The sequence below is a fragment of the Eretmochelys imbricata genome, chromosome 9 (genome assembly GCF_965152235.1).
Source record: "Eretmochelys imbricata isolate rEreImb1 chromosome 9, rEreImb1.hap1, whole genome shotgun sequence".
Taxonomy (NCBI): domain Eukaryota; kingdom Metazoa; phylum Chordata; order Testudines; family Cheloniidae; genus Eretmochelys; species Eretmochelys imbricata.
Genome location: NC_135580.1, coordinates 8,502,611 through 8,570,991, shown reverse-complemented (window position 1 = coordinate 8,570,991; position 68,381 = coordinate 8,502,611). Strand labels below are relative to the sequence as shown.

Here is a 68,381-nt window from a genome sequence, read left to right as displayed (position 1 = left end):
GGTAGGACAGGCCAGAGATCGGCCAGAAACGAGCATTTCCAGCAAGAAAGGGGCTGGCAAGCCTCACCACCCCGATCTTGGAGCTTTTCCCCTTTGAGTCTTGCACAGCATCTTCCCGGTGGCCTCCGTGACAAGGTAGCAGGACTGGGGGGCACAGTGTGGGGTAGGGCTGCTTCCAACCCATCTGGGGAGTGTGCGTCGCACACCAACCAGATCAACTAACCAGCGCCCCGGGGTACTAGCACCTCAGAGGCTACTAGCCAGCCCTGTGCCTTCTTTTCAGCTGTCACACGCAGCTCTGCCAGTCCAGGCGTCCCTGTCCCAGGTCATGGCGAGGGCTCAGCACCGGAGCTGAAGGGCCAAAGCAGCTCGGGGACCCCAGTCAGGAAGGTAAGTGACACCTTAGGGAGCTGGGGGGCCTGCGGTGACCACGATCTTTGGGGATGCCCTACCACGTCAGCTGGCCTCCCCTGGCCCCGATCCTCCCTGGAGCACGGAGCAAACCTGCGTCACTCTGTACAGACACCCAGAGCACCACCCTCCTGCCCCGGCGAGGTTGCAGCTGGATTCCTGCGATGTTTGCGTTCAGCGGAGCGTCCCCTAGGCAGCGCCAGGCACTGGGCACTTCCCGCAGTGCCGGGCCAAGCAGCTGCCTGGAGCGTGGCGGACGCTGGATGATGGCACTGGGATAACCTCTCCTGAGCCATTCCTGGGATGCCTCCGCCACTCTCACGGCCCGTTTGGCATCGGCTCAGTCATGCTAAACTTCTGACCCTTGCTGAGGAATCCAAGCGCCCCCCTCCCGCCCCCCCGAGGCCGAGGCGGCGCCGGGAGATTCCTCTGCACACAGCTCTGGATTCACAGCCTCGCTGAAATCTCCCCACAGGCTGATGACGCTGGGCCCGGGCCTGGTGCGGGCCGCGCATTGACTAGCTGATGGATGGCAAAACCACCAGGTCCCTTCCGACCTTCTGTCTGGTGCCAGCTGGTGCTCCCCTCCCCCTCTCAGCGTCTGGGCTGGCCGCCCAGGTCCGTGCCAGGCCTTCCATGCCACCTGCTTCTCCAGTGCAATTGGGCAGCTCATCTCTGCAGCTAGCCTGCTTCGTTCTCCTCCCCACCCATGGAGGTTTGGCTGGATCGTCTGAAGGATGGACGCTCGCCCTGAGCAGCGCCGGCCCCGGGACCCAGCTTACATTCCAGAGCCAAGCCAGCCAGCGAGGGCTCTCCGGGTGCAGAGAACATGTGCCAGCTCCCTGCCTCGCCCCGCTGCAGGGAGGGCCCTCGCTGCGCCCCACCCATCAGCCATTTCCCCCAACTGACCCGTCTCTCCGCCAGCCACGTTCCTCGGCTACAGTCTGTGAAACGGGGCCTGCTCCTGACTCTCCCTAAGACACCAGCCCCGGCGAGCAGGTCCCCGCAGTGTTATCACGAATGATTCTAATGCAGCCTTTGAATTGCCATAGAGCCCCAGTCACGGACCGCGACCCTGCTGTGCTCGGAGCTGTACAAACACAGGGCCAAACGCGCTGGAAATCTCAGGCTGAGGCTAGCGATGGCAGATGGATCCGGCCAGCTGGCCAGGGCAGCCCAGGGAACCAACGAACCAGGGCTGGTCAGCGTGGCTAGCTGTGGTGTGGCCACAGCAGGTGTTGTGTAGGCCTCACTGTCACGGGGTCCCCGGGCGCTGCTCTGGAACTGCTCCCCACGAAGCCAGTCAGGGCTCTGGGGAAGTCTCCTCTCTGGGAGCAGCCTGTCTGCAGGACACACAGCTCACCCGGCTTCCACCTTCCTGGGTCTGACCTCGGAGCATTCAGCCTCCTCTGCCCCTCCGTGCGCTTCCCACAGCGACTCCGCCCAGGCGGGGTCTTGGGGAAGCCAGAGGGTCCTGCCCCCCAACTCCGCAGTCAGACGTGACTCTCAGCCAGCCAGTAAAACAGAGGTTTATTAGACGACAGGAACATGGTCTAACACAGAGCTTGCAGGTGCAGAGAACAGGACCCCTCAGCTGGGTCCATTTTGAGGGGCAGTGAGCCAGACAACCACGTGTGCACTTCACTCCATGTCCCAGCCAGCCCCAAAATGAAACTCCCTCCAGCCCCTCCTCCTCTGGGCTTTGTCCCTTTCCCGGGCCAGGAGGGCACCTGATTCCTTTGTTCTCCAACCCTTCAGCTCTCACCTTGCAGGGGGAAAGGGCCCAGGCCATCAGTTGCCAGGAAACAGGGTGTCGGCCATTGTCTGTGTCCAGACCCCTGCACACACCTGCCCTCTAGGGCTCTGCAATGATCATACACCCTTACCCCACCACCTAGATACTTAAGAACTGCCTAGGGGAAACTGAGGCACCCCCACACTATTCAGAGGAACCATTAAGAACAGTCCCACTTCATCACACTCACTGCAGAGGAGAGTTTTAAGGCGGGAGCTGGAGAAGGTGGCTTTGCGGGTGTTTATAGGGAGCTGCCCCCAGGGGTGAGGGGCAGTGTGGGGGAAAGCACCCAGGGGCTGGTTTGAAGGGGTGGGCGACCGGGTGTGGCCATCGGGACAGCGGTGGGGATGGTTTGGCCGTCCCGTGGCTCGGGGCGGGAGGGAAGAGGCCAGGATGTGGATCGTGCCTGGGTCCCCCTCTCAGCGGGCAGGGCTGGTGCATGCCTTGCAGGATGGCAATGGGGGCCAACTCCGCCATCCCTGCTGGGAGGTCCCACGCAGCTCCCTGTGCTTCTGTCCCACTGGGGGAACTGGGGGAGTCCCTCCACTGGGCATCTCTGTGGGAGTAGCCGGGGGAGTGCCCATCCGGAAGCAGGGGAACAGCCCATAAGGCACCAGTCAGCCCCTCCAAACAGGACGAAGACCCAGGGCGTGACAGCCTGGGTCCGGAGTAGACACTGGGCTTGGAAACCTCCATGGAAGCAGCCCAGGCCCTCATGTTCTCCCCTGTGCCCAGGTGGTGCCCTTGGCTCTACTAAGATAGGCTAATGCCCGTGTGCGGCCCGTCCCCCGGGTACCCGGGCAATTGCGCATCACATTTCTGACAAGAGCCCCCGGCACGGCAAAGGCGCTGGCACGTAGGAAAGTTTAACCAAACAATCAGAGTGCTGAGGACAGGCCCCGGGCTGGGGTAGCAGGGGGCTGTGGGTCGGGATTGGGGGCATCGGCAGAGCTGGGGAGAGCCCAGGGCTGGGGTAGCAGGGGGCTGTGGGTCGGGGCTGAGGGGCACCGGCAGAGCTGTGGGTGGGGAGCCCAGGGCTGGGATAACAGGGGGGCTGCAGGTCAGGATTGAGGTGCATCGGCAGAGCTGGGGAGAGCCCAGAGCTGGGTGAGCAGGGGACTGCGGGTCGGGGTTGGAGGCATCGGCAGAGCTGGGGGGAATCCAGGGCTGGGATAGCAGGGGGCTGTGGGTCAGGACTGGGGGCATCGGCAGAGCTGGGGAGAGCCCAGAGCTGGGGTAACAGGGGGCTGCGGGTCGGGGTTGAGGGACACCGGCAGAGCTGTGTGCCAGGCAGCCCAGGGCTGGCATTGCACAGGGCTCTGTGCCCTGGCAGAGCTGTGCCATACCGGGGGGGGACCAGGCAAAGCCCACACAAAGCTCTTAGCTGCAGCATAAGTAATTTACCGTAAGTGTCAGCTTTCACCCAAGTAAAGAGGAACCAGGAGGAACTGTTGCTGGCTCCCCGGGGATGCTGCGTGGGGTCAGAGCCGGCGGGGGTACGCGTGGCTGTGGGCGCTGAACGCACCTGCTGACCGCAGCACTTTGCAGAGATGGTGCTAATGAAAAGGCAGCCAGTGCCCTTGAGTCACGGCATGCGCAAGGGAACCGGGGCTGCCATGACTGCTGAGAGCCGCGGGCGGGGGCCAGGCGGACGAGGCCAGGGGCCAGGCAGCAGGGATAGCCTGGTGTGCAACCAGGGTGCAGGGAGAACTGGCTCCCCGGCTCGATGGGGGACAGACGGTGGTGAGAACATGCAGCTCAGAACTGCAGCCCGGCCTGCTAAGGCTTGTCTTTGGGGGGGTCTCTGGGACGTGGGAACATAGAAGACCCAGCACTGCCTGCAGGGGGAGAGAGGGGTTTTTAGGGCTCACACACAGCCTGGAAGGGCCAGTGGTGGCCACTGCAGAGGCCAGCTCTGACACCGCTTGGCTTTTCCTCTGTCACATGCAGAATCCTCTTCCCTGCACATACACCCAGACTCAGCTGCATTTGTCACTGGAAGAGCCACAGCCTGGGCCTAGATGGGACCTTCCACCCCCAGGGAGCTGGATACGCTGGATCTGACCATTAGCTGAGAATGGAGGAAAGGAAACAAGTTGCCCCGGCTGAGGAAAGAGGCTGAGGGGCAGGGCAGTGGCCAAGAGGGCTGGGCTGGCAAAGTGACCCCCGGAACCCGGTGAGCCACTGTTCCAGGGCATGGTTATTCTTTCCACTGTAAAGGACCCGAGCCAGCAGGAGCCAGAAGAGCTGTGTGCACCCAGGACAGGAGGAAGGCCCCTGAAAAGCAAGGACAGCGCGCCCCAGCCGTCCCTGTGCGGCTCCCCAAGCCTTGCTCCTCCCTGGCAGATGTTTCTACTTGGCTCCTGGCAGCACTAGCAGAGAAAATTTCTTGGCTGGGGCTGCAGCGTTCACACAGCCTCGTCCCTCCACCCCTCCCCGGCGCTGGCCCGAGGTTCCTGGGGCTGGAGTCCAAACATTCCCCTTCTCCTTTGGAGAAAGGCTCCAGCCGGGGAGCGCGGTGGCGGCCAGGGCCCCGGGCCGCGCTTGGGGCTGGAAATGCTCCGGAAACGTTAATGCCTGTCAGATGGCAGCTTCCCAGCTCCACGCTGTTCTGCCCCGGCCCCCAGCAGCGCTCGCTGGAGGCGTGGGGCCTGGGAACCAGATCCACTGGGGCCGTTTCTGCCTGAGCCCTGGCAGACAGTGGCTGGCACATGCCAGCTGGAAATGCCTGACCCTGCTGGGGAGGGCATGGGGTGCCAGGTGCCCCAGGAGCCAGTGGCACAAGGAGGAAAATGAAAGACCCAGCTGGCAATTCCTCAGACAGGGGCCAAGGTTTCGGTCCCCTCCCCGCTCAGCTCCCCCCTTGCCAACAGAGGGAAAAATCAAACATCCTGGCCCACATGCCACAGTCGCTTTGCTCGTGCAGAACGCCCTGACCCTGACCTGGTTCTGGCTCTTCCATTGAGCGTATAAGCTATGTGGGGCAGGGACTGTCGCTGCTCAGGGTTTGTACAGCGCCTAGCGCATTGGGGCCCTGCTCCAGGCTGGTCCCTTGGCCCAGGAGTAACCGACACAATAATCATAAAGGTGCCCCATGGGGGAGGAGCCTAGGCTTTGCAGGTGGGGAATGGGAGAAAGCCAAGGCTACCGGCTCCAGAGGGGCTGCAGCTCATTAGGGCAGTTGGGTCTGATGAGCAGTGAGACGGGAAGTGCCAGGGACACGCCCCCCCCCAGACTGACAGGAGCTGGGCTGCCAGCTCCACTCCGGAGAGGGAGCGGGACGAGGGAGGGCAGAGCCGGGGACATCAGGACCAGAGACACCCTTGGGCCCCAGCTAGGCCTCCCCAGGAGGGCAGAGACGAATGTTTTGTCCAAGGCTTTGGGCTGCGTAGCCTAGGGCACGGCCCGGAGCTGCCGACCAGCCCCCCCTTACATCCTCCGGCTAGGGGCACCCAGACCCAGATTGGGCGAGTGGTCCCCTTCCTGGGGAAAGGGAGACCCTGCCCTGAGGCTGGCAGTGACTGCCCCCACCCTGAGACTCTCAGCCCCTGGCCTTGCTGTGGGCACGGGGCCCTACAGAGAAATGGTTGTAACGATGCTGGTTCTGGTGGGACCCAACGGAGAGTGCCAATGCAGGACAAATTGCTTAAAGCAGGGAGTTAGAGCCCAAGACTGGGGTTTTTCCACCTCTAAGGCAAACCAAACCAGCCAGACAGAGAGGACTTTGGTCTCACCGCACTGCCTAACCACAAGTCACACAAGCAATTCCCTTAGACACTCCAGTTTCCCAGTATTCCCACCAGTGCCACTCGTTATGGGGATGAATGGTTATGAAAAACCAATACCCCAGTAAAAGAAAAAAGGTTCCCTCGATCCCAAAGGACCAAGCCCCAGACCCAGGTCAATATACAAATCAGATCTTACCCACAACTCACGCTGTTGCCAGTCCTTTAGAATCTAAAATCTAAAGGTTTATTCATAAAAGGAAAAAGATAGAGATGAGAGCTAGAATTGGTTAAATGGAATCAATGACATACAGTGATGGCCAAGTTCTTGGTTCAGGCTTGTAGCAGTGATGGAATAAGCTGCAGGCTCAAATCAAGTCTCTGGAGAACATCCCCAGCTGGGATGGGTCATTCAGTCCTTGGTTCAAAGCTTCAGTGTAGCAAAGTCCCTCCCGAGGTATGAAGCAGGATTGAAGACCAGATGGAGGAGCTGCAGCAGGTTTTTATAGTCTCTTGCCATGTGGTCTCTGCTTTCTTTGTCCCAAAGACAAGCTGCCCAGCACATGGCCTGGAAAAACCTCAGAGCTCTGTCCCTAGGCAGGTCCCTGCACACCTTGCTGAGTCCCAAGGCGTATCTGCCTTCTTTCAATGGGTCAATTGTATCGCTGATGGTCCTTAATGGGCCATCAAGCAGGCTAAGCAGAGCTGACAAAACTTGTCTGGAGTGTCACCCAGAAGCACAGCATAAGTTTGAAATACAGACAGTATAGAGACAATATTCATAACTTCAACTACCAAATGATACACACATATAGACAGCAAAATCATAACCTGCAAATCATAACCTTGTCTTAGACACCTCATTTGACCCCCTTTACATAAGATTTGGTGCCACTACCGGACCTTGGTTGCAACGATGATCTATACGGTCCCAGATTATGTCAAGAACGTCACAATGGTGTCACGGAGTCCCCAGGCGCTGCTCTGGAACTGCTCCCTATGAAGGCAGGCAGGACTCTGGGGAAGTCTCCTCTCTGGGAGCAACCTGTCTGCAGGACACACAGCTCACACGGCTTCCACCTTCCTGGGTCTGACCTCGGAGCATTCAGCATCCTCTGCCCCTCCATGCGCTTCCCATAGTGAGTCCGCCCTGGTGGGGCCCTGAGGAAGCCAGAGGGTCCTGCCCCCCAACTCCGCAGTCAGACGTGACTCTCAGCCAGCCAGTAAAACAGAAGGTTTATTAGATGACAGGAACATGGTCTAAAACAGAGCTTGTAGGTGCAAAGAACAGGACTCCTCACCTGGGTCCATTTTGGGGGGCAGTGAGCCAGACAACCACGTCTGCACTTCACTCCATGTCCCCAGCCAGCCCCAAAGTGACTCACTCTCCACCTCCCCGCCCCCTTCCCGGGCTTTGTCCCTTTCCCTGGCCAGGAGGTCACCGGATTCCTTTGTTCTCCAACCCTTCAGCTCTCACCTTGCAAGGGGGAAGGGCCAAGGCCATCAGTTGCCAGGAGACAGAGTGTCGGGCATTTATGTACCCTGGCCCTTTGCTCTGCAACAATTACACCCCCTTATCCCACCACCTAGAGATTTAAGAAATGCATAGGGGAAACTGAGGCACCCCTACAGTAGTCAGAGGAAACATTAAGAACAGTCCTACTTCGTCACAAAAGGCCCTTCACCAAACAGGCTATGCTGGGCAAAAGGAGCAGGGCCCCGTGGCAGTGGGTGCTGGAGAGCCTGCTGGGGCGAGGACACGAGCCATTCCAGCTTTGTCTCTGATTCCCCAGCCACTCGCTCCGGCTGCCCCCCTCTCCCCCGGCACACACACTGGCCCCTGCAGCCAGAGGGCAGACCCTGGGGGTCCCATGGGGACACAGAGTCATGATCGTGGTGTTCGCATTTTCTAAGGCCAGGCCATGGCTTTTAAAAGGGAACCAAACTGGAGTGATGCCAGGAGTGGTGGGGCTAACAGCTCCTCCATGCCTCGCCAGAGACCAGGGGCCAGTACAGCTGGAGTGGCTGGACCGATGCCAACTCAAACCCTCTCCCCAGTGGTCAGGGGATGTGACCGATGCCGGGGGAAAAGGGGGGGCCACCTGGGACTCAGGGCTTCAGTGCTCATTTTCATAGGACCCACCCAGATCTCTCTAGCCTCTTCTGCTCCACGTCCCCATCCAGGCTGCAGCAGCCCCAGGCATGACCCCGAAAGCCCCGGCAGGGTGGAGCCTCTGAGAGTGTGAGAGCAGAGGCCTGGGGCGAGGTAGGTTCCCGTGAACCCCACACACAGGGCCCCTGAACTGCCAGCCATGGGCAGCCCTCAGCCCTGCCCCCTGAGACAGCCTCCCCATGCCGCAGTGACAGGCCCTGTGCCGGGGTCACCCCACAGTCCTGCACCAACACCGCTGTCCAGCCATGCTACCGGGTGACCTCCCCGAGACCTGCCATCCCTCTGTGTCTCCACTGGCTAGCAGTGGGGTGGGAAGGACCCGGTGCCCGCTCTGGCAAGGGCCCTGAGCTGCACAGGGGGGGCTGGGAGTGGGCATGACTCTTCCTAATGTGATTCTAGCTCACCCATTTCCAGGCCCCCCAGGGCTGCCGCCTCGCCCGCCCCCTCTCTCCTAATGGCTCTGTTAACGCAGCCCCGACTGGCAGCGTAACTCCTGGGCTGAACTTCAGCATCACAGAATCACAGAATCACAGAATATCAGGGTTGGAAGGGACCTCAGGAGATCATCTAGTCCAACCCCCTGCTCAAAGCAGGACCAATCCCCATTTTTTGCCCCATACCAACTAAACGGCCCCCTCAAGGATTGAACTGACAACCCTGGGTTTAGCAGGCCAATGCTCAAACCACTGAGCTATCCCACCCCCCAAGGTGGGACTTCATGAGACCACCTCTCTCTTTCCCCGCCTATGCTGAAGACAACGAGAACGCTGGGAAGATAAAAACTTTGAACTGAGGAGACTGGTCCCAGGCAGAGAAGGAAATTCAGCTGCATATTAAGAACTGGAACCTGCATTCAATATGCAATGGGGCGAGAAAAGCTATTTGATTCAAATCTTGCTTAGTCTGAAAGTTTAGGATTTAGAATGCATGTTTACTTGTTATTTTCTTAGGTAACTACTACTTATAATCACTTAAAATTTATCTTTCTGTAGTTAAGAAACTTACTTTAATATTTTATCCTTACCAGTGAGTTTGTCTAAAATGCGTGGGGAATCTGCTCAGATTACAAAGGCTGGTGCATGTCCACTATCCTTTGACGAAGCAGTGAACTAATTAATGAGCTTACATTGTTCAAGAGAAGGTCTTGTGTAGTGTAAGACGGTCCATTTCTGGGGTGCAAGGCTGGGGAGATTTGCTAGTGATTCTCCATATATGGTTCATGTGTGTCTTAGAGAGTATTCATGCAACTTAGCTGGGTGTGTCCCTTGCATGTTGTTAACTGAATGATCATAGCATCTGGAGAGGTTTGCTGCTTGTCACTAGCAAAGCATCATGAGAGACAGCCCGGGCTGGAGAGTTAAGGGGGCACAGTGGTCCCACTGTTCCAGGTTGTACCCCGGGGGTCCCATCACAGTAAGTATGTCTTTATGTGGACTTCTTACTGCTGTAAAGGACAGAGTTGGATCAACTACTATATGAATATGCACAAAGAATTATAGTTTTGGTCCCTGGTGAGATGAAAGTGTGTGTTATGGATGGATAAGGTTGTCTCTTAGGATACGTCTATACAGTAGAACCTCAAAGTTCAGCAGAGTTACGAATTGACCAGTCAACCACACATCTCATTTGGAACTGGAAGTACGCAATCAAGCAGCAGAGACCCAAAAACAAAAACTGTACAGTGCTGTGTTAAATGTAAACTACTAACAAATAAAGGGAAAGTTTTAAAAAAGATTTGACGAGATAAGGAAACTGTTTCTGTGTTTGTTTCATTTAAATTAAGATGATTAAAAGCAGCATTTTTCTTCTGCATAGTAAAGTTTCAAAGCTGAATTAAGTCAATGTTCAGTTGTAAACTTCTGAAAGACCAACCATAACATTTAGTTCAGAGTTATGAACATTTCAGAGTTACAAACAACCTCCATTCCCAAGATTCTACTGTACTGTAATTCCTCCGTGGCTACCTCCGTTAGGACCCTGCGGCTGCAGCTGGGGCGGTGCCTGGGCACCCAGACCCGGGCAGGGGTGCCAGGAGAGGAGCTGCCCACCCCCGAGGCTGCTAACCTGCCTACGAGATGGATTTGCGAGCTCGCCGCCCTGTGGTCCTGATGAGGTTGGCACAGTGCTAGCTACCGCCACCCCCTCCTGACCCGCAGCCCCCGCTACCGCCACCCATGGGCTCCCCACACGCATCTCTCCCAATGGCCCTCGATCCTGACCTGCAGCCCCTGCCCTCCCAGCCCTGGGTGCCCCACACATACAGCTCGGCTGGTGTCCCCCATCACAGCCCGCCACAAGCCCAGCCCTGCACCCCCTCTACACAGCTCTGCTCATGCCCCTCACGCTGGACCCACAGTCCCCTGCTATTCCAGCCCTGATCCCCATCCCTGCCAGCGCCCCTCACTCCCCACCCGCAGCACCCACCCATCCCCACGCATCCGCGTCCTGTCGGTTCCTCTCCCTGCGCTGTGCGCTCTGCAGTGGCTGCCATATGGCCATGGCGGGGCCTGTCCTGCGTGAATGTCAGTGCCCCGGCAAACGGCCCTGCTCAGCCACGCGCAGACCCAGCGACAGCAGGAGGGCATTAGCCAAACGGGAAACAAACTAGCCCCTGCGCTCGGAAGCTGTTCCCGGCTCCGCCGAGGGCCGTAATGGCCTGAGCGAGCCCATAAATCCAGGGCAGGCTGCAGCTGTCTGGGCCACGCCAGATGGGGCTGCCTCCTTGCACCGCTCGTTAGCAAGATGAGCCTGTTTACCAAGACTGCTCTGCATTAACCCCCCCGCTCCTGGCAGCCAGTCCCAACACAGCCCCTGCTCCCTGGCCCGGAGGTTGGGGGGCATCAGCCCCATCCACCCCTCCCACTGCCAGCCAGTCAGCACAGCCTTCCCCAACCAACCAGCCAAAGCCCACATGTTACACTGCAGGGCCCCCCTCCTGGGCCCATCCAACAGCGCTTTGCCCACGTGGCAGAGCTGCCGGCCCTTCCCTGGGGGAAGATTCCCAGCCGGATGCACTCCCCCGTCGAGACGTTTCCCCGAGGTCCCATCCCACCCCCTGGTTTCACCCCAGCGATCACTCTGCCTGCCTGGCGTTTGCACCCAGCACCTCAGCCCGTCCCTTCCCCCTTATCATGTAGCCGAGCTGGACGGAGTCAGCTGTTCCATCCCTCCACCGCGGGTCTTCTCGGAGCTCCGGCCAGCTTGTCGCACTGACTGGTGTCAGGAGGCCAGGAGGGGCCTCTCCAGAGCTGTAGAGAGAGGGACTGTCCCGCCCTGCTCCAGGATGAGGGGGCGCTGAACATACCCATGTTCCCACCAGGCACTTCCAGCCCACGCTCAATCCCCGCATCTCCCAGCCAAGTCACCATGGGATTCATGTCAGAGATCCAGCCAGGCACGTTCTCCGTGCTGCGGACCCCAGGATCAGAGCCTGGGGGCAGAGCCGGGATCCTCCTCCTCTCCCTGCCAGGGCCAACCGGACTTGGCACAGCACGGTGGGCGGAAGCGCCTACCCAGGGACCCCAGTACTGGGGAGGGGATTCGCAGGCCGCTGGGAGCTCCCAAGGCTCAGCTAGTGAAAGAGCAAAGCTGGTACGGGCCAGGCCACGTTTCGGTAATTGTGCCCCCTGCCCATGGCACAGAGCAGGGCGTCCCGGTGATGGGCCGTCAATTATGGAAGGCCGCAAGAGACAGGCCTGCAGGGTGTCGGGTGCCACCTTTCCGACAGCTCCCTCTGCCACCGGGGTGAGCCCAAGGACAGGGCGTGCCAATCTGGCAAATTAGGCCTTAGTGGAAAAAGCAGAGCACAAAGAGCTGGGGGGAGGCCACGTTGGCTGGGGACCGAGCGCCCTGCACACTGGGGTCGGCTGGGGGCTGCTCCAGCCCCGCATGGGGGTTCCCACGCTCAGTGCCGGCGGCAGGGGCTCATTACAGGGAACCATAAACACAGAGGTCCTGACTCCCCCAGCACAGGTGTGGCCTGGGCCCCCCGGCCCCCGTTCCCTTCCAAGGTGGGGTGAGCGCGGTGCCCTGCCGTGGGAGCGGATGCCAGCGCTGCCCAGCCGGGCGTGAGCGATGCCAACAGACAGTTTAATGCAGAGAGCGGCTCTTTCAGGGCCGCATTTCAGGAGGCGTCAGAAGACGCGTCTGTTTACTGGCGACACGGAAAGGGCTGTAATTAGGAAGCAGAAGTGAAGAACTAACACATGCCTGTGACCCCAGGAGCACAGCTCCCTGGAGAGGGCCCAGAGCAGCCCCCTCAGCCCTGCCGGGTCCTAGTGCCGCCTGGGCCCAGCAGCCCCTGCGTGTGGGGCCAGCCCCCTGCAGAGCCCCCTTCCCCAAAGAAAGCAACCACGCCCTTTGGTCAAGCTGGGATGGGACAGGTGTCCCCTGCCCCACAGCCCCAGGCCAGGCTGGGGCTCCCGCGGGCACTTAGTGTGCATCTGTGATAAAGTGGGACTGTTCTTAATGTTTCCTCTGAATAGTGTGGGGGTGCCTCAGTTTCCTCTAGGCATTTCTTAAGTATCTAGGTGGTGGGGTAAGGGGGTGTGATCGTTGCAGAGACCTAGAGGGCAGGTGTGTGCAGGGGTCTGGACACAGAGAATGGCCGACACCCTGTTTCTTGGCAACTGATCGCCTGGGCCCTTCCCCCCTGCAAGGTGAGAGCTAAAGGGTTGGAGATCAAAGGAATCCGGTGACCTCCTGGCCCGGAAAAGGGGAAAACCCAGAGGAGGAGGGGCTGGAGGGAGTTTCAGTGTGGGGCTGGCTGGGACATGGAGTGAAGTGCAGATGGGGTTGTCTGGCTCACTGCCCCCCAAAATGGACCCAGCTGAGGGGTCCGGTTCTCTGCACCTACAAGCTCTGTGTTAGACCGTGTTCCTGTCGTCTAATAAACCTTCTGTTTTACTGGCTGGCTGAGAGTCACGTCTGACTGCGAAGTTGGGGTGCAGGACCCTCTGGCTTTCCCAGGACCCCGCCTGGGCGGACTGGCTGTGGGAAGCGCACGGAGGGGCAGAGGAGGCTGAATGCTCTGAGGTCAGACCCAGGAAGGTGGAAGCGGTGTGAGCTGTGTGTCCTGCAGACAGGCTGCTCACAGAAAGGAGACTTCCCCAGAGTCCTGCCTGGCTTCGTGGGGAGCAGTTCCAGAGCATCACCCAGGGACTGCGTGACAGCATCTAGGAGCTGCTATTGTGTGCATGTGGGCAGGCTAACCCAGAACCCACTGCCACAGTGTCCCTGGGCGCTGCTCTGGAACTGCTCCCTACGCAGCCAGGCAGGACTCTGGGGAAGTCTCCTCTCTGGGAGCAGCCTGTCTGCAGGGCAAGAAGCTCACATGGCTTCCACCTTCCTGGGTCTGACCTCGGAGCATTCAGCATCCTCTGCCCCTCTGTGTGCTTCCCACAGCGAGTCCGCCCAGGTGGGGCTCCTGGGGAAGCCAGAGGGTCCTGCCCCCCAACTCCGCAGTCAGACGTGACTCTCAGCCAGCCAGTAAAACAGAGGTTTATTAGATGACAGGAACATGGTCTAACACAGAGCTTGTAGGTACAGAGAACAGAACCCCTCAGCCGGGTCCATTTTGGGGGGCAATGAGCCAGACAACCATGTCTGCACTTCACTCCCCGTCTCCAGCCAGCCCCAAACTGAAACTCTCCCCAGCCCCTCCTCCCCTGGGCTTTGTCCCTTTCCTGGGCCAGGAGGTCACCGGATTCCTTTGTTCTCCAACCCTTTAGCTCTCACCTTGCAGGGGGGAAGGGCCAAGGCCATCCATTGCCAGGAGACAGAGTGTTGGCCATTTACATACACTGGCCCTTTGCTCTGCAACAATTACACCCCTTTACCCCACCACCTAGAGACTTAAGAAATGCATAGGGGAAACTGAGGCACCCCTACAGTATTCAGAGGAAACATTAAGAACAGTCTCACTTTGTCACATCAGCCCAGTAGCTTGTGACCACAGGTGTCTTGCTCACCCTCGGCCAGAAGCAGAGATGCCGGCCGGCTCCATCTCCTCTACTGAGTGTCTACTGCCCGCCCCGGCCAGTCACCTCCCAGGGATCTATTGGCGCCCAGCAGCCGGGCCTGGGAGCTGCTGATCGTTAGATATTTAAAGCCATTGTGCTCGTCAGCAGCCCAGAAGAGAATGGCGCGCTGCTGGCTCAGCCACTGGACTGGGCCTCAGGAGACCTGGTTCAATTCCAGGCACTGCCAAGGCCCCCTCTTGACCTGGGCCAAGCATTTGCAGGTGGCTACACCCCGTCTCTGCAGCATTCGAGGCCATTCCTAGATAGTCGCAGCTCAGGGAACGGTGGGGGACCCTCAATGCGTTACTGTCTCCGGAAAAGCAGGCGATGCCTCTTCCCTGCCGCTGGCCCAGCTGCACAAATAACACATAGACGTGGTTTGACCTTCCTGTCTGAGCCTCGTGCCACTGGGTTCTGTCCTGCCTCTGATCCCTCCATGGGCACCATCGCACCCTGTGCGCGATGCCCCTTTCCTGGCAAACCCGCTCCATCTGCTCTCTGCTTCTCAGCTGCAGCATGGCACACCCCAAGACCACAGCATCCTCTTCATGACACAGCCCTCCAGCCGTGTCACGCTCTCTTCTCCCCCTTTCCAGGGGGATTGCAGTCCACAGCCCAGCCACTCCCCTCAGTAGCCGGGGTGGTGGGAACCCAGGCCCACCCATTGCTCCAGGGCCTGGCCCAAGGATGCTGTAGATGGCTGCCACTTGCTTCATCCCCTCCCACTCCTCAGTTCATTTTCCTAGGCCTCTTCCCTGCAGCCCCCAGCACTCTCCTCGCCCTGGCCTCAGGTCCTCAGCCTGTGAATCCCTGCAGCCAACCAGGAGCAGTCTTTAATTCTCCATGGTTGCCAATAGCAGCACTGCTCTGTCCAAGGCGCGAGCTCCCTTCTTCCTGCTAGGAGCCTGATTTTCCCTCCTCAAACTCCAGGCAGCTACTGAAGCTGCTTGGCCCTGCAGCGTTTCTTATATGGGCCTGCCTGGTCCTGACTGGCTGCTCCTCACAGCCCCTCTCTCATTGGCTGTCTGCTGCACAGCCTCCGTAGGGTTCTATTGATCCCTTGTGGGCCAGTGTGGGGCAGATGCCCCACCACAGTCCCACAAGGAGCTGCTGGGTCCAGGCATTTCTGAAACCCTGGCCCTTCTTTAGGTGTGCAAGTTGGTGCTGAGCACTAGGGAGTCTAGCCCCACATCTGTGAAAAGTGCAAGGTCATGCGTTTAGGGATTAATAACAAGAATTTCTGTTATAAACTGGGGACGCATCACTTGGAAGTAACAGAGGAGGTGAAGGACCTCGGTGTATTGGTTGATCACAGGGACTGTGAGCCCTCAATGTGATATGGCCATGAAAAAAGCTAATGCGGTCTTGGGATGCGTCAGGCGAGGTATTTCCAGTAGAGATAAGGAGATGTTAGTACCGGTACACAGCACTGGTGAAACCTCACCTGGAATACTGTGTGCAGTTCTGGTCTCCCAGGTTTAAGAAGGATGAATTCAAACTGGAACAGGTACAGAGAAGGGCTACTAGGATGATCGGAGGAATGGAAAACCTGTCTTAGGAAAGGAGACTCAAAGAGCTTGGCTTGTTTAGCCTAACCAAAAGAAGGCTGAGGGGAGATGTGATTGCTTTCTATAAATATATCAGAGGGATAAACACCAGGGCAGGAGAAGAATTATTTAAGCTCAGTACCAATGTGGACACAAGAATGAATGGATATAAACTGGCCATCAGGAAGTTTAGACTTGAAATTAGATGAAGCTTTCTAACTATCAGAGGAGTGAAGTTCTGGAACAGCCTTCCAAGGGGAGCAGTGGGGGCAAAAGACATATCTGGCTTCAAGACAAAGCTTGATAAGTTTATGGAGGAGATAGTATGGTGGGATAGCCTAATTTTGGCAATTAATTGATCTTCAACTACTAGCGGTAAATAAGCCCATTGGCCTGTGATGGGATGTTAGATGGGGTGGGATCTGAGTTACTACAGAGAATTCTTTCCTGGGTATCTGGCTGGTGAGTCTTGCCCACATGCTTGGGGTTTAGCTGATCACCATATTTGGGGTCGGGAAGGAATTTTCCCCCAGGACAGATTGGCAGAGGCCCCTGGGGTTTTTCGCCTTCCTGTGCAGCGTGGGGCACGGGTCACTTGCTGGAGGATTCTCTGCACCTTGAAGTCTTTAAACCACGATTTGAGGACTTCAGTAGCTCAGACATAAGTTAGGGGTTTGTTACAGGAGTGGGTGGGTGAGATTCCATGGCCTGCGTTGTGCAGGGGGTCAGACTAGATGATCATAATGGTCCCTTCTGACCTTAAAGTCTATGACTCTATCTCTCTGTACCCCAGCTCCCCATCTGCAAATGGGGGGGGAGGGGCAGGGTACCACAATCCCTTCCTCCCACCTTGGGCATGCCATGTCTCTGCAGACTGCGAGCTCTTCGAGGACAGGGCGGTCTCTTGCCGTGTGTGGCACTGGGCACAGCGAGGCCCTGGGTTCAGCTGGTGCTGCTGGAATACAAATAATACTGAAAAATAAAACTTGCTGCACCCCCCAGAGCTTCAGGGGGGTGGAGGCTGGGCGAGCGATTGCCAGCCCCTAAGCAGCCCCTGCTTGCTGGTTAGCAGCTGCTCCCGCTCCGCGCCCGCTGCAAAGAGCTGGTGCCCCCATCTCCTTCTCAGCCGATGGTCCTTGGAGTATCCGTGGGGAGTGCAAGCTGATTTTAACAGTGCTGAGACCAAATTGCTGTTTCCTCTCTTTTCCTCCCAGTCCCCTTTAGTACTTGCCAGGAATTAGCTGGAGTTTGCTGCAACAGTCACGGCTCTGCAGAGTAAGAGGAAAGACCCCAATTCTGCCCTGGAACCCACTGGGCTAGCCCCAGTCCTTCCATGGGACCTGCCGGCACAGTCTCCTGCATATCTGCTGAGCCCCTTGGCAGGATCAGGGCCTAAGCACGTGCCTACAAGCTAAACCTACAACAAAGTGGTGACCTCAAAGGTCTATTACTAAATATATGCGACATTATTAGACATTATTTTTAATTCTAAATTATACAAAATACAAACAATAAATCCTACTACTGCACCCCCACCCCTGCCCTATCTCCGTGCAGGGCACGGCAGCCTCCTGCCCTGCCCCGCTGCCCCCCCTCCCTGCCCCATCTGGATGCTGCACAGGGTCTCCACTGCCACCTCACCCGTCCTGCTCCCCGTGTCACCCTCATCCTTCTCAGAGGGGTGGGGGGCATTTCGCTTCCGGGGACCCTTTTCCTCACCGCCGGCATTGATCACAAGCCAGGGCCTGGGAGGGGCAACTGGCTCCGCCCCCAAGCAGCAACGATGGGCAGAGACACTTTCCACCTGTGCAAAGCCCCCCCGCCCCCAAAGACACAGGCCATCCTCCCCGCAGTGATCCAGCCTGTGTCATCTCCACGCACTATGGTAACTCCCCCTCTGCACCTGGCCTGCGCTGGACCGCATGGAGATGGGTCTCATGGGAGTGGGGAGAGCCCTGGCACACAAGGGGTCACTATTTCCCCAAGACTCCCCCCCAATCCAAATGCCATTGCTTTGTGGTGGGGACTGACTCTCTCCCTGTCCCAGGCCCCCAGGCCCCTCCAAAGTCCCTCCTCCACCCCCCAGATCCCAGTACCCCGAGCCATTCCGGCAGGCAGACGCCGGTGTCTGGCCACAGAGCCTGTGCCAGCTGGAGAAAGTGATAGAGGCTCCCGGGCCGGTTAGCAATCCCCACTGGCAGCCGTAATCCCGGCACACATTAACCAGCCATCTGCCTAACAGCTGCCAGAGGAGTGTCCTGCCCGCTGGGCCAAGACAAACAGAGCAAGTGCCCGACATGGTCTCACCTCACCCCTGGCACCCAGCCACCTTCCCCACCAGCCTGGCTCACGGTCTCCACCCTCAGCTGCCACGCGCCCACCCACTGCCCCACCGCTCCCCGGGGCAGGGACGGGGGGCAGCAGCACAGGTGAGGAGGCTGCAGAAGCCTGCATGGAGAGGGAGCAGGGATGGGGGGCAGCGTGGCAGGACAGGAGGCTGCAGTGCCCTGCATGGAGATGGGGCAGGGATGGGGGGCAGCGGGGCAGGGCAGGAGGTTGCAGTGCCCTTCATGGAAATGGGGCAGGGATGGGGGGCAGCGGGACAGGGCGGGAGGCTGCAGTGCCCCACATGGAGATGGGGCAGGGATGGGGGGCACTGAGGCAGGGCGGGAGGCTGCAGTGCCTTGCATGGAGATGGGGCAAGGATGGGGGGGAATGGGGCAGGGTGGGAGGCTGCAGTGCCCTGCATGGAGATGGGGCAGTGTGACACAGCAGGGAGGGGGGAGTGTTGACCTGGGAATGTGGCAGGGGAGTTTCAATGGGAGACCTGAGAGCCTGTCACCTGAGCCAGGAGGGGGAGGGGAAGGTAACACCTCTGCCCAGGAATGTGAACAGAGGCTGCAGGAGAGAGCCTGCTGGAGGGCGGGGGGGTTAGTTTCAGTTTGGTGCTGGGTGGAGGAACACAGGGAACCCCAGGGCTGGGGTCTAAGCTCCCTGCTCCCCCAGAAGGACTTGACTGAGGGGTCCTGGTTGTACCCACAAGCTCTGTTTGAGACTGTGTTCCTGTTGTCCAATAAACCTTCTGTTTTACTGGCTGGCTGAGAGTCTCAGTGAATCCCAGGAGGAGGGGTGCAGGGCCTGGACTCCCCCACACTCCGTGACAACTGGTGGCAGCGGTGGGATGTACTGCACCCCGTGAACGGCACTTCCTGCAGTAAGTAACTGGGGAGCAGTAAAACGAAGGGGGATTGACAAGGACCAGGCGTGCTGAAGATTCAGAGAGAGATGGTTTCAGGGGGCGGTTAACCCCTGGGAGTGTGTGACCAGAGAGAAGGACTTTTGCAGTAACAGGGTCCCCCGGGGGATTGCAGCGAGCGGTCCCAGGGGTGGAGGAGTCTGCAGCTCAACCCTGGCAAAGAGGTGGTGACCTCAAGAAGGGCTGACACCCTAGGGTTTCTTCCTGGAAACCGTGGAAAGCTGCCCAGGCCTGCGAGTGGCCAGCAGGGAGATGTATGCTAAACGCCTTAAGAGCGACCTGGTGGAGCTGTGTAGGCAGAGGGGGCTGCACATTGGGAGGTCCACCAAGGACCAGCTGATTGCCCAGTTGGAGGAGAGGGATCGCTTGGATGACCCGATCCCTGTCCCTGAGGGAAGCCGCCCGGTGGATGCAGCGTGGGCCCTGGGGCCTGACCGGGCTGGGAGGGGTCAGACCACTGCCGAGAACATCCTGAGACCCTTCCTACCTATGCCTAGGGGAGGGGTTAAGGGAAGCCCAGCGAATACTGAGGGCATCTTGACCCTGGTAGCCAGCAGGGGATCCTCCTGGCTGAGCTCCCCATCCCTGGAGCAGAGGCGGCTGGAATGGGAGAGGGAGATGAAAATGAGGGAGCTGGAGGATCATGAAAAGCAACGTCAGCATGAGCGGGAGGAGAAGGAGAGGCAACGTCAGCATGAGCGGGAGGAGAAGGAGAAACAGAGACAGCATGAGCAGGAGGAGAAGGAGAGGCAACGTCAGCATGAGCTGGAGCTGGCCAGGCTGAGGAGCCGTGGGGCCCCGGCTGCAGTGAGTGACGGGGGACCCAAGAGTGCAAGGAGCTTTGATAAGTGCTTCCTGGCCCAGCGTAAGGAGGGGGAGGACATAGATAGCTTCCTGACGGCCTTTGAGAATGCCTGCGAGGTGCACCGGGTTGACCCTGCAGACAGGCTCCAGTTTCTCACCCCCTTACTGAACCCCAAAGCCGTAGAGGTGTACAGCCGAATGAAAGGGCCGGAGGCAGGGGACTACGAACTGTTCAAAAAGGCCCTGCTCCGTGAGTTTGGGCTGACCCTCGAGATGTACCAGAAAAGTTTCCGGAGTCAGCGTAAAATGCCTGAGGTCACATACCTACAACTGGTCAACCAAATGCAGGGGTATGCCTGCAAGTGGACAGCTGGGGCCCAAGCTAAAGAGGACCTGCTTGACCTAATCGTACTGGAGCAACTGTATGAACAGTGCCCTTCCGACCTGAGGCTGTGGTTGGTGGACAAAAAGCCAGAGAACCCCCAGCACGCAGGGCAGCTGGCAGACGAGTTTGTGAACAGTCGATCAGGGGGTAGCCGGGAGGAGTCCCAAAAGAGAACAGGCCTCCCAAGACGCAGAGAGTCACCATGGGACCTCCCAGCGGGGAAATAGGGAGAACCCCCTCCCAAGGGGAATGCCTGGCGTCAGGACCATCCGACCCACTCGAGGGGACCAACGTGACCTGAGCTGCTATCACTGTAGCCAGAGAGGCCACGTACGGACCCAGTGCCCCAGGCTCAGGGACAGACTGAGCAGACCCAACCTACCCAGGGTTAACTGGGGAGGGACCCAGCTGGACAAGGGGCAGACGGCCCAGGCAAGGGGGGCTGCCAGCTTACCCCCGCTCAGGAGGGAAGAGTACCCCAGGCCAGCTCCTCCAGAGGGCTGGATGCTCTGGACTCAGGGTTCTTGGTTTACATGGTGGGCGCGGGGCTTTCCCTCCGGAGGGAGTGCCTTGTTCCCCTGGAGGTGGATGGGAGGAAGGTCAGTGGATACTGGGATACGGGCGTGGAGGTGACGCTGGCCCGGCCCGAGGTGGTGGCCCCAGATCGGGTGGTGCCCAACACCGACCTGACCCTGATGGGGGTGGGCGGGACCCCATTCAAGGTACCCGTGGCAAGGGTACACCTTAAATGGGGGGCCAAGAAGGGGCCCAAGGATGTGGGGGTGCACCACCATTTGCCCACTGAGGTTTTGATGGGGGGAGACCTAGAGGACTGGCCAAGCAACCCCCAGAACACCCTGGTTGTGACCCATAGCCAGAGCCAGCGAGGAGCACTGCGCCCTGACCTTGGGGAGGGTACCATACCGGATGCGCAGGACCCTACCCTAGTGGGGAGGAAGCGCCAAGGGGCATGGCTCAGAGAGGCTGTGGCATCAGACCCAGCCAGTGAGAGGGAACCGGGCCCCATCTCTTCCCCAGCCGCTGAGTTCCAGGCCAAGTTGAGGAAAGATCCCTCTTTGAGGAAGCTCAGGGACCTGGCCAACCTCAGTGTGGGACGGACCATGAGGAGAGGCTGCCAGGAGAGGTTCCTGTGGGAGAAGGGGTTCCTGTACCAAGAATGGGCTCCCCTAGGGGAAGTGGAGTCCTGTGGGATCAGGAGGCAGCTGGTGGTCCCCCAGAAGTATCGCCGCAAGCTACTGTCCCTGGCCCATGACATCCCCCTCGCAGGGCACCAGAGAATCCGGCGCACCCGGCAGAGGTTGCTACAGAACTTTTACTGGCCCGGGGTCTTTACCACTGTCCAGCAGTATTGCTGATCCTGTGACCCCTGTCAGAGGGTGGGGAAGGCCCAGGACAAGGGGAAAGCGGCTTTGAAACCTTTGCCCATTATAGAGGAACCTTTCCAGAAGGTGGCCATGGACATAGTGGGGCCTCTCAGCAAGACGACCCGGTCGGGGAAGAAATACATTCTGGTGGTGGTAGATTTTGCCACCCGCTACCCCGAGGCAGTGCCCTTAGCTTCCATTGAAGCAGACACCGTGGTGGATGCGCTCCTGACCATTTTCAGTCAAATGGGGTTCCCCAAGAAAGTCTTGACAGACCAAGGATCCAACTTCATGTCAGCCCTGCTCCAGTGCTTGTGGGAGAAATGTGGGGTCTGGCACGACTGGGCCTCGGCTTATCACCCCCAGTCCAGTGGGCTGGTGGAGAGGTTCAATGGGACGCTAAAGATGATGCTGAAAACCTTTATGAACCAGCACCCGCAGGATTGGGACAAATACTTACCTCATCTGCTGTTCACGTACAGGGAGGTACCCCAAGAGTCTACCGGATTTTCACCTTTCAAACTGGGGCTGGATCTGGACCTGATGAGAGATGAGTGGGAGGGGAAGGCCACTCCCGATGGAGAGTCAGTGGTGGAGTATGTCTTGATCTTCCGAGAGAGACTGGCTGAACTCATGGGCCTGGCTAGGGCGAATCTGGCCAGAGCCCAGAAGAAGCAGAAGGTCTGGTATGACCGCACGGTGCGGGCCCGTGCCTATGCCACCGGGGATCTGGTGAGGGTTCTCATCCCCATGAGAAAGGACAAACTACAGGCCACCTGGGAGGGCCCTTTCAAGGTTGTCAAGCAGCTCAATGAGGTAAACTATGTGGTGGAGCTGTCGAACCGGGCGTACCACCGCCGGGTGTACCATGTGAATATGATGAAACCATACAATGCCAGGGGGAATGTGGTGTTGGCCGTGTATGGACATTGGGAGGAGCAGGGAGATGACCCTTTAGTAGATCTATTCCCTGGGACCAGAGCTGGTTCCTCCCTGGAAATAATTCCCCTCTCAGATAAGCTAACCCCTGCCCAGCAAGCTGAGGTCAAGGGGCGCTGCATCCCTACCGACAGCTGTTTTCCAACCAGCCTGGATACACTAATCTGACTGTCCACCGGGTGCAGACAGGGTCGCACCTGCCGATAAGATGCTCCCCCTTCCGAGTCACAGGGAAAACTGCTCAGGGCCTGGAAAGAGAGGTCTGGGACATGCTGGCTTTGGGGGTGATCCAGCCATCGGCCAGCCCTTGGGCCTCGCCCGTGGTGCTGGTCCCCAAAAAGGATGGGTCAATCTGGTTCTGTGTGGACTATCAGAAGCTCAGTGCCATCACTGTATCTGATGCCTACCCCATGCCCAGGCCTGACGAGCTCCTAGTCAAGCTGGGAGGAGCTCGATACCTTACCACCATGGACCTTACAAAGGGCTACTGGCAAGTGCCGCTGGATGCAGATGCCCAGCTGAAATCGGCCTTTATCAACCTTCTGGGGCTCTATGAGTTCCTGACCCTGCCTTTCAGCCTCAAGGGAGCGCCGGCCACCTTCCAGCCCCTGGTGGACCAGCTACTGAGGGGGATGGAGAGTTTTGCAGTGGCGTGTATTGATGACATCTGTGTCTTTAGCCAGACTTGGGGGACCACGTGTCCCAGGTTAGACAAGTGCTGGACCGACTCCAGGGGGCTGGGCTGACTGTAAAAGCGGAGAAGTGCAAGGTGGGGATGGCGGAAGTATCTTACCTGGGCCATCGGGTGGGGAGCGGCCGCCTAAAGCCAGAACCAGCTAAGGTGGAGGTGATCAGAGACTGGCCCGCTCCCCACACCAAAAAGCAGGTCCAAGCCTTTATTGGGATGGCAGGTTACTAGCGAAGATTTGTGCCCCACTTTAGTGCCATAGCCATCCCCATCACTGAGCTATGCAAGAAGGGGAAGCCAGAGAAGGTGGTCTGGACCGAGCAGTGCCAGGAGGCTTTCAGGAGCAGTGCCAGGGCGCTGAAGGAGGCTGTGGTCAGTAGCCCAGTTCTGGCAAACCCAGACTTTGACAAGCCCTTTGTGGTGTTCACCGACGCCTCAGATATGGGACTGGGGGTGGTGTTAATGCAGGAGGATGAAAAGGGGGAGAGACACCCCATCGTGTACCTGAGCAAGAAGTTGCTACCCCGGGAACAACACTACGCGGCCATCGAGAAGGAGTGCCTGGCCATGGTGTGGGCCCTCAAGAAACTAGAGCCCTATCTCTTCAGGCGACACTTCACCGTCTACACCGACCACTCTCCCCTGACCTGGCTGCACCAGATGAAAGGAGCCAACGCCAAACTCCTGAGGTGGAGCCTGCTCCTGCAGGATTACGACATGGACGTGGTCCACGTGAAGGGAAGTGCCAACCTGATAGCGGATGCGTTGACCCGGAGAGGGGGCCACGAACTTCCCCAGGTCACTGGTCACAGTGACCCCGCTCAGTTCAGTCTCGAAGGGGGAGAGATGTGATGCAGCAGGGAGGGGGGAGTGTTGACCTGGGAATGTGGCAGGGGAGTTTCACTGGGGTTGGGAGACCTGAGAGCCTGTCACCTGAGCCAGGACGGGGAGGGGGAGGTAACACCTCTGCCCGGGAAACTGGACAAAGGCTGCAGGAGGGAGCCTGCTGGGGGGGGGGTTAGTTTCCGTTTGGTGCTGGGTGGTGGAACACAGGGAACCCCAAGGCTGGGGTCTAAGCTCCCTGCCCCCCAGAAGGACTTGACTGAGGGGTTCTGGTTGTACCCACAAGCTCTGTTTTAAGCTGTGTTCCTATTGTCCAATAAACTTTCTGTTTTACTGGCTGGCTGAGAGTCTCAGTGAATCCCAAGGAGAGGGGTGCAGGGCCCAGACTCCCCCACACTCCGTGACAGGCAGGGATGGGGGGCAGCGGGGCGGGGCGGGAGACTGCAGTGCTCTGCATGGAGATGGGGCAGGGATGGGGGGCAGCGAGACGGGATTTCCAGTGCTGCGTGTGGCGAACGAGAACACCCCGGCCGTCCCTGACAAGACAACGCTACCAGGCCTGCAGGTTCAGGACTGTGCAGGACCAGGCGGGGGCGGTTCAGCTCTCTGGGCACACTTCAGAGGTGGCTGGCCTGCAGACCCTTGCGGGGGGCCCAGGGGGCTCATGGGTGTACGGTCCTGGGGGGCAGGGAGTGCCCTCTGTGAAGGGATACAAGAGAGGCATGAGGCAGGGCAGCCCTCGGCTCCTGAGCTGAGAGCGGGCACCTCATGCAGCAGCAATGTACCTTGGCAGCGGCTGGGTTGGGGCGGGTCGGCGTCTCCCCCGAGGCAATTCTACGGGGCCGGGCTTTGGGCCCCGTTCCCTGCACGGCAGGGGCCACTGGGGAGGGGCTTCCAACCCGGTACCTGAGTTACGGTGGGCCGGAGGTGGGGGAAAGCTAGCCCCACACCTGTCCGCATGAGGGACCCCCGGGGGCCTGGGAATCAGGGTCTTTGACAAGAAGATTACACATCGGCTCTAACAGGCCCTTAAACTCTGCCCCCCTGGAGCTGAGGCTTTCTCCGCCACAGGAAGCAGACAGCGACCGTGAGGGACACTGGAAAATACAGCCATGTGCGTCATTGGCGCAGGTAGCAGGGCAGCTGGGAGAGCAGGGGGGCAGGGACGGGCTGCGGGGAGCAGAGAGCACACCCCGTGGGCTATGTGCATGACAGGCATTTGGGGGCGGGGGGAGCGATGGGGATAATACAAATACAAATAATACAATACCAGTTGGGACTGACAGATTTAAGTCAATAGCCAGGATTATACCCACCATTAAAACGCAGCCACCTCTGGGGTGGGACATGGCAGCTGTTTATGCAGGGATCCCCCATTTGGCCCTGAAACGCAGCCACCTCTGGGGTGGGACACGGCAGTTGTTTATGCAGGGATCCTCCACTCGACACTGAAACGCAGCCACCTCTGGGGTGGGACACGGCAGCTGTTTATGCAGGGATCCTCCACTCGACACTGAAACGCAGCCACCTCTGGGGTGGGACACAGCAGTTGTTTATGCAGGGATCCCCCACTCGCACTGAAACGCAGCCACCTCTGGGGTGGGACACGGCAGCTGTTTATGCAGGGATCCCCCATTTGGCACTAAAATGCAGCTGCCCCTTAGCCAGGTCAAGGCTGCTGTTTAACACTGGAGCATAGCTCGGAGGAGAGTGCCCCTGCAGAGCCACCCACCCCTTTTCCTGCAGGACCTGGGTTTCCTGGGGAGGGCTCCCATCCCTGGCCTGCCCCGGCTTGTGAGCTCGGCCACTCTGTGATGTCTGTGAAGGTGCACTCGTAATGCCATGGCTCGGGTAGATCAGCCAGGGCTGGTCACAGAGGTACCATAGGCCTGAGGTTGCTGGGAGCCGACCTGTGCCCCCCAGAGCTGGAGGGCTGGGATTCATGCACCGGCTCCTTCCCACTGGACTGCTCACTGCTGTTAGGCCAGTGCGTGTGGCTGGGCCAGGCCACCTGCAGCAACCCCTGCCCTCCGAGCCGCAGGCTGGCTTTTCTCCCACCTGGGCACCAAGTCCTGAGCGTGGGCTGTGCCAGAGAACCCTGGAATATCAGGGCTGGGAGAGACCTCCGGAGGTCTAGTCCACCCCTGGGCTCAAAGCAGGACCAAGCCCAACTCCGTCAGACCTGGGTTAGCCCTGCCAGCCAGACCGTGGCCTGCAGCAGTTTGCCGGGAGCAGGGTCTCAGTCGGGTTTGCAAGCACAGTGCTGCACAGAGCGCAGGGCCAGCCGGGCACCGGGCTGCTCGGGACAGGGGAGCTCGGTTCCCCCAGCCATGGGGTAGGGTCTCGGCTGTGTGGGGCTGGTAGCAGGTGCCCTGGTTGTGCTGCTATTCGGGGAACCTCCAGCACTTGGCATCAAGGGATTTCCATGCCCCCACCCCCAGTTCGCCCCACGCTGCCAGGAGCCAGGCTGATCCACCTGTAGGCCTGGGGGAGCCACAGGTCGGGCTGCCCGGGAACCTCAGCCTGGATTAGTGACAGCCCCAGTGCCCCACTCAGCTCAAAGCTCCCTAAACCAGCAGCTGGATTAGTAACCCACTGCCCCCGCCCCACTGGGTGTGTCCCCCCATCAGGATCTCCCCTGTGTGCCTCACACCTCTCTTCCCCCACTCTGCTCCCACTGCTCTCCACATCCACGAGCCTCCAGCCCCTCTCTCCCGGGGTGGGGGAGGCAGGAGGGAAGCTCTTTGTGGGACACCTGCACCGTCCAGCTCCATGCCACCCGCTTCCTCGCCCGTGTCCTGCCCAGATGCTGACCTGCAGGACCCACTGTCCCCAGCCAAGCCCATGGATCGCAGGGGGTACCTTCACGCCACCCTGGCTTGGTGATTTGCTGGCTGTGACGAAGCGGGACTGTTCTTAATGTTTCCTCTGAATATTGTGGGGGTGCCTCAGTTTCCCCTATGCAGATCTTAAGTATCTAGGGGGTGGGATAAGGGTGTATGATCATTGCAGAGCCCTACAGGGCAGGTGTGTGCAGGGGTCTGGACACAGAGAATGGCCAACACCCTGTTTCCTGGCAACTGATGGCCTGGGCCCTTTCCCCCTGCAAGGTGAAAGCTAAAGGGTTGGAGAACAAAGGAATCCGGTGACCTCCTGGCCCTGGAAAGGGACAAAGCCCAGACAAAGGGAGAGGGGCTGGAGAGAGTCAGTTTGGGGCTGGCTGGGGACATGGAGTGAAGTGCAGACTTGGTTGTCTGGCTCACTACCTCCCCAAAATGGACCCAGCTGAGGGGTCCTGTTCTCTGCACCTACATGCTCTGTTTTAGACCATGTCCCTGTCATCTAATAACCTGAACATCCCATTCCTGGCCCCCTGGAGCCCGGAGACCTGAGCAGCAGTCAGGTCTCAGTCCAGGAGCATGACTCTGAGATTCACTCCCGCATCCAGGCAGAGCTCTCCTGGGTGCCAGGCTGGGCTCCCCGGACATCACTTTGGAGAAGGGGGCACCAACCGGGGCTCTCTGCCCGGTGTCCCCCCTGGCATCCATCCATCACACCTTCCCCCAACCCCGTAGGCTGCTGGCCTCTGATCCTCTGCTGCCGGGCCCCTGCTCCCGCGAGGGCTTGCTCAATGCAGGATCCGAAGCACAGCGAGAGAAGGGGAGCCAGTCGCAGGGGCAAGGAGGACGTGCTGACCCTGGCCCCTCTCAGCCTACAGGGTCTTGGATCGACATGGGAGCCCTGGAGTTCAGACCTGGTGGGGATTCCAGGCCCTCCCAGTGGTGCTCGGCCCACCACCGGGACCGTCCCGAGAGGCTAGCTGCCTCCTTTGCCCTGGCGCACTGCCCCATCCCCTGCCCGTTCCCCCCATCCTGGGGCTGCCCTCTGCCCCACCCCCATCCCTCTCCTTGTCTCCCGGGACTCGCTCTCTGGCTCCAGGGCTGCTTCCCACCAGTTAATCCCCCCATAACTCTCCGGCCTGTCACATTTACGAGGGACATGATGAGCTGGCGAGTGGTGAGTGCCAGGCCCGTTTGGGCTCCCACGCCAGCCCTGGTTGGCTGCAGCTGATGGACGGGGGCCGCGGCACTCGCAGCGAGGGCATGTTCCCAGGCTGCAGCTCTCATGGTGATTTGAGCTCGTTAGTCAATCAGCACCAGGGTGAAGCCGAAACCCAGCCATTCGCCTGGCGCCCTGCCATGGGCTGGGCTGCGCTGGCAGGGAGACAGGGATGGGGACGCAGGGATGGACTGGCAGAGAGACCGGGACAGGGGTATGCGGGGACAGCATGGCAGAGAGATGGGGATAGGGATACCTGGGGCTGAACTGCCAGGGGGTACCAGGGGCTGGAGCGGCAGAGACTAGGATGGGGACCCACGGGGACAGATTGGCAGAGAGACAAGGCTGGGGACTTCCCTGGAATGTCTGTTCTGTTCTGCCTTTGCCCTCAAGGCAGCAGGTCTGAGCCCAGCAGGGCCTGGGGCTGAAACTGGAGCCCCTCCCCACTGGGGCACCAGCCAGAATTTGGAGGAGGGTGATGATCGAGGGCGAGGGGGGCGCTGGCCACTGAGGCAGTCAAAGACCAGGAGATCGGCTTAGAAATCCTGAGCTTTTAAACACAAACCTCCGGGGTATGGACGTTACATTTTTCTGCTTTTCCTTGCGGCCCCAAGGGCCAGAATCTGACTGACGGGTAAGGTGAAAGCTGCGAGTCTCTCCTGATCCCGTGACTCTAGGTGCTGGGGCTTCCTGGGAAACACCAAATGTGGGAAGAGATGGGGATGGGGGATGGTGGCAGGTGGCGGGGTGCTGAGACTCCGCTACATGCCTGGCACAGTCCTAGCCGACTCCCTGAGCTGCTCACTATGCCCATCTCCCTGCGGGCACCCTGGACCTACAACTCTGAGGCCAGTGCCCAGAGCCAGCGGGGAGCCAGCGTACACCCCCGGGCAGGGACCCGCACTCCAGCCAGGCCAGGCTGTGTCACACTCCACTGTGGGGCTTTCTGCCAGGCCTGTGCGGCTGAGGGGGGCGTGGGGCCAGCCCACATGCTGGCCCCCGACCCTGCTGGTGGCCTCAGAGCTTTGCCCCTCTGCAGCTGTGAGGAGGGTCACTGTGGGAGCCCCATTAGCCATGGGCGTAGTTTAGAGGAATGGGGGGGCATTGGCCTGACTAGAACTGCCCCTCCACCCCCGAAATATAGACATCAAACTATGTCTCTGCCATTAACAAGGCTCAGGACTGAATGATGGGGGCGTGGGAGGGGCTGGGCTAGGGGGTCTCTGTCCTGTGGGGCCAGTTGCCCCTCCTGGCGTGGCAGGGGCTGTGCTCTGGCAACCTCGGATGTGCCTGGGATGCCATGGCCCTGGGCCCCGTGAGTGGATTGACCTTGTTAGTGTCGAAATGAGGGGCTGGGCTCACACTCCCCCCATCACTTTGATGTGCTTCCCAGCCAGCAGCAACACCGGGGTCGGTACAGGCTTCCCAGCTCTGGCAGCTCCTGCCTCTCGGCACCCAGGGCGGGGCAGATCCGGGGAGCAGCAGGCCCCGGAGCTAGCCCGCTGGCTATGGGGCGAGCCCACTGCTCAGCACAGGGAGCGGGGGGGCCTGACACAGGCGTGGAGGGCAGCGGCACGGCCCAGCGCCCGCTGGTACCGCTAGGCCATCCTGCCCCCTTCGTGCAGTGCCCCTGCACCGCGCTCCCCAGCTTTACCCCAGGGCAACGGTGCTGGGCAACGAGGCCCAGTGAGTGGCGGGCAGCAGCTCCCTCTGGGCTGGCCCTGGCAGCTCGGGGCCTCCTGCCCACACTGTCTAGCCGGGTGGAGCCAAGGCTGTGCCGTCTCTACCCCGTCAGCTCCTATGGGTGGGGAGGCCCCAACGCCTGCTGCTCTAGGGCCTCGCCCCTCCCCGCCCGGCTGGCCAGGAGAGGGAGCTAGAAATGGGCAGGCAGGTCTGGGGGCTGCCCTGGGGGGAGCCTGGCGTCGGGGTGCAGATGACGACAGCATGTGCTCGGGCAGGTGTGCCCGTGGGGAAGGGCAGCATGGGGTATGCGGGTGAGCGGACCCCATTGGGGATCCAGCAGCTGCGGGGGGCACGTACCCCCGGTGAGGTTCTGACCCTGTCACTCCAATGCCTGATGCATCCCTGCGGAGGTCCCTGCTTCGTGGGGGGTGCAGCGCCCCCAGCAGGATCCCTGCCCCCTCCCCAAGGGTAGCCCCAGCTCCCAGGCCTGCAGCCCTGATTTCCCACCAGAGGGACCATTCTTGGTGGAGCATTGCCACCTGCTGGGGAGGTTCAGCACGATCACGATCGGATCCCACAAGCTGCAGGGGCCCCAGACTCAGACCCATGTCTGGAGGACCTGGGAGGAGAGAGGGAGACCCGCACCCACACTGCCTGGGGAGGCAGGGGCTCAGACCCCCTCGCCTGTGAGACCTGGAGCAGGCCCTCAGCAACAGAAAGGTATGGGAGATGCAGCACCCCCACCTCCATGTTCCTCGTCTCTCTGCACTGACCCCGCAATTTATCCCCTGCACTGCAGCTCCAGCCCATGCACCCCGTCCCCCGCACTGCCCCCAGGCACCCCCATCCCTGCATTGCCCCCATGCACCCCTTCACCCTGCACTGCCCCCATGCACCCCGTCCCCTGCACTGCAGCTCCAGCCCATGCACCTCCATCCCCCGCACTGCCCCCAGGCACCCCCATGCCCTGCATTGCCCCCATGCACCCCTTCACCCTGCACTGCCCCCATGCACCCCATCCCCTGCACTGCAGCTCCAGCCCATGCACCCATCCCCCGCACTGTCTCCATGCATTCCCGTCCCCTGCACTGCCCCCATGCACCCCTTCACCCTGCACTGCCCCCATGCACCCCTTCACCCTGCAGTGCCCCCATGCATCCCCGTCCCCTGCACTGCGCCCATGCCTTGTCGTCCCCTGCACTGCCCCCATGCACCCCATCCCCTGCACAGCCCATGCACCCCATCCCCTACACTGCCCCCATGCATCCCCGTCCCCTGCACTGCCCCCATGCAACCTGTCCCCTGCACTGTCCCCATGCCTCCCATCCCCTGCACTGCCCCCATGCACCCTGTCCCCCGCACTGCCCCCATGCACCCCTGTTGCCCCCACTGCCTCCCCCCTGCACTCATTTCCTCTTGCCTTGGTTACTAGCCTAGAAGCCATCAGCCCTGGCCCTTGGCCATGCCCCCCTCGCTCCCCCTGGGCTTGGCTCCTCCCCACCTGTGCCCCCCTCTTTACCCCTTGCAGGGTCACGAGCTCTGAGCTCGTTCAGGGAACGAAGCACCTGCTGCTCCCCCCACCCCCTGGGACCCACCCCACTGACATCAATGGCAACTCCCCCCCTTAGATGCAGCCCGTGCTGCAGGGGTGGGGAGGGCGGGAGCAGGGGGGAGCTGCGGGCTGTTCCCCAGGGTACCCAGCTGAATGAGCCTGCGCCTACCGAGGGGGACAGGGACGCTGATGAGGACGGACGGGAGCTTCCTGGGGGCGACAGGGACCGGCCACGGCTCATCTCCGAAGGGGCCCCAGGGCAGCCCGTGACCTCTTAGCTCCTGCCCAGAGACACTGCCGGGGTGAACAAGCGGGCACGCCCCCACTGGGCTCATCTCTCGCCATCTCCAGCCTGCACAGAGCACCCGCTGCTGCAGCACCTCGTGTCCCGGGCACAGGAGAGGGCATGGCGGGCACCAGCCCCCAGCATGGGCAGGGGGCTGTAGCAGGGCTGGGGGGGGAATAGCCTCCACCAGCTCCCCCTTGTACGACTCACACAGGGCGCCCCCCGAGCCCGAGGGGGCGTGGGTGGGGATTTGTGCCAGGAGAGAAGGGGAGGAGACCGCATGGCAATGCAGGACCTGGCGTCTCCACACCCTCCCCAATTCACACCTGATCCAGCCCCGCATCTCCTGGGTAGCCTGCGCCTGGCCTGGCAAAGCACGGGCCGCACTGCAGGGCGCCCACCTCTGGGGAGGAGGCCGGGAGCCAGGCCCACAGCATGCCTCCGGGCCCCTGTAAGGAAAGGGGTGTCTCTATCCCACAAGCGGCTGCCCGCCCCCTACCCCCATGGCCAGGCACTCCAGCAACCAGAGGCAGCTGGGGTCAGGGTAGTTGGGTTTACTGTCAGTTCGGGGCGAAGGAAAGGCATCTGGGGTCCACGAACCGGGCAAAGGGAAGCAGAGTTGCAGCCATGTGGGCCAAAGGCCCCGTCCTGTCGAAGCGCCCGGTCCAGCAAGCCAAGTGAGGCTGGAGTCGCTCCCAACCATGGAGCGGGCCACGGCCATGGCCAGATAGAGCCTCCAGGCTGGAAAGCAGCAGGCCCAGGCTGGGAGGGAGCCGGGCATCGGGGCTGGGAGGGAGCCGGGCAGGCGGATGGGGCCAGGCACTGGAAGGGAGCCGGGCAGGGGGCTGGGAGGGAGCCTGGCAGGAGGCTGGGAGGGAGCCAGGCACTGGGCTCGGAGGGAGCCAGGCATCGGGGTGGGATGGAGACGGGCAGGGTGCTGGGAGGGAGCCGGGCACGAGGCTGGGAGGGAGCCAGGCAGAGAGCCAGGAGGGAGCCGGGCACTGGGCTGGGAGGGAGCCGGGCAGGGGGCTGGGAGGGAGCCAGGAGGGAGCCAGGCACTGGGTCGGGAGGGAGATGGGGATGGGGCTGGGAGGGAGCTGGGCAGGGAGCTGGGAGGCAGCTGGGCACTGGGACAGGAGGGGGCTGGGCAGGGAGCCGGGCACTGGGCTGGGAGGGAGCCGGACACTGGGCTGGGAGGGAGCCGGGTACTGGGATGGGAGGGAGCCGGGCAGGGAGCTGGGCACTGGGCTGGGAGGGAGCTGGGCAGGGGGCTGGGAGGGAGCCAGGAGGCAGCCGGGCAGGGGGCCGGGAGGGAGCTGGGGATGGGGCCAGGCGCTGGGCCCGGGTTGGGATGCCGCTTGCACTGTGGGGACGGAAGCAGCCTCTGTAAGGTGGCAGGGAGAGCCGAGCGCATTTGCTGGGGATGCGGTTTTGGTTTCAGGGTCCTGTCAGCCACCTGCCTGACGGGACACCGGGGGTCACACAGACGCTGCCCATAACCCACAGCCCTGGGCTCAGCATGGCCCATAACGCCCACGCGGAGCGTGTGGCAGCTCAGCCCTGAGAGAGCCAGGCAGGGCATGTGCCTGGGTGTGGGGTGTCTTGCCCTCCTGACCACTTGCCCTCCCCTAGGGGCTCGCTGCCCCCAGTCTGCTCTGGGCAGGCGCTGGCAGTAGCCAGGTCCCTGGCCCCACCAGAGGGGGCCTGTGGGGGCGGAGGAGGACGGAGAGTGCTCTGCTGGGGTGGGGGACAGGAAGGGGCTGGTCTAAGCACCGAGATGTTGATTGAAACGAACGGAAAGTGCAGTTTACGTCCAAATGAATTAAGCGCGAGTGGATGGGAGCTGGGCTGAGCCGTCCCTGCGTTCGGCAGCCGGGTGACCCCGCCGTGAACCTGACTCCCTAACTCCTGCACCCTGCGCGCTCTGGATCCTCCCACGCCACCCGGCCTGCTCCCAACGCCAATTTTCTTCCCCCCACATGGGATGCCCCGGCTCTCGGCGCCAGACACCCATCCCACCGGGTGGGACGCCCCGGCTCTTGGCATGAACACCCATCCTCCAGGGTGGGACGCCCCGGCTCTCGGCGCTGGACATGGATCCGCCTGCGTGGGACGCCCCGGCTCTCGGCGCCGGACACCAATCCGCCCACGTGGGACGTCCCGGCTCTCGGCGCCGGACACCAATCCGCCCGCGTGGGACGTCCTGGCTCTCGGCGTCGGGCTCTCGGCGCCGGACACCAATCCGCCCGCGTGGGACGTCCCGGCTCTCGGCGCCGGACACCAATCCGCCCGTGTAGGACGTCCCGGCTCTCAGCGCCGGACACCGATCCGCCCGTGTGAGACGCCCTGGCTCTTGGCGCTGGACACCCATCCGCCCGTGTGGGACACCCCGGCTCTCAGAGGTAGACAGGGTGCAGAGGTGCCTTGGATGCACCATCCATTTGCAAAGAGCCGTCCTGCACCAGGCGTGGCCCTAACTCACCTACCTCACCACGTTCTCAGCAAACGTTCCCGCCTCCTTCTAGTCATGGGGACACAGTGCCCAGTACACAGCCCTGGGGGCCTTGGCCACCCCCACCCTCCATGCTAAGGACCGGCCATTCGTTCCTCTCATCTCCGCCCCTGGGGAGGCACATTAGCCACGGCCATCGGCGAGTCTCTGAGCTCCTGCGTTGGCGTCTCCAGCTCAGATGCTCCGGCACTGGGGAGCGAGGCCCGGTTTGCCCTGGAATCCAGGCCGCTCCCGCCCCTGCACCTCTGCCCTCTGTGTCCCCATCACCGCACCGGGGCCACTGTGCCCAGGCACACCCCAGATCCCTGACCCACTGGCCCCCAGCAGTCACCAAGGCTCCCTGGCATGGAGGCACCAAGCGTGAGGGAGCCCAGCCCCTTCCTTGCCCCTGGGGCCGTGAGCCGAGGTGCTAGCCACGCAGCGCCCCCTCTCCCAGCAGGGAGTACTGCAGAGAAGCACGTTCCCCCTGCACGTCCCCGCCCGTCGTCCCCCGCCCTCACAAGGGGGCCGGTTCCCTGGCTGGGTCGGGGGCTCCTCCAGCCCCTTCTCTGATCCCTCCCGAGGCAGCTGTGGGGGTCTCGCTCTCAGCCCTGCAGGCCAGGCTGGCAGGGTCCAGGGCTGCTGGCTGGGGGGTGAGGGGGCTCCGGTGTGCCAGCCGGGGAAGAACGGGTTAAACCGGCTCGTGCTCCCTTTGGGAATTAAGCGGGGGGAGGAGCAAGTGCCACGGCTGAACTTTAGACCCCCCCGACCAGATGCCAAGTGCTTGGGCGCCCTGCAGCGCTGCCAACAGGCCCCAATCTGTGCACGTAACCCCCAGTCAGCCTCCGCCCCCCGCCCGCTTAGCCACCCTTCTGGTTCAGTGCCTGGCCACCGGGTGAGTCGACACGGCACTTGCTTCACGCCCCCCGCCCGCAAGCAGGGCTATATTTAGCAACTGCACGGGTTGGATGCCAGGTCAGAGTCTCGGTCGAGTGTGAGCGGCCGGGCACGGGGAGGGGCATGCCAGATGGGAGCGCGGCCCCCTGGCCGGGGTTAACCTTTGTGCCTCTGTGCAGCTGGCTGCTTCGCCTGCCCCTCCCCCTCAGTCTCCCTGCCTCCTCCACCCCCCCCCCCACACGGTGCACCTGGGCCCACCTGCCCAGCTCCCTCCACCCCCACTGTCCAGGAGGGGGGCTGGAGGCATGGGCCTCTCGGACAGTGGCACGTACATCAGCAAAGCACCCGCTCTGTGCTGCCGTGGGTTGGGCAAGGCAGCCTGACGGCCACCCTGCTCCCTAGCTAGGGGCCCACCACCATGGTATCTGGCCCCAGAGACAGCCATGCTCCTTTGGTGAGTCAAGGAAGGGCCCATGAGCACCTAGCTGGCCTGGTCTGGACCCCAGCATCCAGGGGCAAGGAGGAAGGTCAGCTCCGGGCCAGCTTGCTCCTGGGAGCGGGGGGCTCCAGGGGACACCGCCTGCACCAGGAGCCCTGGGACCTCCAGCCGGGGCTGCCCCAGGCCTGGCGCGGGAGGCAGCAGATGCTGGGGGAGCTGACCAGCCCTGGGGCCAGACTGTTGTGGGGGATGCATGGAGCAAGCGGTTGGGGCTGCGGATCAGGGGGAAGGCGAGAGGGGAGCAGGGGCTGCATTTGGGGCTGGAGTTGCAGCCAAATTCCCCTCTCCCCTCCACTGCCAGGCAGCCTCTCCTCCCTCCGTGGGCAGTGCTGTGGGGAGAGGTTGGAGCAGCACAGGCCTTCTGCTCGGCCCACCCCACAACACACTGTGCTCTGGAGAAGGAGAGAGAGAGTCACTTGTTCATGTGCTCTGCACCCACAGCTGTGGGGCTGGGGGCGGGGCGAGGGGAAGGGAATCTTCAAAGAGCCCCATCAAGTTTCCTCATTACCCCCAACCCTGCCCTGCTAGCCCAGGCTTGGGCTCCCCCCAGCTCTGCTGATATCCCTCAATCCTGCCCCACAGCCCCCTGCTATCCCAGCCCTGGGATCCCAGCTCTCCTGCAGGCCCCCTACTATTCCACCCACCTGTTAGCAGCTGCCTCTGCCCCATGCCCACGGCGAGGTAACTCAATGGCTGGGTGTGGCAGGCGCCAGGATCCGGGGCTACAGAAATGCAAGACACTTATAGGACCCAGACCCCAGCTGAGACCCGTAAACTCAAGTCACTTGTGTCTAAAACAGCTTCAGCCTGGTCGTGGCAGTAAATGCCCACAGTGCTCAAGAGCTGAGCATGGGCCTTTATGGGGGTGGGGGGGCACAGTAAGGGGGCCTGAGCAGAGGGACTCAAAGCAGGATTGCCCCAGAGGGACAGGACCGGCCTGGGCAGCTTAACCCTTCCCCTGCCTCTGCGCTGAGCAGAAAACGCCTCCCCCTGAGCTGCATCAACTAACAGGAGTAAAACTGGGCCCCCACCAGCCCCAGTCACCAAGTGTGGGGACGACAGCCATGGCGCGCACTGGGGAGGAGAGACCCCAACCCAGGGGCAGACAGACCCAGCGGGGGGACTGGCCACAGCACCCCAGGGACAGACAGACCCAGCGGGGGTGGGGGGGGGAATTTGCCCCAGTGCATTAAAATGGACCAGTGCTCACTCTTGTCCTTACTGCCCTCAGCACTGCACCGGGAACCACTGCTGGCACCCATGGACGGCACTTGGGTGCCCCAGGTGGTGACGGGTTCACGTCGGCAGCGCACACGCACAGCTCCAGCTGCCTGGTTCCAAAGCCACTCAGATATGGCCCAGCCGCCCCCCTGCCTGGCAGGACGGAGGGGCAGCTAGGCCAAGTGCGAATAGCATTCCGATCCCGTGGCCAGCTCAGCTTGCCAGTCGGGCAGTGGCTCTATGCAAAGCAAAGTGCCAGAGCACCACTCCCTGGCCTGGTGGAAATACAGGATTAAAGGCGTCTTGTGCCGATTTAATACAGGCCAGGCCATTCTTTCTTTAAATCAGGGATGTCCCTCATAACATGGGACTGTTGGCGACTCTTCGCAGTGTCCAGCGCCCACCAGCCAGTGCGGCGTCAGCTGGGTCCTGAAGCTGGTCCTCCCTCCGGTGCCACGCTGCCCCGGACCCTTCCCAGCACGAGGGCAGGTGCTCCTCTCACACCACTCCTGGTCCCTGCTGCCTGAGTCTGCCAACAGGCCAGGCCCAGCCACCCAGAGCAGCACTTACCCGGCCCCCCGCCCTCCCAGCACCCCGGCTCCTTCACCAACGGACTCCATCCCCCCTGCCCTCAACCCGACCCAGCATTCTCCCAGCTCAGACCTCCCCCTGCCCCCGAAAATACCCCCACCCCCCCAGCTCAGAACACACCGCTCTGGCCCTGGCATGCACCCCACTCCCACTAGCCTCAGCCAACCCAGCCCGCTTCCCTGCCCCCCCAGCGCCAGGCTCAGAAACGCCAGCTCAGCACCTCCCTGCTCCTTCCCCCTCCTGCTGCTAGGTCTGGGAAGGCAGGAGCAGTGCAGCCAGGAGCACACACAAAATCCTACGCTCTGCCTCCATGGGGCTGGGCCAGAAGTCCCCTAGTGGCAGCTAGGGTTGCCAATGTTGGTTGGACCTAGTCCTGGAGATGTAACCACATGACAATCTTTACTTCCTGGAGGGTCCAGGCCGATCCTGGAGGGTTGGCAACCCAAGTGGCAGCCAGGTACTGCAGCTTCCAGAGAGGGGAGCCCCCTGTGGTGGCAGGCGGTACTGCAGCAGGCGCGGCATCAGTCCCACTTCCGAGCTCCCTGCCAGCTGGTGGGGCTTGGCCCCTTCCAGCCAGACCGCTGGCAGAGAACATGAGAGGAGTCGGTGTGTGTGTGGGGGGCGAGCGGGTATTGTTAGTGCTGCGGATGGCCCACTCTGGTCCAGCCTGGCAGTGCCTATGCCCATGTGGGGCCCCTGGCATGGCACAGGTCTCCCAGACTCTCCCCCAGTGCAGCAGTGCCCTGGGCCCCCTGCCTGGCTGGATGAATCCACACATCAGCCTCTGCCGCTCGCCTGGGTTTAGTCTTTCTTCCACACACACATTACGGAGACAGGGAGAGCCCTGCCCAGCCCCCGCCCGCAGCAGGGCCTTCATCCCGGCGGGCACGGAGTGAGGGGGGCCGGGTTGCCCTTGCCCTGAGCCTGAGGGAAGAGCAGTGGTGGGGGCAGAGGCGAGCAGCTTTATTGCCCTTGTTTTCCCTTTGATGCCATGGGCCAGGCTCTTCCACCTGGGCTGGAGGCCCCCCGCCTTCCCCAAGGTGCAGTCTCAGCCAAGCCTCCAGTGAGGAACACCCAGCCACAAAGACCCACCCCCATGCCAGGCCCACAGCTCAGCCCCCTGTGGCCTGCCAACAGCAAGGTGGTAGCAACGTTACTCTGTCTAGGAGAGAGCCAGCATCCTGCACCCCCAGCAGGCCAGGAGCATCTCCCACCCCCTCCACCTCCTGGGACTTCACCTATCCCCTTGCCGCTCTGTCCAGAGAGACAGCAGTCAGCTGGGGCGTAGCTTGGCATAGGGGTGGAAAAGGAAGGCTGGTCAGTCTGGGGGCAGGTGGCCAGCAGCACAGGAAGGCCAGTCCTTGGAGGGAGGGACAGGGCAAGGGCCAGCCCAGGGTGGTGTGGCGTGCCAGTCCAGGAGGGGAAGGAAGGAAGGATGTGGAAGGAGTGCCAGTCCAGAAGGACAGGGATGTGGGCTCAACCACTGACAGTCCCGCTGTCCTTTGCAAGGCCCTGAGCTCAGGTCCCACTCCCCATGGGCCTGCCCACAAGGGGGGCAGCCAGATGGTGACAGGCTGTGATGCACGAGCCCTCGGTGCCAGCCAGTGCCATATCTGAATGGGAGAGAAGTGGGGAGAGTGTCAGGGGGGCGCTGCCCTCCCACACACCCAGGAGATCCTGAGCGAGCGGAATGCCTCCCAGCATGAGGCAGACACATAAGGCTGGACCAGGCCCATCTCCCAGCACAGGACAGGGCCCAGGGGAGCATTTACTAGGGACGTAGTCCAGTCTCGCAGGGGAGCAGCGTGCAGAAGGTAAGATGGTCTCTCCCAGCTCACAGGGAGGGAGAGTGTGGTCTGTATATGGACGGTAAAGGCAAACACAGGAATTGCCAGGCTGCAGCAGAGCCAAGGTCCAGCGTCCTGTCTACATCAGCTGCTTCAGAGATAGGTGGAAGACCGCTGCAGTAGCAGATATGGGATAACCTGCCCCACACATAGCAACTGAATTAATCCCTGATGCCGAGCTGTTACCACCCATCCAGCCCTCTAATACTCTCTGTTAGCATCATTTAGGATAACTAGATTCTTGGGGTCCTTGGGAGCATCCAATCCCTCTTTGAATCTTGCTAAATGCTGGGTCTCACCAACTTCCTGGGGCAGGGCATTCCACAGTCTAATCTAGTCACTTTATAGACTTTCATCAGGGCCCCTTTTCTCTCTTTTCAAAGGTAACAATCCCCATTTTCTCATTCTCCTCCCCCACACCTCTCTCTCTCTCTCGTTTCTGGGATGGGGTGACCAGCACTGCAGCTAGGAGCCAGATGAAGCCAGACCCCTATAATCTATAGAACACAATATTCTCCAGGTTATTCACTAGCCCGTTCCTTATGCAGCCTCGCACCTGGTTTGCTTTTTTCACTATGGCTACACATCGAGCAGCGCTCTCCCTTGAGCGGTCCACAGCGATGCTCGGGACCTTTACCTGAGTCGATGCAGTTAAGTGAGAACCCGGTGGGGTGGCTGGGTAGTTCAGTTTCCCGCCTCCAGCACGGTACTTCGTATTGATCATTCATTCCCTCAGGTGGCCCTTTCATCAGGCTGGGGAGGGCTCTCTGAAGTTCTGCACAGCCCCCTCTGGACGGGACTAACCTAACTCAACATCTGGCCGCTGCAAGTTTTGCCACCTCCCAACCCACCCCTCTCCTGACGGTTAATGAATAGATCAACCAACACTGCCCTGGTACAGCACCCCACCGTGCACCTTGACCTAGATTCTCACACATATTTAGGCTCCTAACTTCCACTGGTTTCAAGGGAAGCCTAAGTGCCTTTGAGGATCTGGGCCCTCCTACCATGATGAAAATTCCGTTTATTCCTGTTCTTTGAACTCTGTCGCTCTGCCTGTTTTTGATCCACGACAGCACCTGGTCACGCACCTTATGAGGCTTCGCTTTTATCATAGCCTCGTGGGAGAGGCCTCATCAAAGGCCTTTTGGAAATCTAAATATATCACGTTAGCCAGTTCGCCTTTAGGCACTGTTTTACCGACAGACACAATGAATTCTAATGGATTAGTGAGCCACCCTTTTCTTCTGCAGGATCGGTGCTGGCTACACCCTCTCACATCATGATCTTCCAGGTGGTTTATTATTCTACCTTTAAATTATTGTTGCAACCATGTTCCCAGGGGCCGTAATTCTGCAGACCACCCCTAGAGCCTTTTCTAAATAGAGAAACATTATACGCTGCCCTCCAGCCTTCTGTAACCGCAGCTGGTTTTTAAGGAGCGGGCAGGTTTTAGCTAGCCGCTCCTTATCTGAGCTCCTTCAGCAATGGTGGATATAGGCACCAGTGTGTTTACAGGATGCGAAGGGGCTTGGAAAGGGAAGGTGAGCTGGAGTAGCGGCTGGGGCTTGTGGCTGGGTGGTTTGCAAGTTAACTACAGAGGTCCCAGTGGAAGTGCGGAGAAGGTGTAGAGGATAGGTATCTCAGGGACAGAGGCACAAGATGGATGGTGGAGGGCAGAGTTAAGGGTGTTTGGGGCAAGTATGTCTACAGTGCATGAAGGTGTCTATTAAAAAGAACCAGCTCCTCAAACCATCACACTGACTTTTTATTGGGGAATTTCCTTTGTTTCCCCCCATATTTTTGCCACCAAGAGATTTTTTACATTACGTGTGAAACCCTGGTAAGGTGTTTGTTTCCTACTGGACAAACTGACGAGAGCCCAGGCTGGGAGGGTCGAATGCTCTTCTGCGGGTTCCCTGGTACCTTGCCGTGGCTCTGCAGACCTCTGAGGGTCAAACCGCTCTCTGTAAAATGTCTCCCTCATAAAACATCCTGTGCAGATTCCCCGGCAGTAAAACAGCTCAGAGCACCCCCCAGCGCCAAGCAGCAGGACTGCACTGTCCCTCCAGCAGGAGCTGCTGGCCTCACCCTGGCTCTTCCAGGCGGGTTGGTGCACTTGACCCAGGACGGTTTGGCCACCGGGGCAGAGGAGGCACCCCGAGCCCAGGGGCTCTGACGCTCTCACCTTGGTGGCTTTGAACCGTGCAATGCCTCGGAGTGCGGCAGAGGGGCGGGAGGTCACGAGCGCCGCTCCTCCTGGGACGGTCCTGGCACGTAGCCCCGGGGCGGCTCCACCAGGTAAGAGTATGAGAGTCCGACCATGACCTACAGGAGCAGAAGAGCCATCAGCATGCGGCCCGTGGGGCTAGAGCCCTGGCTCCCCCAGGGGCAGGGTGAGGAGGGGCAGGCGGCCATCCCCGGGGTGCTCACCATCAGCAGGCTCAGCAGGCCCATCATCACCCCCAGCATGATGTAGAGGTTTTCGGTCAGGCCTCCAGCCCACAGGGGCCCCAGAATGGTGGCGACTCCCCCCACTGACCGCCGCAGGCCCTGGCTGAACCCTACAGCACGGGAAGAACATAAAGGGTTTACGCTGCCTGCTGTCCCCAGCTCCTGACACCAGGGGGCGCTAAGCCACCGCGGGTACTGGCCTGCCTGGGGTGTGACCAGAGGCAGGCAGCCTCCCGGCAGGTGGGGACCTTCCCTTTCTCTTGGCGGGGAAGCCTGAGCGCTAACATGGTGCTACAGAAACAGACAATGGCCATCTGGGAGCCAGTGAGACTGCCTGGGTGCTGGGCCGTATCCCCCCACAACCAAAGGAGCACGGGACTGGTGCACGACTGCAGAGAAAGACAGAATGGGAGATGGGAGGTAGGCGAGAGAGAGAGAAGCAGCCCCCCGCCCCCTAAAAGAAAGTCCCATGGGACGTGGGGCCCACACACTTTTCTGTGCTGGCTCGACAAACAGAGCAGTGGTCTCTGCAGTGCAGCGTCCTTGCCTCCCCGTCCCGCTGGATCAGAGCGCCGGTCTGTCAACGGTACCAGCTGCTTCGAAGAGCACTGTCCCCAAGCCCCACACAGTCCCTCCCCACTGCTCACACCACCAGGTGGCCTAAAATACTCCATCAAAGATCAGCGTTCTCAGACAGCCCTGGGAGTCGGAGGCCTCGGTTCGGGGTCCAATCCAGGGTGGGGAGAGGCCAGAGAGAAACGGTTGAGAGAACATGACCGATGAGGGAAGGTTATAGAACTGGGCACGTTTACTCTAGAGAAAAGCGGGAACTTGATAACAGACTTCAAATATGTTCAGGGCTGGTACAAGGAGGACAAAGACCAACTGTTCCCCATGTCCACTGGAGGTCGGACAAGTAGTAATGCGGGTGATCGGCAGCAAGGGAGATTTAGCTTAGATATCAGGAAAGGGATCATGTCGCTGTTTCTGACTCAAAGGGTAGTTAAGCTGTGGCCCAGGCTAACAAAAGAGGTTGTGGGGTCCCCATCATGTTTTAACCGATGGTCTAGGTATATTTGGCCCTGCCTCAGCACTGGAGGCTTGAACTCGATGACCTCTCGAGGTCCTTTCCAGCTGGACATTTCTGCAAGGCCAGGAAGGTCGGTGGCCCCTGGTCACAGCAATTGGCAGACCCATGCTGGGTTCCCTGGCTGCTCTTTCTCCATGCTAGGCTTTGCCTACCCACCTGTGCCATGCCAGATCTTCAACACACCCCTAGAAATTCATTCAGCATTTAGGTGGCAGACAGCAGTGGGGCCTCACAAAGGATCCCACCAAGCTTTGATCTCAAGGAGTGATTCAGGGACGCCTGCTGAGGAGAAGGGTGTCCCCATTCATCGGGTGCAAGAGTGGCTCAGATCACCCTGGCAAGCCAATCACTGAGCTGAGAGGAACCAAGCCAGCTCTGCCAACACGGAGCGGATACAGGACTCAGCGGCTGGAAGGGGCCAGGCTAAAGTGGGATAGAAATTGGACCCTGGGAATCAGCGTTCGATCAGAAACCCAAGACAGCCATGTGAAATGGAAACCCGCCTTGGAAAGCGGGCCCCGTGCCACGGGTTAACAGCCTCCTCCTGGGACAGAGCTACCTGCTCTGACACCAAGATCCTGACAGACGGGCCAGACTCAGCCCTGGGGGAACTCATCTCAGCCAGGGCCAGGGAGGAGTCAGGCCCAGCTTGTGCGGGAGAAGCGAACGGTTCCATGCTCTTAACAGCACCATCCAAGATCCCAGCTGTCCCACGCTGCTGCCCTGGTGTCCCTACAAGGCACAAGGTGGGAGGGGTGGGAGAGGCCGACCGCACAAAGGTCCCGTGGGTGTTTTATGACACCCATCTCAAGGGTGCCCTTCATTGTGGTATCTGGGCTTGGAGTGAGAAGGGGCAGGCAGGCACCTGCAATTTGGGCATGGCTCAGCTAGTCCCAGAGCAGACTGCGCTCTGAAGGGGAGGGGAGGAAGTGGGCACCATGCCCCAGCCCCGAGGCTCACCTTGTGTTCTCTCTGCTGTGACCTTGGAGAAGAGCGAGACCTGGGAGACAGCCACGAAGGGCAGCCCCAGCACCTGCAGGAACACGCCGACCACCAGCTCAGACAGCAGGATGGGAAAGCTTCCTGTGGCAGCAACGCAGACATGGCAGGGGGGTGGATGGGCCCGGTGTGCAAAGAGCCCCAGAGGCTGGCAGACTCGAATCAGGGCCTATGCTTGTTCGATGGGCAAGCCCCTGGCATGCTCCGCCCGCCCCCAGTATGCTCCATGCTCGGTTGCTAGCTTTCCTAATCAGCAGAGGACCAGACTTTCATGACGCTGGGCACCCAGGGGAGCACCCCCTGCTCCTTTCCCTGGGCACCGAGCAGACAGAGGGGCTGGGGAACCGTAGCGCCAGCAAGGCGCTGGGCCCATCACAGCGCCCATGCCACCTACAGCAGCTGAGCATCGCCACCGCTCATTGGGCAAGGGGTCTCCTCTCCACCACACAGCCCCTGCTGGGCCACCTCAGGGCACTGCTGGGCCAGCCTGAGCCAGGCAAGGTGCCCCGCAGCCCAGGGGAGCACTCCAGAGCCATGCCAGGCTCCTGTCCCCCATCCATCCCTAGCCAGCGAACCCAACCCCCTGTCAAGCGATTTCCCTCAGGTGGGAGTGAGAAGGGCCCAGGAAGAGAGGAACCAGAGATCCTGGCAGGATGGTTACCTTGGGGCCGTGCCAGGAAGAGCAGGCACCAGACACAAGCCACGTTGCAGATGACCAGCCCGAGCACCAGGACCACGCGGTCGGGGAGGCGGCTGCTGAGGCAACGAACCAGGAAGAAGCCGCAGATCACCTTGGGGGAAGGGGGGAAGCTGAGTTATTAGACAATCCCTGGACCTCGGCCTGGGTGCAAAGACCGTCAGAAATGGGGCCCTTCTGCGGTTGGGGGAGCCAGAGTCAGGGGGTGACTCAGAGTGGGGGACTGAAGGGAAGGAGGGCAGAGCAAGCCCCGCATAGGGCCTCTTGCGAGATAGCAGCACCCGAGAGCCATCCAGCACCAGGCCCCCAGCGCTGGGCACACGAGCACATGCCCTGTGTTCACTTATCAGAGGAGTCACGGCTCGCCAGGGCTCTGCAGACTGCCCTCCCCCTCACGGCCTCAGCACCACTGCTCGCCCATCCCCTGGCTAGCAGGCAGGCCATGCTCGGGCACAGGTGCCAGCCAGCACAGTCAGGCTCCAGGAAATGGCCTGCACCATGCAGCCCGGGGCAGGTTGGCAAGGCCAGGCCACAGGCTCTCTGCCAGCAGGGCACAAGGTCTCTCCAGCCTGCAGCCCACCCTGTCCTAGCTGCAGAGACCGCTGGCAAGAATGCCCCACTCCGCACACTGCCGGAGCAGGGGCAGAGGAGAGGTGTCACACGAGTTCTGTCTGGGCGCGTCTACACTGGCATTCTTTGGGCACCCCGCCCCTGCAGGCCAGCACCATGGGAACAGTGAGTGTGCCAGTGTAGACAGGGCACAGGCATTTCAGCCCCATCCATGCGAGTGGAGGAGCATGAGACTATCTGCACCAATGCTCCCAGAGGGGCTGCAACAGGGCCGCAGGAGAGGCCTGGCTGGATGGGACCCCAGCATGACTAGCCTCCCTCGCTGCCTGGGCTGGACAGAGGTCGGGGCTGGAGGGATGACTCAGAGGAGGGCTTGGCTTAGTGACGAGGGCAGTGGGGGCACCAAATGTGGCTCTAGGCCTAGACCTCCCTCCACCCCATCCTCAGTCTGGCTGTACATACATCTGAAGCATGGGGTGGAGAACAAAAAGCAATTAGCTGAAGGATCCCAAAGAGGGGGAGGGGACGAGAGGGGGGGCGGGCAGGTCACCAGGAAGGCCGGGGCGAGAGGTGAGAAAAAGGGTCAGACATTCATAGGTTGCGAGCGCTCTCGGCAGGGTCCGGATCATGCGTGTACACATGCACGGTGGGATGGGAGCCAGTCACCTGCCCCACGCCATGTCTGCCAGGACACCTGCCATTACAGACCCCAGGGCTGGGGTCTCACCTACCTCGATGCCGCACAGGAAGTACATGATGCTGTTCTCAAGCTCCCCGAAGCTCAGGTAGCGCTGGGTGATGGGAGTCACCATGGTCTAGAGACATACAGACAGGCAGAGAAAGCAGTCACATGTCTGCCCACCCTACACTCACGACTGTGAGGAGCCCCCTTTGCGTGGGATGGGGAGGTACAGACCCTCGCCCACGAGGTGCCCCCTCCCCTGCTTTGCCCAGAGGGTATCCCTGGTGAGAGGGCTCTCCTGACCAGCACGTTGGGTCTCTGCTCCCGCTTGTCTTCCCTGAGATGGAGGTAACCCTGGGTCATGCCCAACGTTCACCCAATTCTGGGCTTCCCCTTGCCCTTCTCCACAAGGAGACCTTGGCCCAGGGAGAGATGCCCGCCCTCTGGGCACCAGGTGCAGGTGAAAGGTGAACCCCACCAGGGGTCTGGGAGAGGCCAGAGCACCACATGGAGAGGAGATCCCCTGTTTCCCCCACCCCGAAACACATATCCGGAACCTGGGAAGGGCTGGACAGGAGACGCTCCCTGGACCCAGTCTGGTTGTGAGAGGAGCTGGATCCCCCACCACCGACTTGGAGAAGAAACCCGCCTCCCCCCACCCTCAGTGGGAGTGGAACAGAGCGACCTGCCCATCAAGCCCCCAGCCACTCACCTCCAGGGCCGTTTGGTTGAACAGGGTGATGAACTGGGCAGTGAGCAGAACCACCACTTCCTCCCGCAGGTACTCTGCAACGACACCATGCGGACGTCACGGGGCTGTGGTGCTGGCGAGGAGAGGGGCCAGCCCTCCCTGTCTCCCACTGGGGGCGGAGGCGGGAGAGACACTGCCCAATGGAACAGGTCAGTGGGCTAATCAGGCGACAGGGAAGGCTGGGGGGTGGCATAAGCAAAGTTCTGGGATGAGGGGGAAGCTGGGGAACCTCAGTAGCACCAGGGTTTGGATGTTCAAACTAGGCCCCTGCACACTCCTATGCCAGCCAGAGCGCAGGCCCCCTCAACATGGCTCAGGGCAGGAAGCACGATGCTACTGTAACCAGACACGCTGGGCAAGGGAGAGTCTGATCCTCTTCTGGCCCTGAACTCCATCTGCAGCAGACCCACACTCTCCTGCATGCCAGTTTCTCCACTCATTGGTTCCCAATTTACATGGGTGTGAGAAAGAGGGGGCGCTGCCCTCCTCCACAGTCCACCGGCCCCCAGAGCCCAGCCTTCCTGGACCCCCAGCTGGAGAGTCCCACCAACTCCCTCTCATGCAAACCCTTCCATAGCTTCGTCCTGCCAGCTCACACCACGGCTTGCTGGCTGACCTTGGGCTAGTTCCTTCCCCTCTCTGGGACTCAGTTTCCCCTATTGCAATCCAGGGATAACAGCCCCGGGGGAGGAGCAAAGGCGCAGTGCCTAGAGAAGGGAAGGGATCATCAGGGTCTCCTACAGCTGGGCCTGCACTCCCCGCTCTGTGCCCAGGTCTGCTCCCTGCCCATCAGTGTGCCCGCGGGGCACTGGGTCCAGGCTGTCCAGTCTGGGACACTTGGGTGCTGACCCATCTGCTTGCTCTGGGGTTCTAGGGGCAAGCAGGAAGGCCCCATGGTGCCCACAGGCCCTCTCGCCAATCAGCACCCAAACAGCTCGCTTTCAGTTCCCACATAGCTGTCCAGAGCAGCAGGAGACCCACCAGCGACAGCCCCACAGTGTCACGATCCTTGGGGGCTTATGCAGCTGCCAGGCTGGTGCAACGGGGCACAGAGAGTTCGTCAGCACCACTCAGAGCAGCCGCTGTGCGGGGTCTGTGGAGCGTGTGGCTCACCTTTCCCCTACAAGCTCTGACACCCTGATTGCGGAGCACACCGCTGGCCTTGTGGCAAAGGGGCTGGACTGGGATGTCAGCGGTGTGGGTTCAACTCCAGCTCTGCCAGACTTGCGGCAGGGGTAGGATCCTGGTTCGACTGAAGCCCGTGACAAATCCCCGCCACGTACTGCCCAGCACAGTACTGATCAAAATGGGGGCATGCCAGGCTGGGGGCACTCACCTCGCATGGCGCTGAAGTTCTGAAACGGGCTCTTCTCCTTTACTCTGCCCTCCTCCTCGGCCAGGTGCCCGTTGGGCACGTAGCGGGACTCGTCTCCCTCGGGGGGCGTCCTCTGGCCAGTGCCGCCATAGCCCCGGTGCTCAGCGGGCTCGTCCTGGCCAGCGCCATGCTGCACCAAGGGCTCCCGCTCCTCCTCCTGCTGCGCTGCCAGCGGCAGGTGGGGCACGGGCTGCAGGTCGTAGTACATCACCGCAACGACAAACTGGAGCAGGATCCAGAGCAGGCACATGAAGAGCTGCACAGGGAGACAGACACCTGAGTGCCCGGAGCCACAGCTCCCCCACCCAGGGAACTCGGGGCCGACTCACGCGGCAAGCTCTCCCTGGCTGCGAGCGCCGCCCTGGGAATACTCACCCCCGGGGAGGTGAATTTGTTGACCTCAAAGGGCCCCAGCCGGAAGTTACAGAGCCGCAGGAAGAGGTTACAGGCGGGTCCTGAGCACAAAGAGATGGCGGGGTCACACTCGGGCACCGGGAGGAAAACACAGAGAGTGAGGAGGGTGGGACTGGCATGCCCCTCACTGCCACCAGCCACCTCCCTCTGCAGCAAGAGGGGCAAAGAATGGGCACCGTGAAGGAGATGGTGGGTCTCTCCCACCCTCGCCAGGCTCTGATAGCCACCCCCACTGCCTCTGGCAACAGCCTCTCTGGAGACCCTTTGTCACATACCCCCCACCCCTGACAGGCAATGCCTCCGTGGTCTGGCACCGCACTGCCATGCCCTGGCCCCATACCCTTCCCAACCTGAGAAACACCAGCCACTACACGGCGTCCCCCGACAGTTACCACAGCTTGCTTTCAGGGCACAGGGCAGTCAGAGCTGAGCCAGCTCTCTTCAGTGGCCCCTCTCCACAGCAAAGAGAGCGACACTGAGGCAAGAGCCTGGTGCATGGGGCAGGCGCCTCCTGAACATGGACTGTGTGTAGACTACAGAGCCCCAGTTCACGGCTCAGGCCCACCACTCCCCCCATGCTGCGGGCCTGCTGCGGAGAGGGCATGGGGGGGGGTAGTCCTGGGGTACCTTACCAATCAGCAGCCCAACCTGCCGGCATGCCATCACTGCAGCAAACACCTTGGCGCGCTCCTGTGAGGTGGTGGAGCGGGTGAGATAGCCAAAGATGGAGGCACCCGCTCCCGTCCCAACACCTGCCAGAAACAAGGACAGTCAGGGGCAAGAGACGGGGCATGCTCTGAAAGCCCCCGGCACAAGCCCCTGGATCTGGAGACCCTCAGCCTAGATCCACGTGGCCTACAGCATCCCCACCAGCAGCTCTTACCTGCCACCAGCCGGCTGCCCAGGAGGAGCCACTTGGAGATGCCCATAAAGTACATGAAATTCCCTGCAATTGGGGGGACAAAAAGGAACAGGTAACGCAGGGAGGAACATGCAAAGTAACAGCCAGCCAGGAAAGGGGTGCGGGTGCATCCCTGGAGCCAGCTGGACTAGCCAAGAGGCAAGCCTCATGGAGGAAGGAGACGGGCAGGCACTGCTGTCCCCTATTGGCTATAATCAACCCCACGTACACCTGTGAGGGTCTCATCCCATGGGGCTGGAGCAGGGATCGAGTCCTTCAGAACTCCTGGCTTCTGCACCCTAGTGTTGCAGGCAGGAGGGTTATCTGCGATCCTGCTCTGAAAAGAGTCCCTGTGTTACAATGGCATCACAGGCCCCATGCTCCTTGTCCTGCAACACCAAGCCCCCATGCAGTAGAGCACGTGGGTTGACGTAAACGGGTACTTAGCTGGTGACCAGCGCGGCACGCTCAGAGCTGAGCTCTGTCCAGCTGATGGGTCAGCACCAGCACCAGAGGTTCTGCAGGCTGAATTCTGCCCCACAGGGATCCCCCAGCTGCCCCTCGTAACTGAGGGCAAGACTGGGTCCTGCAACCGGACCTTGGTTAACAATGAATTCATCTGATGCCCGAGCCAGACTAGAACCCAGCTCCCTGCTGCAGCTGGGCTGGCTCTGCAGGTTTCCTAGGAGTAGAAGCAGGTGCTCGGGATCTCTGTAAATCAGGGCCTCAGGTACCTGCATTTAGAGTTTGGTGTTGCATGTTTACACCCTTGTGATAAGTGGGGCTAATCCTGCCCTCCCACCGCGCCCTCCCTGGGGGCCAATGCCCAGGACCCAGGCTCACTCTGGACTGCTCCCACCAGCGAAGCAGCCCAGCCGGCCTTCACTTGCTCACTCACCCATTATCTCAAACACGTTGGCAAAGAGGATGATGGCTTTGGTGCGCTGGCTCCGATCAGACCAGTGCCCGAAGAGGGGCCCCGCAAGCAGGCCGGTGAGGCTGAAGGCAGAGATGCCCAGGCCCAGGAAGTACGGCTCAGCATGGAGCGTCTGCAAGTAGGCCCAGATCGTGGGCAGAATCACCGCTAATGGGGAGCAGAGACAGACAGTCAGAAACCCCACGCCACAGCGCTAGAATAGGTCCTGCCAGGCCACCTCAAATGGGTGCTCGGCCTTCCCCTGAATCCATGTTCCTGCCTCCCTGGGGCAAACGTACAGCCCACCTCGTGAGACAGCCTTGGCGCAGCATGAGACCACCCCTGGCTGGCCTTGGACAAAGAGGGCAGAGGTCTCTGGGTCCCCTAGGCCTGCCAGCTGGGCCTCTGACCCCCGCCCATGGCAACTGCCGGCTATCCAGCCGGATCACCAGTACCGACGCATTGCTCAGGAAGGGGGAGATGCCAACCACCCAAGGACTCAAACCGTCCCCTTTGGGCCCTGGGAGCTCCCCAGTGGCTGCCGGGCATTTCACCCTCCCTTGGGATGGAAGGTGCTGGAGGCTGCAGCAGCTCCTCAGACTCACGTGGACGCCAGCAGCACCCCATGGCCTCGGCCCCCTGCCCTCCTTGCTAAGAGGGCACAACTCAGCCTGTTCCTGTCTCAGCCTGCCAGAGCCTCCTTCCCTCAGTCAGGGGCCCTCACCCGCTACCCTAGAGCTCCTGTGAGGCCTTACTGCGGGGTGTTTATGTAGCAGCCGAGCCCCTCAGCAGGGCGAGTGGGCCGTGCACCTCACCCAGTCACTGCCATCTTACATCGCACTTAACGGCTGTTACAGGAGGGAGACAGAGAAACTCCATGAAGCTCAACAGGGGCCAGAACCGAAGTCCTCACATGCCTCCCGCCATCACCTTCTTTAAGCAGAGTTTAGTTGCTGTATCTGTGGCAAGAAGCCTGGGACCCTTTCCCATAGCTACCTGCCTGCCACAGCTTCTACCACGTCGGTCGTCTCTGCCCGTTGGCCTCTGTAGGCGGCTATAACGCACCACAGTGTCTGAGTGCTGCCAGAACGAGAAACACCAGGCCACCAGAGCCAGGCTGCCCAATGCCCTCCATACCCCAGGACCAGGACCGGCTCTAGGCATCAGCAAAGCAAGCTAGGGCAGTTGCGCTCTTGGAACTTGGGGTGGCAAAAAACCTAGAACCGGCTGTCATGGAGTCCCTGGGTGATGCTCTGGAACTGCTCCCCATGAAGCCAGTCAGGACTCTGGGGCAGTCGCCTTTCTGGGAGCAGCCTGTCTGCAGGACACACAGCTCACACGGCTTCCACCTTCCTGGGTCTGACCTCGGAGCATTCAGCATCCTCTGCCCCTCTGTGCGCTTCCCATAGCAAGTCCGCTCAGGCGGGGTCCTGGGGAAGCCAGAGGGTCCTGCCCCCCAGCTCCGCAGTCAGACGTGACTCTCAGCCAGCAAAACAGAGGTTTATTAAATGGCAGGAACATGGTCTAAAACAGAGCTTGTAGGTGCAGAGAACGGGACCCCTCAGCTGGGTCCATTTTGGGGGGCAGTGAGCCAGACAACCATGTCTGCCCTTCACTCCATGTCCCCAGCCAGCCCCAAACAAACTCCCTCCAGCCCCTCCAACCCTGGGCTTTGTTCCTTTCCTGGGCCAGGAGGTCACCGGATTCCTTTGTTCTCCAACCCTTTAGCTCTCACCTTGCAGGGGGGGAAGGGCCCCGGCCATCAGTTGCCAGGAAACAGGGTGTCGGCCATTCTGTGTCCAGACCCCTGCACACACCTGCCCTCTAGGGCTCTGCAATGATCATACACCCTTACCCCACCCCCTAGATACTTAAGAACTGCCTAGGGGAAACTGAGGCACCCCCACACTATTCAGAGGAAACATTAAGAACAGTCCCGCTTCGTCACACCGGCCCCGCCCAGGACATGGCCAGGAGGCAGGTCTCACTGTTAGCCCTCACTGGGCAGTCACAGTAGGATGGCCAATGAGAAGACATCCCTTGCTTCGCTTATGGGCACTCCCCACTGCCCTGCAGCCTCCACCAGAGAGCCACAACACTGCTCCCCCTGCCCCTCGCCAGCATCTCCCCGCTCTCTCCTTCCCTCCCTAGTTAATGATTTCCACCGCCTGCCCCAGGCATGGAGAACCAGCCTCAAGGTTCTTCTGCTACCCTTTGAGACCTCAGGGACACCTTCCCTTCGGGAGCTGATGCTTGTAGCATCCCACATACTGAGAGCACCCGCCCTGCTGCCGCCCTTTGGTGGGATTCAATCTCCCACCCCCGCCAGCCAGGGAGTCTTGCTCAGTCATTGCTCCAGGTCTGGACTCCCCCGTGAGAAGGGCAAGGAGGAGGAGAACAGGAAGGCCCCAGAGCAGAGAGTTTTGCCGGGGAAAAGGAAATAAGAGACCTTGGGTTATGAAGGAAGAGAAGCAGGATTGGGACACGCTAGCCAGGAGAGGGAGGAGTCAGATATGAACACCGCCCACCCCCGTTTATACTATGCCTACACTAGAGCTGCACATTCAGCAGGAGGAGACGCATCCACGCCACCTCTGATGGTGCAGCACCAGCGCAGACAAACCCTGAGCGACAGGGACAAGGGCGGTGCGGCGAACTGCGCCAGAATGGGGGACGGGACAGCAAGGAGCTCCGCTTGGGGTTAGAGTGGCAATGAACCAGCAGGATACGCTGGAGCGAGGGGCTGAGAGGTGAGGTTTATGGAGGGGACAGGGAGCGCCACGAGTCATCTGCCTAGATCAGAGGTGGGCAAACCGTGGCCCACGGGACCCTTCCGCCCGGCCCCTGAGCTCCCGGCCCGGGAGCCTAGTCCCCGGCCCCTCCCCTGCTGCCTCAGCGCGCCATGCCACCGGCGCAACGCTCGGGGCAGCCGGGCAGTGCAGTTGCAGAGCCACGGCCTGACCCGGTGCTCTAGGCGGTGCGGTAAGGGGGCAAGGGGCAGGGAGGGTTGGATAGAGGGGTGTGGTCAGGGGTGTGGATAGGGGTCGGAGTGGTCAGAGGGCAGGGAACGGAGGGGTTGGATGGATCAGGGGTCCCGGGGGGCGGGGGGGAGAGACAGTCAGGAATGGGGGGGGGTTGGATGGGGCAGCAGGGGGCAGTCAGGGGTAGGGGGTCCAGGAGTGGTCAGGGGACAGGGAGCAGGGAATGGTGGATGGGGTAGGAGTCCCGGGGGAGCCGTCAGGGGACGAGAAGCAGGGGGGTCAGATAGGAGACGGGGCCGGGCCACGCTTGGCTGTTTGGGGGGGAGACAGCCTTCCCTAACCGTCCCTCCATACAATTTTGGAAACCCGATGTGGCCCTCAGGCCAAAAAGTTTGCCTGCCCCGGCCTAGGTGGTCAGGGCGAGCCTGCGCAGAGCCCCAGAGAGGCTGTGAAGGGAGAAGTGGAGCAGGCCCAGGACAAGGCCTGCATGACCCCAGTGTTAGCAGCAGCAGAGGCCAAGGAGGTCCGAGTAGAGGCCCCGAGGTCTGGTGAGGTCATTGGCAGCCATGGGTGAGATGGTTTCAGGAGGGCAGCAGGCGGGTTGAATCCAGCGCGGAGCTCAGAGCAGTCGAGGAGATGGCTGTAACCGGCACAGATGAAGGGGAGTAGTGAGCAGCTGGAGAGGAAAGCTAGGTTCAGGGAGAGCTTTGAGAATGGGGAATTGTTTAACTCGTGTATTTTCCCCATCTGTAACTGGGTTGCATATCATCTCTATGTACCTGGGGCCTTTTCCTTCTTGCTAAAGTTCCAGGCACTAAGCAGCTCTTGAGCACATGGTGTGTTCAGTGCCATCATCTCAGGTCACGTTCCCACGTGGACGGTGAACCACAGCCAGCACCATCACTCGGTTATCGCCAGAACTGGAGGCCTGTTGGCTCGGCCAAGGGGAACAGCAAATCAGCTCCTTGCAGGTTCAGTTCTCCCTTCCTCTTCCCATACACTGTGCTCTATGGCGAGCCAGAAGCACAATGGCCGTCCCAACAGTAGGGCAGCACCTTGCCCATGGAGGTGGCCTCCAGCTGGGAAACCCATACTTGGTTATTTGTGGAATAAGGGAAGAGACCAGGGATCTGGATGAATCTGCAGGTGCTAGAGGACTGGGGTCTCTCAAAGGCAGAAGAGATGTACTCAGCAATAAGTGTCAAATTCCCCATGCTGGGGCATGGATGGAACGTCACTAACAAGGGGGCTGGAAACAAAGCGGCTGCTGTGGGGACAGGCCCCTCTTCCCTCCCCTGGTCGGCAGTGTTCACCTGGAGTGCCAGTTCTGTGCACAGGGATGAGACTTGTATCACCAGGGCGAGGTCTCGTGCCCCTCTGTGGACGGGCGACAGAGAGCCAGGCGGATAAGGGTGTTAAAGTAGCTCTGGATTGCTATCTGAGCCGCCAGGAGCGATGGGATGGCAAGGAGAGACTGAGGGCATGACTTGCAAATACCTTGCCTCTAGCGAGCCACAAATCAGGAAGCGGGTGGTCGGGACGACAAGAGCCCCAGTTTCTGCTGGAAGCTGACAAAAGAGAAGACTAAATACTCACGAAGAACAAGTGTGGGGGGGGAGGGGGAAGAGACCTGTGGATTCGAACAGGAGCAGGGGATGGACAGGAAGGACCCTTCAGGCAGGACAGTTTCAGCTCGTCCCTGTCCCACACGGACTGCAGAACTCTGTGTGTCTGAGTGACATTTGTGGATCCAGAGCTCAGCTGGGGCCAGGATGACCTGGGGCACCTGCAGCCATACCCTGAAGAGAAGCAGCGTGGCCCAGGGCACACAGGGAGCCTGAGACCTAGGTTCTAGCCTTGGCTCTGCCACTGACCTTGGACAAATGCTCCTTTCCCCAGCCCCCCTCTCCTTGCCCCCTCTGTCTGTCTTGGCTACATAGACTGCGAGCTCTTCAGAGCAGGGGCTGTCTCCTTGATCCTGGCTGTAGATCTCAGCACCCAACCACGGGAAGGCCTGGTGATTGCTCATCCTGCTAAGCTGAGGGGCACAAGGAAAGGGGGAAACTCCCTGTGCTGCGTCAGGGAATGCAGAGTGCTGGCTGCCAGTGTCAGTCGAGACCCCTCCATGGGACAGGTCAGATGCTGTGTGCCCAAGAACATAAGAACGGCCATACTGGGTCAGACCAAAGGTCCATCCAGCCCGGTATCCTGTCTGCCAACAGTGGCCAATGCCAGGTGCCCCAGAGGGAGTGAACCTAACAGGTAATGATCAAGTGATCTCTCTCCTGCCATCCATCTCCATCCTCTGACAAACAGAGGCTAGGGACACCATTTCTTACCCATCCTGGCTAGTAGCCATTAATGGACTTAACCTCCATGAATTTATCCAGTTCTCTTTTAAACTCTGTTATAGTCCTAGCCTTCCCAACCTCCTCAGGCAAGGAGTTCCACAGGTTGACTGTGCGCTGTGTGAAGAAGAACTTCCTTTTATTTGTTTTAAACCTGCTACCCATTAATTTCATTTGGTGGCCCCTGGTTATTTTATTATGGGAGCAAGTAAATAACTTTTCCTTATTCACTTTCTCCACACCCTTCATGATTTTATAGACCTCTATCATATCTCCCCTTAGCCTCCTCTTTTCCAAGCTGAAAAGTCCTAGCTTCTTTAATCTCTCCTCATATGGGACCCGTTCCAAACCCCTAATCATTTTAGTTGCCCTTTTCTGAACCTTTTCCAATGCCAGTATATCTTTTTTGAGATAAGGGGACCACATCTGTTCGCAGTATTTAAGATGCGGGCGTACCATGGATTTATATAAGAGCAATAAGATATTCTCCATCTTATTCTCTATCCCTTTTTTAATGATTCCTAACATCCTGTTTGCTTTTTTGACTGCCACCGCACCCTGCATGGACGTCTTCAGAGAACTATCCACGATGACTCCAAGATCTTTCTCCTGATTAGTTGTAGCTAAATTAGCCCACATCATATTGTATGTATAGTTGGGTTATTTTTTCCAATGTGCATTACTTTACATTTATCCACATTACATTTCATTTGCCATTTTGTTGCCCAATCACTTAGTTTTATGAGATCTTTTTGAAGTTCTGCTTTGGTCTTAACTATCTTGAGCAGTTTAGTATCATCTGCAAACTTTGCCACCTCCCTGTTTACCCCTTTCTCCAGATCATTTATGAGTATGTTGAATAGGATTAGTCCTAGGACTGACCCTTGGGAAAAGCCGGGGATATGCACAGTGGCTAATGTTCCTCAATCAAACATTCAGTGTTTCAAGACAAACACTTAATTACAGACACTGCTCGGGATGCCAGTGACTCAGGCCCTTGAATTGTGCAGCCCAGCTTCAAGCATGAGGATATCCAGGAAACCTGCTGGCCAAGTAATTAATGTAATTCACCGGCCACCAGAGAAGAGCACGGGCTCCTCTAGTCCAGCAGCTTTCATCATCACGACAGACCAATGGCTCATCTAGTCTGGCAGCCTCCCTGCAACAGTGGCCACCCCAGGGCTCTAATTATATAGTATCAGCTCATGGAAGGAGTGGGAGATGCTTCTGATTTGGCATGGGGATCGGTTTATCCCCTGAAGCAGGAGGAGTGATAGCACTTGCAATCTGACAGGTTTCAGAGTAACAGCCGTGTTAGTCTGTATTCGCAAAAAGAAAAGGAGTACTTGTGGCAGCTTAGAGACTAACCAATTTATTTGAGCATAAGCTTTCGTAAGCTACAGCTCACTTCATCGGATGCATACTGTGGAAAGTGTAGAAGATCTTTTTATATACACACAAAGCATGAAAAAATACCTACAAAGCATGAGTTTAGTATCACCCTCTACTGAAAGAAGGGGAGAAGGGAGTAGCTGTGAGCCCACCTATAACCAGTTCCCCTGCCCCATTCCTTCAGTGCCCCCTGGTGGGCACAGAATTCTCATCACACTTGACAGACTGTTGGCAGATGTAAGTCAGCTAGGGGTGCCGAAGGCTGGCACCCAGCAGCAGTGCCTCCTCCAGTCCCACCCTTCAGCTGACCCTGGAGGATGAGTTACAGACTCAGACTGCAGCTTGTTAAATATTAACAAAGGAAACTAGGAGACCAGCTCTGCTTCAGCAGGGGCCCTCCCATCCCCTCACACCACCAAGCCGTGTGGAAGAGCTGTGGGGCCTCCGAGACCCACTCCAAGCCTAGCAATTCCCAGCACTTTGGGGAGCACTGGGGCACGTCTCGCCAAGGGGAAAAAGTCCCAGTAAGAAAAGAACAATGCATCTAAAAATCCATATAGGAACAGACCCACATACTGAGCCAGCCCCACTGCAGGGCCTGCCAGGCTCCCAAAACCCCTCCATGGCTCTCGTCCACCATTGCTCCAGCCCCAATAAAGGCCAGTAGAGTCACAGGAGACTCCCCACAATTGATCTAAGATGCTGATGTCTCCTTGTAAACAGCTACTGCAAATTACCAATCCCTTTGCTACCCCACCAGCTTATGAGGGGCGGAGGGGCACAAGCACCTGGCCTAAGGCGTTGCCATTAAAACAGTCTCTAGTCCTGGGGTTTCACAAGGCACTGCTCGACCCAGCCAGAAAAACAAGGCAGCACAGGGTCGCATGCCAGAGGCAGGGCACAGGCTGTTCCGGTGTCCTGGCAAGAGACAGGACCAGACCCACTGCAGGGTCACACAGCAGAGGCAGATGCTCAAGGGGGTCTCGAGGTGGCGGGGGACACCAGCCTGATTCCAAAGGCAATCTGCTCTGTTCTCTAGTAGAACGATGACAGTCCCCATAGCCTTCACCTCTCCCCCTACCCCACCCCTCTACTCCACTCCCCCATTCAGAGACACAAGCAGGCCTCTTCCTTCCTCTCATGCTATCCTAGCCTGACAATTGCTGGGCCCTGATTCTGAGCCACCTTTCCACCTCCCCAATTCCAGGCTCAGCTCGGGGCCTGCTCTAACTGAGTGAAATCCAATGACCTGCATTATGCACTATGGCCCCTTCCGGCTTTAACATCTATTAACCCAACTTGTGACCGTCTAGAATAGCTGGAGTGCAGAGTGGGGAAGTCGTACCCCTGCAACAAGAGCTGGGTCCATTGTGCCAGCCCTATCCACAGAACCCCACTGGGCCAAGGGAACACCTGACTGGGGGGCCCCCCGCTGCAGCATAAAGGGTCCAGAATGCAGGCCAGAAGCAGAGCCCAGCTCTGCTGCCAACTTGCCGCCTGACTTCAGGCAAGTCATTTAACCACCCCCTCGGTGCCTCAGTTTCCCCATCTGTGACATGGTGAGAGAGACTGACCCAGGTCCATTAACATCCACAAAGCAATGGGACCAGAGAGGAGCAGACTCACAAACCCACCCTCAGGGACAGAGCTTCCGCCTATAGGACCTAAACCAGCGGGTTTGTCATTCATGGACGCAGCAGGACGTGGGTGCCCCCCAGCAGGGCCCATGGGAGCAAGCCCATGGGGGAGTGGAGGTGTCCGGAGTCACCCTCCCGGTTATGGCTCTGACACTCCGTGGCCGGCCCAGGCTGGCAGGGCATCGCCCCCTGCCCGCAGCGCTCACCGTACTCGATCCCTCCCGAGAGGAAGAGGAGGCCAATGGTGAAGTTGGTCAGTTTCTTCTTCCTCTGATACTCCATCGACCCGGCTGCTGCTTTCCTCCCCGCGGGGCGCAGGTGACGGTTCCCTGCAGGACTCAGCGCCCGGCTGCGGCGTCTCCGCTGCCAGGGGCCATCGCGCAGCCCGGGTGCCTGGCCGGGCAGCCCTGGCCTCTCGCCAGCCCTTCCTAGGTGCACGTCGCTGGGGGCCCCAGCCCCCCACCAGGATCCAGCGAGCCCGCAGCCGACAGCGACCAGGGCAAAGCGCCGGCTCCGGCTCCTCCTCCTCTCCCAGCGCTCCCAGGTGTGGGTGGGCAGGGCCCCGCTCCCGGCCGCAGGCGCCTCTGAAGGAGAAGCAGCTCAGTGGGGCCCCCCTCCGCGCAGGGCGGGGGCGGGGGGGTCTCAGGGACAGCGGGGCGGAGGAGCGGTTTCAAGATTTAATTGCAATTGGTTGATGCCAAGCCCAGGCACTGTCTGCTCCGCTGCAAGCCGGGCCCCCGCCCCCGCCAAGGCAGGGGCTCAAACAAGGGGGTGGGGGGGAGGCTTTCTGGCCGGACACAGCCGCGGGCCTTGGCGGGCCCTCCGGGACCTGGAGCCGGCGGGCAGGGGGCGAGAGCTCAGCGAACCCCCCCCACACACACCTGGGCGGGAACCGCGGGGCGTTTTGAAACAGTAGCCGCGTGCAGCCGGGAGTTTAAAGGGTGCCCCCCCCCCCCAGTCTAGACACACCCCTGGGCCTGAGAGATCAGGCGACCCCCCCGCCCACGCCGGAGTTATCACAATAGTCCCGCTGCCCCCGCCCCCGGGATCGGGTGAGGCTCCCACCCCTGCGGCCAGGCGGTCCCCCCCTTCCCCCGGGGGATGTACGGGGGGGGGGGGGTCGCGCGCCTCAGGGGAAGGCGGGGGGGGGGGGCTGGTCTCTCTGGGGCGGGGCACCTAACGCCCGTCCCTACTGGCGCTGCCCGCAGGTGGAGCAGACAGGGACAGAACCCAGGCGCCCGGGACTCCCCAGTCAGGGGGCGGAAGCGGAAACGGACGAGCCCCGTTTCCGCCCGTCAGGCGAGCCGCGAGGAAGCCTGTACGCATGCGCAGCCCCTGCCCGGGGGGGGGAGCAAGAGCTTCCGCCCCGCACTGACATGGCGGCTCCGCGTGGGCTCGAGCGGGCGCAGGGCGGCCGGAAGTGAGGTTCGGAGCCCCTGCAGCGCGCTCCCCGCCCCGCGCTCGCCATGGCCGGGATCCTCTTCGAGGACATCTTCGACGTGAAGGACATCGACCCCGAGGGCAAGAAATTCGACCGGGGTGAGTCAGGCCGGGGTCTCCCTCCCCCGGGGCTCCTCCCGCCAGGGCGCGAGAGGGAACAGCCCCATAACCCCCTCCACCCCCCGGATCTGGGGCTGGATCGGGACCCAGGCCCCGGGGGGGAACAGCCCCATAACCCCCCACCCCACTGGATCTGGGGCTGGATCGGGACCCAGGCCCCGGGGGGGAACAGCCCCATAACCCCCCACCCCACTGGATCTGGGGCTGGATCGGGACCCAGGCCCCGGGGGGGAACAGCCCCATAACCCCCCACCCCACTGGATCTGGGGCTGGATCGGGACCCAGGCCCTAAGGGGAGCAGGCCCCTTAACCCCCCCCTTCGTTTTGAGGGCTGGATTGGGACTGAGGCCCCAGGGGGACAGGTTCCATAACACCCCCCAACCCCAGATCTGAGGCTAAATTGGAATTGAGGCCGTAGAGGGGACAGGTCCAATAACACCTCCTTCCCCCTGAGATCTGGGGCTGGATCTGGACCGAGGGCCTAGAGATGAAATGCCCCGTATTTCATGTGTTGCTGTTTCCGCTCCTTCTCTTCCAGTTTCCCGCCTGCACTGTGAAAGTGAGTCTTTCAAAATGGACCTAATCCTGGATGTGAATATACAGATCTACCCCGTGGACCTGGGTACGTATGTAGGATGCCCGCAGGCTGGCAACTGATCATCCCTGTAACAGGCAGCACCTGTTGAGCAAGAGCCAGCTGCTGGCAGAGGTGCCCATAACACTGAGGGCTTCTCTACCCAGGATACGAATGCAAGTTAAGGAAAGGTGTGCATCTGAAGTGTATGATTTAAAGTGCAGTAAGCCCTCACATGCATGCTGCCATTCTGAAGGAAAGAGGCCTTGGATGCGTTCAGTGCATTTAATTACTTAGGTCCAGTGGCCACGAACAGCTGTGATGTGAGGAGAGATGCTCTTCACCTGCCTGACAGCTCCATGAACCCTGGGGTCCGTGCTACTCCAAGCGCATCACCTGGCATCTGGATGCGCTGCTGAGTGTCCCTGATCACCTTCTCTGGAGCTGGGAGCCCTGAATATCGAGCACCTTTGAATTAACATACAGCTAGTACTCCTGGTGTGCTCTGGTTTCTGTGTTGCTCCCTTTTTCCCTGCCCTTGTGTGCATGAGAATGTGCGGCCTGTGACAGATGTGGCTGTGAGCAGCTGGCCTCCTTGGAGGCTTGCCTTTTACCTCCTGCTCTCTATTGTGTGGTTCAGGTGACAAATTCCGCCTGGTTATCGCCAGCACTTTGTATGAAGATGGGACCCTGGATGATGGGGAGTATAATCCCACTGACGACAGGCCGTCCAGGTAATGGGGCAGTCCTCAGTATGAATTCCCCTTGGGTCGGGTATGGTCAACTCTTGTGGGGATCCGAGCTGGCTGAGGGCAGTGAACCAAGGGGTACTGACAGTGGGGAAAGCGTGGAGTTGGGGAGCTGCCATGGGTCAGCGTCGCTGCCTGATGACTTTGGCCTTTAAACACCTGGGAGAAGGGGCTAACGAGTTCCCAGCCTTTGTCTGGTGGAGTCCCCTTGTGGTCTGTTGGCAGCGGGGTACTGCTCTGTCTCCTGGCGCATTTGATTGGTGCCCGCTCTTTTGTCCTGCCCCCATTCACTTTTCCTCTCTCTCGGTTTTCCTTCTCATCTTTAACTTTTATCCAATCTCTGTTTCTTTTTTGGTTTCTAAATTCTCTTGTCTCTGTGACTATTTATACATCATCACTGTCATATCTGAGCAGCCCCTACCTGTTCTTGGCAGCCCTGGGTCTGTAGCTCCCGCTTCCTACTCACCAGGGGGTTACTTGCTGCTTGGGCTGGCGGTGTCCATTGGTGACTCAGTAGGGCTGGATTGCACATCTCTTGAGCGTCCCTGTGTGCTGTGGGGGCAGAGGCCAAACTGTGCTTATGTGGCTGGCTACATTCGGGGCCATTGCAGGAGTGCAGAGGGCCCCAGGTGGTTTTCCAGGAACCATCTGGTGCTTTACCCTGGTGGATGTTTGCTTTGGGCAGGAGGGTCAGGTCTGTGGGTGTGCGCCTCTCTCCACCCCGGTGTCTTGTTGCACGCAGGGCCGACCAGTTTGAATATGTGATGTACGGGAAGGTGTACAGGATTGAGGGCGATGAAACATCCACAGAGGCAGCCACACGCCTGTAAGTGCCCTGCTTGCCCCTACCCCCATGCCACTCCCCTGTTGTCCACGAGAGGTGGTACGGTTCTGTGCCCCTCCAAAGGGCACACATCCACTGAGGCAGCCACACGCCTGTAAGTGCCCTGCTTGCCCCTACCCCCATGCCACTCCCCTGTTGTCCACGAGAGGTGGTACGGTTCTGTGCCCCTCCAAAGGGCACACATCCACTGAGGCAGCCACACGCCTGTAAGTGCCCTGCTTGCCCCTACCCCCCATGCCACTCCCCTGTTGTCCACGAGAGGTTGTGCGGTTCTGTGCCCCTCCAAAGCGCGGTGCCTGGAGCTTGGGGTAGTCCAGGGAGGGGGCAACATGGTCCTGCCCAGAGTCCCTAGTGGATCCATAAAGGGAACACCAGGGCACTGAGCGCTGTCCACTGCACTCCTCTCACGTAGCAGGCTCCTAATTCCCAGAGGTGATGGCTGGAGGCCACAGCCAGGGGCTTCCTTTAGCCACGAGTAGGGCCGCTGACACTGGGGTGGTGAGCAACTGTGGCTGCCTCTTGGCTACTCAGGCTTCTGGAACCTGGGTGTGATGCCCCTTCCCTGATCCATGGGATCCTGTTCTCACCTCTGCCCCTCTCCTGCCCTAGTTCTGCCTACGTGTCCTACGGTGGTCTGCTCATGAGACTCCAGGGAGACGCCAACAACCTGCACGGCTTTGAAGTGGATTCCAGGGTTTACCTCCTGATGAAGAAACTGGCCTTCTAACCGCAGGGGGCCGAGCAGCTGGGGACTGCGGCTGCAGCTGGGACCCTGCCTCACACGCAGGCTTTGCAAATCGACAGGGCCTTGCTGGCCGAGACTGGGACCCTTGTGTTCAACGGCCGCTGGATTTCAGCTCTTTTGGCCCATCAGGACCCTCTGGAGTGACGCAAAAAGGGAGCCACTAGGCTGTTGTACTCCCTGCTGGTCCAGATCCCTGCACCACCCACAGTTCTGCCAATGATGCCCCTCTGCTGGGGCCTGCAGCCCACTCCTGTTCCAGGCCAGCGGTCTGCCCCTCGTGAGCAGGGGGATAGGCAGGTCCCTGGCTGGAGGCGATGGTGAGTGGCTGCCATGTGTGCCGCAGGCTCCTTTCCAGACCCCTCCTTTCCCATACTGGCTGTGGGGCTGCTTCCCGGTCGGCTCCACTCTGCTGGCTGCATGGCAAAAGTCTGCACCGTTTCCAGCAGTCCTTATGTTTCGTGGCCTCTGTGTTGGCTGGGAGCAGGACAGGGAATCGTTATGAGCCAGCCCCACCTGGTTCTTTACTAAAGTGGGTTCTTCGGATGTGTCTCTGCTTAGGTCACTCTAGCACGTGTGAGATGTGGGGGCGGGGAGATGAGAGGTGCCAAGGAGATGCGACATTGTGAGACTGGCCAGGACTAGGACCACAGGGATCGAATCAAACGCTTCAGCCCCAGCAGATTGCTACGCTCTGGTGCGAGAGCTCCAGTCCCGACGTCCTGCTTAAACCATCAGCGGTGACACAGCTAAAACCACTGGTGTTTAAGATGGGGAGTTCACCTCTTTCTGCACTCTGGCTTCTAGGTGCGCAGACCTGACTGTGTCGGTCCCTTGTTTCAGGCACGGCTGCACTAGTTACACTGGAAAGTTTCCTTTGCGACTCTAAGGGCTAGATGCTTCATTTTGTCTCCGAGTTGACTCTGCTATTGTCCCCCCTTCCCCATGCCAGTCATTTCTGGCTATATCCAGACTATGACCCTGGGTTACAACTGTAAAAAGTTTTGGGATCCGCTACTTGTCCAGCCTCAATAAAAAGGGGAGAGGATTCCCCCTGCCGGAGAGCTTGTGAGCCAAGTCTTCCAACACATGGGGTGGCCCTTAGTGACCGGACACAGGTAGAGTTTTTCCAAAGTAGCTATGGCAGTAAAAGTCCACTCCACCTGCGAAAAGGGGCTTTTGCCAATAGAGTTTTTTGTTTGGGGGGCTGGGACAAGCTCTGCCGGCCCAGGGGCTCATGCCCTTTCTGGTGGAGGGAAGGCCTGAAAGCCAGATGCAGAGCCAGCCAGTGAAACCAGACGCAGCTCTATTGAGCATGCTCAATCTCGCTGATTTCATTCGTGGGCTGGATCCTGGCCCTTAGATTCCTTTCTGCTGCCTGGAGTTTCCTTAGTGAAAAATCCACTCTGATCAGAGGTGCGAATGGCCCCGAAACTCCCAGGAGAGCCGAGAACGGGAGTGGGGTGGCAGGCAGTGGGGACTGGGTTTTAGAGGGGGCGTGGAGGAAGAATGCAGCAGGCTGAAGGAAGTGTCTGCGTGACGTACTGCGTGTAGCGTAGACATGGTCTCTATAATGCTGTCTCCTTCCATGTAATTCAGCCTAGAAATTGCTGCAGGGTAGGGGTGAGAGGGGAGATGCCTGCGAGATGCTTTAGCCTGGGAAGAGGCTAGGCTAGGAGAAAGTGTGAGAGCCGGAGCTTGCTCTGTTTCTAGAAAAGGCACCTGTCTGCCTGCCGTTCCTGCAGTGGCCGCAGGAGGGCGCTGGATACCTCATTCTTAGGGGAGGGTGGGGCTGGTTCTCAGCCCCCACACACATCCTCCAGAGCAGGATAGGGAGCTGGGTGGAGGAGAGAGTCTGGCGCCCCCCTGTGCATGGGCCCCCAGCGAGCAGGCCTGGGTCCCAGCGCTAGCCCCAGATCCCACAGTTGCCGGTGAGCTTTGCCCCCCCGCTAAGCGAGATCACAGGGCCCTTTAGAAAAATAAGCTCTTTAATCGTAAGACGTTTTCCCAGTAAAAGACACCCGCCCCCTTCCTGATCCTTAACTCTAGCGAGCAGCCCGAATCCGTCTCCTTTCCGCTTCCACCGTCGTGATAAGCAGCAAGTGCAGCAACACCCTCCCTGCGGGGAGGCTGGGCTGCGGTGACGCATGGAGAGCTGGGGGCACGAGCCTTGGGGCTGCAGGGTCGTGCACCTGCAAGTGCCTTAGCCCACAGCAGCGTTCTGCCGGCTGATCCCCTGGCACAGCGAGTCCCCCGCCCCGCGGTGCTGGGCTGGATTACACAGTGGTTGGCTGGAGACAGGGCTGGTGGATGGGGAGTGAGTTCTCTCACATGTGCCCTGGGGCGGGGACGAGTCCGCACGTGTTGCATGTGTGTTGGTTGGATTCAGAGGCCCCATGCCAATGAGTCCTGCCTCACTGTGCGCCCACAGGAGCTCCTCCCTGGAGGGCAGCGTCCTCTCCCTTTCCTGGGATGTGCAGAGCTGACACCGCATCCTCTGGCCCCAACCAGTCTCATGGGGGCCAGGCCCCTTTTTGCTCAGCTCTAAAGTCTTCGCTGTGAGTCGATATTAACCAACGCAGAAATGGGGGGGCCTCTCTAGGACTGAAGGAGCCCCCTTTCTGTCCTTGGGTGTGACCTCCTCTGCTCCAGCAGGGTCCTCTCCGCCCTGCTCTTCCCCCAATCGCTGGAGAGTGGGAGGGGGCAGGATATGCTTCCTTCCCACCTTGTCTCCACCTGTGGTCTGGTGGGTGCCTCCATCATGAGGCAGGGCTTTCACTGTCCCCTTGAGGCAGCTGGGGACATGGGGTGCTTGGGGGCTCTGGCACCCTTTGGCTTCCTTCCCGGCAGAAATCCTTTGCCAGGTCATGGAACAGGAAGTGCAGCTTGCCTTGCACGAGCTGCCGGTAGACCAGGAAGATTACGCTGGGGTGGCTCTGCAGGGTTGTCCGGGAGGTGCGGTCTGGCTGCCAGGCACTGACCTGTCCCAAGACAGAGAATGGGCACTCAAACACACAGCTTCCCCCACCCTGAGCAATCCCCTTCAGCATCACCGTCTGGGGCCAAATCTGCAGCTGGGACTCCGGGCTTAGAGAGGAGCAAGGTGAGCTCTTCACCCTGCTGTAATGGGGGTGGGCTGGGCAGGGCTGATGGGGGCAGAGGGGCAAGGCTGGGGCTGGGCAGAAGGGGTCTCACCTGCCAGCTGAAGGTCTGCAGGAGCAGGAGGAAGGAGTTGGCTTTCTTGTAGAGCTGCCCCAGGAGGGCAGCCGCACACTCCTGCCTCACATGGCCCTGCACAGCGGTCACCGCGTCCACCAGCAGCGCCAGGTCACCGAGGATTTCCTGCCTTTTTGTCTCATTCTGACAGGGACAGAGAAGGGGGAGGGGGGGCGTGAGTGCCTGGCCCCAGTGCTGCAGGGGTTGGGGCCCCCTAGCCGCAGGCAGGGACTCAGGGGTGAGAGCCCCAGTCCTTCCCACATCTCCTAACCCAGCAGCCTGATGGGAACGTGGATGCTGGCATCACCCCACCAGCAGGGGGCGAGGGAGCCTGCAAGGGGGATCCCTAGAGAGCAAGACTGCCCCCTGTTGAGCCCATGGGCAGCAGCCAGCAGAGGAACAAATATCCCCCTCCCCTCAGGGACTCCTCCCTGTGTCTGCTGCCCCCTCTGTGATGGGCTGAGTGATCATCTTCCCCCTCGTGGCCAGGGAAGAGCTGGAACTCCTGGGCCCACCCCACCCCACGCCTGTCCCCCAGGGCCTCTGGCCTTACTCACTGTCTTTGTTTTCCATTCCCGGAGGCTGAAGTCCACCATGGGCAGAGGAAGGGGCTGGGAGAGTGAGGGGAGCTCCTGGCACTGGCTCTATGGGGAGAGGAGGTGGAAAGCACCGAGTGAAACGCCAAGAGGCCTAGGAGAGCCCAGCCCGTGAGGCCAGCTCTAGGGGCAAGAGACGGAATGAGCACAGGCTCAGGAGGAGTGGAGGCGTCGCTGGGGCTGTGCCACACAGCTGGCCAGGCAGGATATTTCTCTGCCTTCCTGCCTCTGAAGTTTGTGTGACCCCAGCCTCTCCCACCAGGGGGCGCTGTAGGGGGCCGGGCAGGAGGAACGCTGGCTGTGGGGGGAGCTCCCAGCTGTGCCAGTCCCAGCCTCTCCCACCAGGGGGGTGCTGTAGGGGGCCAGGCAGGAGCACTGGCTGTGGGGGAGCTCCCAGCCTCTCCCACCAGGGGGCGCTGTAGGGGGCCGGGCAGGAGGAACGCTGGCTGTGGGGGGAGCTCCCAGCTGTGCCAGTCCCAGCCTCTCCCACCAGGGGAGTGCTGTAGGGGGCCAGGCAGGAGCACTGGCTGTGGGGGAGCTCCCAGCCTCTCCCACCAGGGGGCATTGTAGGGGGCCGGGCAGGAGGAACGCTGGCTGTGGGGGGAGCTCCCAGCTTTGCCAATCCCAGCCTCTCCCAGCAGGGGGTGCTGTAGGGGGCCAGGCAGGAGGGCTGGCTGAGGGGGAGCTCCCAGCAGGGGGCGCCGTAGGGGCCCGAGCAGGAGCGCTGGCTGGGGGGAGCTCCTGGTTAGCCGGGCTGGAGCGTGTCTCCTTACCACTCTCTTCTCCATGTCCTTGGCTTCGCTGATGTACTTCTGGATCAGCCGGTTGTCGCAGACCAGCCGGGCCGGGCTCGTCCTGGACAGCTTGATGTGGAGGAGGAATGCTGTGAGGAACAGCAGCCCTGAGGGCAACCAAAGGGAAAGACAGCATGGGCCAGACTTCCCCGAGGGCAGAGCCCAGCCAGGAGACCTGCGCGCCCGCTCCATGGGGAAAAGCCCAAGAATCTCCCCTACTCTGCCTCCCCACACCCCACCCAAGGAGAGCTGTGCCCCCATCTCACACCCACAGGTCAGTTCTTGGGCCGTTCTCCAGGGCTAGCACAGGCCTATTGTCCCGTCTCTAGGCCCCTGGGGCTTTTACCTGGCTACATGCTGGCCCTGTCTGTGTTGCCCTCTCCTGGTTTCAGCACCTGCGGTTATTTAGTTGGTGCGCAGCCAGGCGTGGCTCACCCGCCCCTCTCTGCAGCCTGTGGGTGCCCCATTGATGGAGACTCATGCTGGGCCACACGTGCTTCTCCAGCTGTTTCTCCTGCCTTCTCCTTCTCTCCTAGTCACGCACCCCACCCACTACCTGCCAGGCAGGACAGTGATTTACTTGTCCGCCCTGAGGCCGGCGCTTTAAGTCAAACCAAGCTGAGCTCCAAAACCGAGCCAGTCACCCCTGGCCCAGTGCTGGTCACCTGCCTAGCTTTCTGTCCCACTGGGAATGGGACCACCCCCTCCTCCATCCCCCTCCCCTCCTACCCAGCACTGGAGCACAGTTGAACGTGTGAGAAAAGTCTAAGGCAGCCCATGCACTCGTCCTTTAACACGTGTGAAACTGCTCACGTTCCAGCTCAGGCCTAAACTTTCACTCCACTAGCCTAGCTCACGTTAAAGTCCACACTGTCTTGTCGACACAGCTTTGATCCCTGTCTAGCCAAGAGCAGGGCAAAGGAGGGGCTGGGCCTTACCGCCCCTGTGTGGGCCCCCGTGTCGCCATTCACCGCTGTGCACGAATTCTCCGCTTGCCAGCAG

The 68,381-nt window shown here is 60.3% G+C and overlaps 3 protein-coding genes across 4 annotated transcripts in view; 1 reads left to right on the top strand and 2 right to left on the bottom strand.

The window, feature by feature from the left end:
* Positions 1-40,844: 40,844 nt before the first annotated feature.
* Positions 40,845-59,310, bottom strand: LOC144270334 (major facilitator superfamily domain-containing protein 8-like). 2 transcript variants are annotated; one of them, XM_077826728.1, is made up of 12 exons: positions 58,511-59,310; positions 49,929-50,114; positions 49,013-49,075; positions 48,762-48,881; positions 48,091-48,170; positions 47,677-47,971; positions 46,302-46,375; positions 45,639-45,722; positions 44,302-44,431; positions 43,602-43,674; positions 41,531-41,661; positions 40,845-41,425 (listed from the first exon to the last, which is right to left on the bottom strand). In XM_077826728.1, exons 1-12 carry the CDS (start codon positions 58,584-58,586, stop codon positions 40,866-40,868), a joined length of 1,872 nt encoding a protein of 623 aa, XP_077682854.1. In that variant the 5' UTR covers positions 58,587-59,310; the 3' UTR covers positions 40,845-40,865. The 2 variants fall into 2 exon arrangements, with proteins under 2 accessions (XP_077682854.1, XP_077682855.1); XM_077826729.1 differs by having other exon boundaries at positions 41,202-41,425; positions 43,602-43,724; positions 58,511-59,309.
* Positions 59,311-59,655: 345 nt separating this feature from the next.
* POLR2H (RNA polymerase II, I and III subunit H) lies at positions 59,656-63,837 on the top strand. The gene is made up of 5 exons (XM_077827025.1): positions 59,656-59,843; positions 60,403-60,486; positions 61,079-61,172; positions 61,930-62,013; positions 62,641-63,837. The coding sequence occupies exons 1-5, from the start codon at positions 59,771-59,773 to the stop codon at positions 62,756-62,758; spliced, it is 453 nt and encodes a 150-aa protein (XP_077683151.1). The 5' UTR covers positions 59,656-59,770; the 3' UTR covers positions 62,759-63,837.
* Positions 63,838-65,532: 1,695 nt separating this feature from the next.
* The window catches only part of THPO (thrombopoietin), a 6,927-nt gene continuing 4,078 nt past the window's right edge, over positions 65,533-68,381 (bottom strand). Inside the window, exons 2-5 of the mRNA XM_077826853.1 lie at positions 67,359-67,486; positions 66,547-66,633; positions 65,969-66,133; positions 65,533-65,754 (exon numbers count right to left, since the gene is read on the bottom strand). Of these exons, the coding sequence (XP_077682979.1) occupies positions 65,533-65,754; positions 65,969-66,133; positions 66,547-66,633; positions 67,359-67,486 (602 nt within the window). The remainder of the gene's footprint in view (positions 65,755-65,968; positions 66,134-66,546; positions 66,634-67,358; positions 67,487-68,381) is intronic.

Bases quoted from the DNA above. Each gene is read 5' to 3' on its own strand.
- POLR2H (XM_077827025.1), top strand. From the start codon at position 59,771: ATGGCCGGGATCCTCTTCGAGGACATCTTCGACGTGAAGGACATCGAC. The intron at 59,844-60,402 runs GTGAGTCAGGCC...CTTCTCTTCCAG, and splicing joins GGGCAAGAAATTCGACCGGG to TTTCCCGCCTGCACTGTGAA. The intron at 61,173-61,929 runs GTAATGGGGCAG...TGTTGCACGCAG, and splicing joins ACTGACGACAGGCCGTCCAG to GGCCGACCAGTTTGAATATG.
- LOC144270334 (XM_077826728.1), bottom strand. From the start codon at position 58,586: ATGGAGTATCAGAGGAAGAAGAAACTGACCAACTTCACCATTGGCCTC. The intron at 45,723-46,301 runs GTGAGTGGCTGG...GTATGTCTCTAG, and splicing joins TCAACCAAACGGCCCTGGAG to ACCATGGTGACTCCCATCAC. The intron at 44,432-45,638 runs GTAGGTGAGACC...CCTTCCCCCAAG, and splicing joins ACTTCCTGTGCGGCATCGAG to GTGATCTGCGGCTTCTTCCT.